Here is a 72,089-nt window from a genome sequence, read left to right as displayed (position 1 = left end):
TCCGTCTTCTGCCACTTGGGTGTGGGTGGCGCACCATGAGAATCCCATCCTTCTTTGTCTCTTTTATCGGTGGAAACGACAAACTTCTATTCCCACCAAGGACCTTGACATAATACTACGGGCTACTATGCCAATACTTCCGCACATTATTTATGGATTCATTTGGACATGGATGCCCGGTCCGCCCTCCCCCCTCTTTGTGAGGTTCACCTGGGTTCTGCCGCCTCAGCCCCCAGGGTAGACATTCCCTGGTGCCCCCAAACGCAGTGCTGCTAGATTTTCCTTCCCCCCTCCTACTGAGCTGACATATTCTATTTTCTGCATCTACTCCTGAGGAAGTGGAGATCAATCCATGAAACGCGTAGAGTTTTAGGATGCCCAGAAATTTTCGGATCGCTATGTCATTTGCTATTATGCTGGTAGGTAAATTGGATCTTGTCCAAATTGGCCCAGTATATATATATATATCTGTGTGTATGACTGTGTGTCCCAAGCGTGTCACGATCCTACGGGGTAAAATGACCGCACCGGCCAAGCAGACACTGGTTGGAAAAAGCGCCTAGAGGCGATTCAGTTCGCATGAGTAGCGCTATACAAGTCATTCATTCATTCATTCATTATGCATTCCTTATTGTTTGGTTTTATCATGTAAATGTTATCAACATTATATGAATACTTACATAGTTCTATGTTAATCACGATGATCATCTAGTATGGTTCAGCTCAATTAATTGTTTTTTACCTATATTCCATGTCTGTAAAGTTGCTGTTTTGGCTGGTGCTGCTGTCAATCACATCCGATGACGCGGCGCACCGGGGGGCGGGGCCGAGTGATACAGTGGGCGGCTATGCCCGCCGCTGTATCACGGGAGCGCACCCGCAAAAGCTTTCCACCATGCGAGTTTGCTCGCATGAAGGTGGAAAGCTCTTGCGAGCAGAAGCCGAGACAGCCACCGAGGGACCCCAGAAGACCGGGTTCGGGGACACTCGAAGTATAACATGTTTGTTACTTTACAAAAAAAAACATTTTTACTTTAGTGTTCCTTTAAGCTCATTGAGCTGTTTGTTCAAATTTGCGTAAAAAATAAAAAAATAAAACTATATTTTTATCTTTCCTTTACAAGGATATTCTTTTTTTTTTTGGGGGGGGGTATTTTTTAGGGTAGAGTTGACGTCAATAGTGTTCTTTGTATTGTTTCTTAGTGTTTTTTTATTACATTTTATTGTTAGAATGCAATTAACAAGAAAAATGCCTGCAACATTTGGCCAACAAGTTAAAGTGATACTAAAGTCTTGTTTTTTATTTAGTTAAGAATAACAAACATGTTATACTTACCTGCTCTGTGCAGTGCATTTGCACAGAGCAACTCAGATCCTCCCATTCTGGAGTCCCTCTTCGGTGCTCCTGACCCCTCCCTCCTAATGAGTGCTCCCACAGCAAGCAGATTGCTATGGGGGCTCCCGTGCCGAGCCAGAGCTGCCTGTATTCATTCAGACACAGAGCCGCGGCCCGGCCCCACCACATTTCTCTCCTTATGTGGCTCAGGTAAGTATTAGGGGGGCTGCTGCACACAGAAGACCTTTTATCTTAATGCATAGGATGCATTAGTATAAAAAACCTTCTGACATTACAACCACTTTAAATCGAGAAAGACAATATACAGTATGTTAATATATGTTGAGAGAGACCTAGCAGTGCTGGGTCTTGTGGTGAACAATTAGAGATATTTTAATGGATGGCAGTCGGACTAGTAAGCATCAAGCAAAGAGAAAAGGGAGAGGCCTTTATTTTTAGATTAACACATGTAAACAAATTTAAGAGAGGTGTGGAATGTCATTTGGAGGATCATTGGCTAAGAGTAGATAACATTGAGTAGGTTCAACATGTTGCATTATACAGTATATACCGTATTTATCGGCGTATACCGCGCACTTTTTCCCCCTTAAAATAAGGGGAAAATCGTTGGTGCGCGATATACGCCGATACCCGCTTCCTGTGCTCAGTTTGAACGCCTCCGCCGACATATACCGAGCGCAGTACACTCGGGTACATTCGGCCAGGCTCGGCTTCGCTCGTGGTCACGCTCTGTGGCGTTTATGCGTGAGAAGCAGAGCGTGCCCGAGTGTACTGCGCTCGGTATATGTCGGCGGAGGCGTTCAAACTGAGCGCGGGAAGCGGGGATTCGACTCTGAGACAGTGTCGCAGACGGACGCCGGACCGGACAAGGCCGCCGATGGACGCCGGGCAAGACACCAAAACTGTAAGTAATAAAACGTTTTTTACAGGAATTTCGGGTCTACATTAGGGGTGCGCGCTATACGCCGGAGCGCGCAGTACCCCAATAAATACGGTAGATTGTTGAGTTTCTACAGCCAAGGTTTGAATGAAAGATTCCCAAATGTTAAAGAAGTTTTGAACCTGTAATTCCTTATGCAGGAAGGCCTCCACTCATTCCATGTGAACATTTTAGGATAATTTAGCTATAAATAAATAAAAAAAGGGGGTTTCTGGGTAGATCCACTTATGTAAAATAGTCTTCTGGGCCACAAGGGGTATGATAGTAAGCAGTTGCTTGCAGGCCTTTAGATTTTAATGCAGGAACAAAAGGGGCACCAGACTGAGTGCAGAATTAAAAGTAATTTAGTAACTCTAAGGGTGGACGATTAAACAGAAACCTGTATGGTGTGGGTGGGACCACCCCACCTGATGATTATTTCATCTATGTAACGCCCATAGACGACCAGGGGTGCTGCAAAAGGATTGTGATCCCAGATGCACCTGGTCTCCCACAGACCCATAGTGAGATTTGCGTAGCTGGGGCAAAATTTGCCCCCATTGCAGTGCCAGTTTTCTGAAGATAGTATTCATCCTCAAATTTGAAATAGTTATGTTCCAGACAGAATCTGGTAGCAGCTATTATGAATTCAACTGTCTCGGGTTGATGTGAGGAGAATTGGATAAGAAATGTAAAACTGCTTGAAGACCAACATCATGTAAAGTGAACATACATCCAGGGACACCCAATGATATTTAGGCTCCCAAATGTATGGATGCAGTAGTTCTAACAGGTGGATACTGTCCTGGATATAAGAAGGAAGGGCCTGAGCCAGAGGTTGAAGGAATTGGTAACTGGTGGTGATACTATCCATAGAAGCCACTATTAGACGTCCTAGGGGGTTTCACATTATATTGTTATGGTTCATTCTTGTATCAGCCAATACATTATTACTGGCCTATCCTTTACCATCTAATTGTCAGTCCTGTTAGCCTACCACAATCCTCGTCCAGCTCTTCCTTTCCTTTATAAGATAGACAAGTGTGTCAACCAATTAGATCTGATAAAGAAGCAGTAGCTTTGAACTGCATTAGCGCTACACAAACATCAGCACTCCAGGAACTTCCTTCCTGTGAGGTCGCGTCCGGCCCAACGCCATCTTGTGGTCCTCGCTGGTTATGACAGTGATTGGCTGCTTTTGCCTACATCCTGACACACCAGTGTCCATAGCCCCTACGGCGACCAGAATGGCTTGAAAAAACCCTTTGCCTAACGACCCCCACATGCCTGTAAAAATCATCCACCCTGTGAGTTACTAATTGCTTTTAACTAGAAATTACTTATCTATACATTCATCTAGCACCACTGTGTGTTTTTTATTGTCCTTGAGATTTTAATAACTGGGAAAATAATTAGGCCAAAAAGAGTTTATTCAGGAGTTAGGCCCCGTACACACGGACGGACTGTTTTCATCGGACATGTCCGCTCGGAGATTTCTGTCTGATGGTTGTACACACCATCAAACAGAAATCCGCGCGGACACAATACGCGGTGACGTGGCCGCGCCGTCGCCGCAACGATGACGCGGCGACGTGCGCGGCCCTGGAAGGTCAATGCTTCCACGCATGCGTCGAATCACTTTGACGCATGCGAGGGCTTTCGGCCGAGCGGACATGTCCGGTGAGTCTGTACAGACGACCGAACATGTCCGACGGACAGGCTTCCAGCGGACATGTTTCTTAGCATGCTAAGAAACATTTTTCCGCTGGAAACCTGTCCGATCCGCCGGAAAATTGTCCGGTCGGCCGTACACACGACCGAACATGTCCGCTGAAACTGGTCCGCGGACCAGTTTCAGCGGACATGTTCGGTCGTGTGTACGGGGCCTTAGAGGTAGGTATTTTACCAGGTATGAGGTAGCAAAATGCACTATAGAGTTTCAAAAATGTTTAATCCTGGGGCACAACCAAAAAGCATAGAACAGATCCACATCTAATTGTCCACATTTCAAGCAGCAAGAAAAGGTGCTTAGGCCCATAAGGTAGGAACAATTTGTACAGTGCCTTGAAAAAGTATTCATACCTCTTGACATTTTCCACATTTGTCATGTTACAACCAAAAACTTAAACATATTTTATTGGGATTTTATGTAATAGACCCTCACAAAGTGGTACATACCGGTAATTGAGAAGTGGAAGGAAAATGATAAATGGTTTTCAATTTTTTTTACTGATATATATCTGAAAGTGTGGCGTGCATTTGTATTCAGCTCCCTTTACTCTGATATCCCTAACTAAAATCTAATGGAACCAATTGCCTTCAGAAGTCACCTAATTAGTAAAGAGTCTACTTGTGTGTAATTTAATCTCAGTATAAATACAACCATTCTGTGAAGCCCTCAGAGGTTTGTTAGAGAACCTTGGTGAACAGTGGCTGCATGAGAAGCGTGTTGAGACCAGAAGCCATGTTTTTGATCAATTACTTGAATTCCTTCTTTTTTTTTTTTTGTGCAGCCTTGGCTTGTGGAGAAAGTTGCCTAAAGTACACTTTGTCCTAGATTTCACAGTGTAAGAATCAGCAGCTCTTGCATCAAAGATATAATTCTGATTACTTTTAATGTGGATTTTTCTCTCTGTACAGCTAGTGCCGATATCTCTTTACGGGGGGAAAAAAAAATTGAAAATGAAAGGTCCAGACAAACATTGCCTTTGTTTTGATCCTGTCTTTGTTGGGAAGAAGTACTTTCTTTCTCCTTGAAACTTCTTAAAGTCTGGCTCACATGTCAGCCTTATTCTAAGAAGATTATTAGGATGGCCTTATAGGTGGAATTCCAGCAGAAATATAAAAGAGACTGTGTTACATTAAAGGGAGATTTAGAGTGTACCGCACTTAGTGCCGATCACTGTAATTGCCTTAGGAGAATAAGTCATCATTTTTTTTCATGGATTTACAGTTGCTATTCTGATATTTATTGTCAAGGTGAGAAAAAAATTACATTTTATTCTACATACCATTCTTTAAAAGGCCTATTTACTGTGTAGAAACTATAATGGCATGTGGACAACTTATTTATAATTTTTTTTAGTTTATAAGCTATTTTTCAAGTTTTAAACTTTTATTTTAGCTTGTCGATTGCTATTGGTCCCACTCCTAGTTTGTGGGCAGTGCATTTAAACATAATGACTAGCTACTATGATCAATTAATGGCTGAGAGGACCCCTCGTCTTAGATGGAGGTGCCTTCTGACCATGCAGTTCCCCTTCGAAAGGATCAATCTTCTGTACTTCAGAACTATAGTCATAGCCCAAAAAAGCGCTACACCGCTGTAGGTCAATAATGTTATGTTCCTGTATTACTCTCTATATTGTATTGTACATTTTTATATCTGTATGGTTTATAACCTTAAAGCGGAAGTAAACCCATCGATTTAACAGTTTCAAAAAGCAGTTACATTTCCGGCATGCCGGGATTGCTAACTGTCACATTGGTTGTGCTCTCAACCAAACTGTCAAACCATCCAATGGCTGGTGTCATAACTGATCACATGTGCAGCACCATGGCAGTTGAAGATTAAACATAGGCCAAGATGGCAGCTTCCTTGGCTGAAAATGATAGGTGGGTTTACTTACACTTTAATAAAAATGATTGGAAAATAAACTTGTCATTCTTTGTTTATAGTGCAAAAAATAAAAACCAAAGAAGTTGTCTAGAAATAATTGAAATACAAAGTGGAAATGAATATATGACTTTACATTTTGACCATAGATATGCTTTAAATATAGTCTAAGCTTTCTTGCAGTACACAGTGTACACATATCTCACAGTCTTTGTACCCCAAATACTCCTAAAAGCAGAGTTCCACCCCCCTCACCCCCCCAGCAAAAAAATAAAAGTCAGCAGTTGACTTTTAATATTAGGACACCTACCTGTCCTGAAATGCAGCAATGTCGGCACCCTAGCCAATGTTTCCATCAGCTCTCGTGTGCTGCCACCGCCATTGCCTGTAAGGGAAACTGGCAGTGAAGCACTGCAGCTTCACAGCCGGTTCTTTTCTGTGCATGCGCGTAGAGTGCTGCTCTTTTTGAATGGCCTGGCAGCGGGGAGAAGGAGGAGAGGGGCCGAATTACAGAGTTATCTTGCTGCGGCGACATCTCTAGGAAGTGGGGATGGGTACCTGTAAAAAACAGCTACCCGCTCCCCCCCCCCCCCCGAAAGGTGCCAAATGTGGCACCAGAGGGGGAGGGAGGCAGATACACCCTGTTCCAAATTATTATGTTAATGATATTTTTTTTATTTACCTAAATAATTGATGGAAACAACAGTCAGCACAATTCTCATGTTATCAACTATTAAGAGTACAATTCAAATTTTATTGAACAAACCTCCTAATGATAACAGCTTTTTTTTTTCAAAATAAAAAACTTACAACGCACTGTTCCAAATTATTACGCACACTAAGTTTCAAAACACTTTATAGGTTGTAAAGAACTGAAAATTGGCATTTGTTGTGTTTGCAGCATATTTACTGAAATCATATTTACTGAAATGAAAAGCATTTTTAATCGAACTTTGAACAACATCTTAACAGGTCACGTTACATTTTAACATAGGACCCCTTATTTGATAGCAGCTTCACAAGTCTTGCATCCATTGAACTTGTGAGTTTTTGGACAGTTTCTGCTTGAATTTGTTTTCAAGATGTCAGAATGGCCTCCCAGAGCTGCTGTTTGGATGTAAACTGCCTCCCACCCTCATAGATCTTTTGCTTGAGGATGCTCCAAAGGTTCTCAATAGGATTGAGGTCAGGGGAGGATGGAGGCCACACCATGACTTTCTCTCCTTTTATCCCCATAGCAGCCATTGATGCAGAGGTATTCTTTGCAGCATTAGATGTTGCATTGTCATGCATGAAGATGATTTTATTACGGAAAGCATAGTTCTTACTTCTGTTCTAAGGAAGGAAGTGTTCAGTCAGGAACTCCACATACTTTGCAGAGGTCATCTTTACACCTTCGGGACCCTAAAGGGGCCGACCAGCTCTCTTCCCATGATTCCGGCCCAAAACATGACTCCATCACCGCCTTGCTGACGTCGCAGCCTTGTTGGAACAGGGTGGCCATCCACCAACCATCCACTACTCCATCCATCTGGACCATACAGTGTTGCGCGGCACTCATCAGTGAACAGGACTGTTTGAAAATGAGCTTTCATGTATTTTTCTGCCCAATACAGCCATTTCTGCTTGTGAGCATTGGTTAGTGGAGGCCGAATGGAAGGTTTATGCACCGTTGCAAGACTCTGGAGGACTCTACACCTTGATGTCCGCGGGACTCCAGAAGCATCAGCAGTTTCAAATATCTGTTTGCTGCTATGTAATGGTGTTTTAGCAGCTGCTCTCTTGATCCGATGCATGGATCTGGCAGAAATCTTCCTCAATGTGTCTTTATCTGCACGAAACCCGTTTGTGCTCTGAATCAGCCACAAATCTCTTAATAGTGCGATGATCATGCTTACGTTTTCGTGAAATATCTAATGTTTTCATACCTCATCCAAGGCATAGAACTACCGTATTTATCGGGGTATACCGTGCCCCGGCGTATAACGCGCACCACTAGCTTAGCAAGGTAAAAAAAGAAAAAAAAAATCGTACATTTTTGCCCTGCGTCCATCGGCGGCCTTGTCCGGCGTCTGTCTGCGGCCTTGTGGGTGTCCATCTGCGGCTTCCTTGCGAGGTGTACGTCTGTGGCCGTCCATCCAGGTGTCCGTCTCCGTCCAGCGTGTCCGTCTGCGGCCATCCATCCAGGTGTCCGTTTCCGTCTGCGGCCTCCATCCAGGTGAGCGTGTCCGGTGTTTGATTTTGGCGCAAGCCGAGAGGAGCCGGATTTCCTGTATGTTCGGCTCCTCTCGCGTGGCTGTGGGCAGAGCCGAGCGTGGCCGAGCCTAGCCGAGTGTGCAGTACACTCAGCTCGGCTCTAGGCTGCGGGCGGGCGGAGCCGAGCGTGGCCGAGCCTAGCCAAGTGCGCAGTACACTCGGCTCTCGGAGAGACAGCAGGGATCGGCATATATCGCGCACCCGAGACTTTCCCCTGATTTTAAGGGGAAAAAAGTTTGCGATATACGCCGATAAATACGGTATTTCACTATTTTCGGCAGCAGAGAGATCCTTTTTCTTCCCCATATTGCTTGAAAATGGTGATCTGCTTAATAATGTGAACAACAAAAATGTTATCAGTAATCATCTCTAAGAAATAGTGCCACATCCAATTAATAAATCGAGAAACAGAAGGGAGATCCCCTAGTGGACTTTAAAGGCACCAAGATATATAAACTCAAAGAGTAAGGTATAAATATAATTTATTCTGCGTATACCAAAGAGTTTATTTATACATTAAAATTGAATCGTATATGGAACAGTTATAAAACCACATGAGAACAATGATATAATGAAGCAAAAAAGTATACGGGAGATGATTGTCCGATTATAAACCCGACGTTTCAGAGAATTGTCTCTCTTTCCTCAGGGGAAAACGGACGGATCAGCCCGTGATCTACAAAATGTACATAAAGCATTAGCATATGCAGATATAATGCAAAGTAAGTAAGGTTGGTAAATACAACAAATGTAATCATTGCAATACTCACAACTTGGTACATGTTCTCCATATATAACGTTCGATATAACGTATTAAAAACAAAGAAATAAGCAATGTAGCGCCCTGGAGTTGCTGGTGAATTCGGAAAATGGGTATATAGAATTCAATTGGTGCTAGATGCCTGCTGGCGTTTCCTATTCACCCATGCTGGAGTCGGCACAACTAAAACCTGTAATTTGATGAAATAAATTCAATATAAAAAGTTTGCTGACTTTCTAGTGAAAATTGTTAATTTGAGCCCTGGTTCACACTGGGTAGGATTTGGAACGATTTGAGATGCGATTTGACATGTCAAATCGCATCTCAAATCGGCGGCAATTGTCGGCAATGGCACTGTCCTAATCAGTGCGATGCCGCATCTGCGATTTCAAAAAGTAGTTCCTGTACTACTTTTTGCGATTTCGGGCCGCGATTTACATTAAATTGCGGCCGAAATCGCGGCAAATCGCGGCAAAATTGCGGCCGCGAAATCGCGGTAAAATCGCGCATTTTACCGCGATTTTGAATTCGCAGCAGTGTGAACCTAGGCTTAGAGGCAGACTGTCTGCAGCTGAATACAAATGGATATATGTTGGTAGCTAATAGCCATTGCATCCTGAAAAAACATGTGCGATGCAAAGCTTGGTTTGGTGCCGTGTCAGACATGTCAGGGAAGACAAGCATCTTCAAAAAGATACTAGTCTTCCCTGACATGTCTGACGCGGCACCAAACCAAGCAGCTCCCGTATACTTTTTTGCTTCATTATATCATTGTTCTCATGTGGTTTTATAACTGTTCCATATACGATTCAATTTTAATGTACAGTATAAACAAACTCTTTGGTATACGCAGAATAAATTATATTTATGCCTTACTCTTTGAGTTTATATATCTTGGTGCTTTTAAAGTCCACTAGGGGATCTCCCTTCTGTTTCTTGATTGCTTAACCACTTGCTTACTGGGCACATATACCCCCTTCCTGCCCAGGCGAAATTTCAGCTTTCAGCACTGCGTCGCTTTAAATTAAAATTGCGCGGTCGTGCGACGTGCATCCCAAACAAAATTGACGTCCTTTTTTTCCCACAAATAGAGCTTTCTTTTGGTGGTATTTGATCACCTCTGCGGTTTACATTTTTTGCGCTATAAACAAAAAAAGAGCGACAATTTAAAAAAAAAACACAATATTTTTTACTTTTTGCTATAATAAATATCCCATTAAAAAAAAAAAAACTATTTTTTTTCTCAGTTTAGGACGATACGTAATCTACATATATTTTTGGTAAAAAAAAAAAATCGCAATAACCGTATAGTGATTGGTTTGCGCAAAATATATTAGTGGCTACAAAATATTGGATAGAATTCTGACTTTTTTTTATCTTTATTTTTTTACTAGTAAGGGCGGCGATCTGTGAATTTTGTCAGGACTGCGATATTGCGGCGGACACATCGGACACTTTTGACACATTTTGGGACCATTCACATTAATACAGCGAACAGTGCTAAAAAAATGCATTAATTACTGTATAAATGTGACTGGCAGGGAAGGGGTTAACCACTAGGGGGCGAGGAAGGGGTTAAATGTGTATCCTGGGAGTGATTCTTACTGTGGGGGGAGGGGACTGACTGGGGGAGGTGACCGATGTTGTGTCCCTATGTACAAGGGACACAGCATCGGTCTCCTCTCCCTGACAGGACTCCACGTCCCTGCTCTGGCATTGCCGATTGCGGGTACTTGGCGGACATCGCGGCCGCCAGGCAAGCGCATCGGCATCTCGGGGACGCGCCGGGTGCACGCGCACGCCCCCCAGTGGCCGGAGGACGCGAGGATGTCAAAAGACGTCCTCCCTGATTTATAGAGCCACCTTGAGGCCGTCTTTTGACTATGGCCCGGGTCTCAAGTAGTTAATAATGTGGAACTCCCTCCTTTGGTAGTTTTTCCTTTAATTGGGCTCACCTGGTAATCTAATTATCACAGGTGTCCGAGATTGTTTTCAGTGATCAAAAGAGCCACAATGCCATCCATGAGTTAAACTGAAAAACAAAATATTTAATCTTTGTGACACTAAAATATAATTTGCATAATAATTTGGAACAGGGTGTAAGCAGAGCTTCCACTTAAAAAAAAAAATGAACTTAAAACAATAAATATTCCAGTATATATGCGATAGTTTGTAGATGGTATAACTTTTGTGCAAACCAATCAATATACACTTAATTAAATATATATTTTTTTACTGAAAACATGTAGCAGAATACATATTGGCCTTAATTTATGAAGAAATTTTATTTATTTTTTATTTTTTCTATTAAATATGTTTTATAGCAGAAAGTAAAAAGTATTGTTTTTATTACAAAATTGTTGGTCTTTTTTTGTTTATAGTGCAAAAGAATAAAAACTGCAGATGTGATTTAATATCACCAAAAGAAAGCTCTATTTGTGGGAAAAAAAGAACATCAATTGTATTTGGGTACAGCGTCACACGACTTCGCAATTGTTAAAGTAACGAAGTGTTGTGTCGTAAAAAATGGGCAGGTTAGGAGGGGGGGGTAAATCTTTCAGAGCTAAAGTGGTTAAAGATAGTTATTCCCGCTGTCTATTAATTTTGTTTAACCGCTTCCCGACCACCACACGCACATTTACGTTGACACAATGGCACTCTTGGGCAGAAGGACGTATATATACGTCTCCTTTAAGGAAGCGTCATTGTGCACGCGCCGCAAGCTCCGTGAACCCGACCACGGGACCCGCGGACTCGATTGCCGCGGGGATACCCGCGATCGTCTCATGGAGAGATGAAGCGGGGAGATGCTAATGTAAACAAGCATCTCCCCGCTCTGCCTAGTGACAATGACACTGATTTCCACTCCGTGTAATCGGAGCGGAGACCAGTGTCATGTCACACACAGCCCATCCCCCCTACAGTAAGAAACACTCACTAGGGCACACTTAACCCCTACAGCGCCACCTAGTGGTTAACCTCTTCACTGCCAGTGTCATTTTCACAGTAATCAATGCATTTTTATAGCACTGATCGCTGTAAAAATGACAATGGTCCCAAAAATGTGTCAAAAGTGTCCGATGCGTCCGCCATAATGTCGCAGTCATGATAAAAATCGCTGATCGCCACCATTACTAGTAAAACATTTTTTTTATAAAAATGCCATAAAACTATGCCCTTTTTTGTAGATGCTATGGGCCAGATCCACAGTGAGAGTACGCCGGCATATCTACTGATACGCCGGTGTACTTTCAAATTTCCCGCGTCGTATCTTTAGTTTGAATCCTCAAACCAAGATACGACGGCATCTGGGTTCGATCCGACAGGCGTACGGCTTCGTACGCCTTCGGATCGTAGATGCAATACTTCGGCGTCCGCTGGGTGGAGTTCTCGTCGTTTTCCGCGTCGGGTATGCAAATTAGCTTTTTCTGTCGATCCACAATTGTACGCGCGGCCGTCGCATTCTCTTACGTCGTCTCTAGTCGGCTTTTTCCGGCGTATAGTTAAAGCTGGTATTTTGCGGCGTATAGTTAGATTTGCCATGTTAAGTATGACCGTCGTTCCCGCGTCGAAATTTGAATTTTTTTAAATTTTTGCGTAAGTCGTCCGTGAATCGGGATGGACGTAACTCACGTCTAAGTTAAAAAAATGACGTCCTAGCGACGTCATTTAGCGCAATGCACGGCGGGAAATTTCAAAACTGAGCATGCGCAGTTCATTCGGCGCGGGGACGCGCTTCATTTAAATGAAACACGCCCCCTACCCGCCCAATTTGAAATCCGCCGCCAGAAATACACTACGCCGCCATAACTTAAGGCGAAAATTCTTTGAGGATTCGAAGATCCGCCAGGTAAGGTATGGCGGCGTAGAGTATCTCTGATACGCTGCGCCCATCTAATTCTCGCTGGATCTGGCCCTATAACTTTTGCGCAAACCAATCAATAAACTCTTATTGCAATTTTTTTTTTTACCAAAAGTATGTAGAAGAATACGTATCGGCCTAAACTGAGGGAAAAAAAATGTTTATATATATTTTTGGGGGATATTTATTATAGCAAAAAGTAAAAAATATAGCATTTTTTTCCAAATTGACGCTCTATTTTTGTTTATAGCGCAAAAAAAAAAAAAACGCAGAGGTGATCAAATACCACCAAAAGAAAGCTCTATTTGTGGGGAAAAAAGGACGTCAATTTCGTTTGGGAGCCACGTCGCACAGCCGCGCAATTGTCAGTTAAGGCGACGCAGTGCCGAATCGCAAAAAGTGGCCCGGTCATTTAGCAACAAAATGGTCCGTGGTTAAGGAGCAGCAAGTATAAATTCAACAGTTAAAACTTAATTTTCAAGTCTAGTTACTCTCTAAAGTAAATCCATAAAACATTTCTGCAGAAAGCAGCATAAGTTGTCAGAAAATACCTTTTGTTTTACGCGCAAACCCCCCCAAAGCCCCCCCCGAAGCAGCCTTATTAAAATGCCACTATTACAAGATAAACAGACTCTGATGAATATTTAGCGATAAAATAACCCATTTGTTCACGTTGTAATAAAAAAAAAGATGAAACTCTATATTTTTCCACCTTCTCTTTTTACGGGGCTGTGATCTCTAGGGTTCTGCCGTTGTCTGGGGAGCTGATATTGTATTAAAATCTTTATTTATTGGGAGGATGTTTTTTGTTCTCTAATTGCTTTTTAATTTTGGAAGCTAGTTATTCATCGTGAGTCCCGGTGGACGAGAGAGAATCTGCGGTGAGCAGATGCTGAGCAAGGACTTAGAAGAGCGAGTGCGCTTACAATCTGAGGTTCTGGAAGGCGGTTCAATACAGTTCTGAAGGTCTATAATCTCTCGCTATAACTCTTCGGGACCCAAGCAGTCCGAGGATTAGTAAAACGGTGTTTAGGCATCAGAAATAAAGGCAGAAGCAGCAGTTTTGTGCCTGAGTACACAGCACGGCATGAACAACACTATTATTGGGAGATAAGAACGTCTTTGTCTAGCTAAGTCGCCCACCCCCCCCGCGCGCGCGCCCCCACCCACTTTCCCCCGAACTAGCAACCTACTCAGAAGTGGCATTTTATTTAAATTTGTTTACCAGAACGGAGAGTTATTTTCACAGCTTTTTTCTTTGAAAAGAACATGTCGTCTCTGCAAATCTACATAAAAAAGTGTACACCCACTCAGTATACACCACGCGGTAAAGGAAGAAAAGTCGTTATTTAGAAAGTGGAAAGAAAAAAAGATTAGGATGGAAAAGGTGTTTATCTTAGCCAGTTTGTGTCTAGCTCGTCTCATTCTAGTAGTCCTCAGACTACCCACAGACATCAAAAATAAGATGAATCAACCATCCATGGGGCAGCGCCATTATTCAAGTTTTGCAGCATCCTCCGTATACTTGGAAGTTCGAGGTAGAGCTTGGGGTATTAAAGGATTTTTTTTTTTGCTGAAATGACTGTTTACAGCAGGGGTCTCCAAACTGCGGCCCGAGGGCCAGATGTGGCCCTTTGCTAGCCTTTATCCGGCACTTGGGGCACTATTCCTACCCAGTGTTGCCAACCTACCAGATTGAAATTCCCTGGCACGACACTCGAAATTTACTGGCGCAGCCACATTTTTACTGGCATTTCACAAAAGTTACTATTTTTTACTAATTTTTAGGTGCAAATTTCAGTATCTCTAGGTAGATTCAAAAAGAGTTAGGCCGGCTTATCAGTAGATAAGCCGACCTAACTCCGAATCTACGCCGCCGTATGTTTAAGCGTATGCTCAAACAGAGATACGCTTAAACAAAGCTAAAATAGGCCGGCTTGTGCCGTTCTATCTTAGCTTGCAATTTTTCGGATGGCCGCTAGGTGGCGCTTCCATTGCGGCCGGCGTAGATTATGTAAATGAGCTTTTACGCCGATTCCCGAACGTATGCCAGGCCGCCGCAGTCGAATTACGTTGTTTACGTAAGGCCTTAGGCGGCCTAAAGTTATTCCACCTATGAGGTGGAATAACAATGTTAAAGTATGGCCGCCGTTCCAGCCGCGAGGTTCGAATTTTTTACGTCGTTTGCGTAAGTCGTCCGCGAATCGGGAGTTACGTCGTTTACGTCCACATCGAAATCAATAGGCCCGTACGGCGTACTTAGCCGCAATGCGCACTGGGAAATGTAGTCGCCCGGCGCATGCGCAGTGGCAAAAAACGTCAAAAACTTGAGGTCAAGCCTCATTACCATGATACACGCTCCCCCTCCAAGTCATTTGAATTAGGCGCCCTTACGCCCGCTCGTTTGAGGCTACGCCGCTGTAGATTAGCAGGTAAGTAGATTGAAAATCACTACTAGCCTAGTTAATTTACGGCGGTGTAGCCTAAACAGGCTAGGCTACGCCGCCCTAAAGTTAATCCTATGTACCTGAATCTACCTATTAGGCTACAAACAAGTGAGCTAGGCAAATAGCAATGTGATTTAAGGTAGATATTAAGGTAAAAAAAACATATTTTTGTTATTTTCGATATAATAAGGGCAAATTATTTAGTCACATCACCCCCTGCGTCCATACCCCTCTGCCACCAACACCCCCTGCCTTCACCCCCTCTGCGGTGCCACAATCTCCCCCTGCCTCCAATCTCCCCTATGCCCCTTGCCTCCAATCACCCCCTGCCTCCATTCCCCTCTGCGGTGCCACCAACAACCCCTGTCTCCATCCCCCACCCTCTGCGGTGCCACCGTCCCCCTCTGCGGTGCCACCAACACCCCCTGCCACTAACACCTCCTGACTCCAATCTCCCCCTGCCTCCATCCCCTTCTGTGGTGCCACTGCAGCCACCATCACCCCCTGCCTTCAATCACCCCTGCCTCCAATCTCCATGCGCAGTTCCAAGCCGAACCGATCTGGGCTATTTTTACTGGCACATTCCCACAACCATGGACATTTACGAACGGGGGAAAAAAGTGCCAGTTTTTACGAACTGTCCGTAAAAATACGAACGGTTGGCAACACTGTTCCTACCACTGACACCAAAAAAAATGGGGCACTATTTCTTCCACAGATACCAATGATGGGATACTATTTCTCCTACTAATATGGGCCCTACTCCTCCTCTTTTTGACCACCAATCCTGAGGCCATATTTATTGTCACTGATGTTTGGCCTGGGACATTTTCTGCCCTTGCTGGCCACAATCCGGCCCTCCTAAAGTCTGAAGGACAATAAACTGGCCCTTTGTTTGAAAAGTTTGGAGACCTCTGGTTTACAGGGTATAGAGACATAGGCCCGGATTCACGTAGAATCGCGTATCTTTGTTCGGGGGCGTAACGTATCCTATTTACGTTACGCCTCCGCAACTTTGACAGGCAAGTGCCATATTCTCAAACCAAAGTTGCGGCGGCGTAGCGTAAATAGGCCGGCGTAAGCCCAGCTAATTAAAATGTGGAACATGTGTGCGTGTTTTATGTTAATTTATTGTGACCCCACATAAATGACGCTTTTTACGAACGGCGCATGCGCCGTCCGTGAAACTTTCCCAAATTAACCCGCAAGAAGCCAATGCTTTCGACGTGAACGTAAATGCCGCACAGCCCTATTCGCAAACGACTTACGCAAACGACGTAATCGACGGAAAATTCGACGCTGGCCCGACGTCCATACTTAACATTGGCTGCGCCTCATATAGCAGGGGTAACTTTACGCCGGAAAAAGCCTAATGTAAACGGCGTCTCTGTACTGCGACGGCCGGGCGTACGTTCGTGAATAGGCGTATTTAGTTGAGTATATGCAACGTGATTCTGAGCATGCGCGCGCATGCGCCGTTCGTACGGCCATTCATTTACATGGGGTCACGATTCATTTTAATACAACACGCCCACTACCTACCTACTTTGAATTAGGCGGGCTTACGCCGGCCTATTTACGTTACGCTGGCGTAAATATGGGAGCAAGTGCTTTGTGAATACTCAGCTTGCCTCTCAATGTTACGTCAGCGTAGCGCATATGAGATGCGCTACGCCGGCACAAAGATACGCTAATGTACCTGAATCTGGCCCGAAATGTTTATTATTTTAAAAAAAATTAAAACTGCATTTTCAAATCACTGGACCACCATTGCTGAAAATGTTTGTTGCCTGGGTGTCACACTGATCTTCCATCTGCTGCTCACATGCTCTAGGTTTGTGTCTCGCACGTACTGAAGCAAGGCACAGCCAGGAAGTTAGCATTTTCAAGAACAGGCCAGCAGCAGTAGAGCACATATTTAAAGACAGGTGGACTTTGAGGGTAAACGGAGTGCAAGTTTTCTATGTTTCTATTAACTAAACCTACGTGGTTTCAGTAGCCATGACAAGTGATACCGTGTCTGTTGATCAGTTTACCTATGGAGTGAGTGTAAATTGAAAAAGGTCACCAACCTTGCCCCATAAGGGTCACCTAGGACACTGGTGAGTTTATGAACAGGTTATACCAATAAGTTATGCTAATTTTTCCCGGCCCTGGATGGCATTTACTACCCAGGAGGGGAGCAACACCAGACGATGCCCCTTGCAGACAATATCAGATTGCTGCTCATTCATTCCGTTCTGCTGATCCTTTTATGTAGCTCTTACCGTGCGCGTCCGTCCCAGGCTCTGCGGTGGCCTCTCCCAGAACACAGAACAAGGCCTGTTTCAAACACTCCCTCAACAAGTGAAAAAACATCTGGATGTGGGCTGATAACTGAGCCAGGAGAGTAACTTTAGTTGGGTGATGCACCTCTGAACCTGCCAACGTAGGAGACATTCTCGCGGCGTGGAGAAGTAAAACGTTACAGTTATATAATAGGGCATCTAATGCATTCACAAGGTTGGACATGACGGCTTTTACCTATGTGTATCACACAGATGGGGTCAGTGCCATCTTAATAGCTTCATGGGCCCCTGGGCAAAGAAATGCATTGGGGCCCCAACAATAAAGATGGTGACCTGCGGCATGCTATGCTGTCTGAGTCTGATCTAGTTTTCCAGCCACGTAGGCGGCGCGATATGAATGCTGGGGCAGCTGCGGCACGCTCTAAATGCTGGGGGGGGGGGCACTGTTATCACTGGTTGCTAGGCGCCAGGCAGCTGGCAATTCTAGCAACCAGTGCAGTCAAGTGGCGTGCCACAGCTTCGGTGGCTTGGCGCCCCTTCTCTGCGGCAACTTACAGCGCCAGGGCACGGTGCACCCACCTAGGATCGGCCCTGCCCGTCCTGATGGGGCCCCATGGGCTGTGCCCAGGTGTGCCCACTGGATAAGATGGCCCTGGATGGGGTAAATGTGTATGGTTGGAAATAAACACCCTAATTAACCACTTGCCGACCGTATAACTTAGTTATACAGCGCCGGATCACGTACCTAGTACCTGGTCCGACACTTCCAGGTCTGTGGCGTGCATGCGTGCCGCTGCCAGCCCACTCCCACTGTGATTATGCACAGCAGGAGCTGATCGGCAGCTACTGCATACTCAATGTCTGCCGGCACCCACCAATCCTTTGGTACAGAGAGAACGGCTGTCTGAGTATGTAAACAAGGCAGATCGGCGTTCTGTCAGTACAGAAGGCAATGCATGGATTCTGTGTTCATGCAAAGCAGGGGAACGGATCTACTGTATGCCTTCACCTAGTAAAAGCACCTCCCCCACAGTAAGAAAACATCAGCTAGGCACACCGTTAACCCTTTGATTGCCCCTGATGTTAACCTTTTCCTAGTCAGTGTCATTAGTACAGTGACTGTGGATATTTTTTTTACCACTGATCACTGTATTATGCCGCGTACACACGATAATTTTTTTTAGCATGAAAGAAAACGTTGTTTTTCGGCATGTCTAAAAAACAAAGTTTTCCCAACTTCATCATTAAAACGACGTTGCCCACACACCATCGTTTTAAAAAAATTATCTAGCAAAGCGTGGTGACGTACAACACGTACGACGGCACTATAAAAGGGAAGTTCCATTCGCCTTTGGGCTGCTTTAGCTGATTCCGTGTTAGTAAAAGACGATTCGCGCTTTTCTGTCTGTTACAGCGTGATGAATGTGCTTACTCCATTAAAAATGGTAGTTTTACCAGAACGAGCGCTCCCGTCTCATAACTTGCTTCTGAGCAAGTTATAAAAATAAAAAAATTAAAAAAATTAAAATATGTTTGTAGACGCTATAACTTTTGTGCAAACCAATCTAACAGATTCCTCCATCTATGGTAGCATTATGGATGGGTGAATCCCAGCTGCTGGACTGTAGTATTCTGACAGCTACCAGTGACAGCTGTCGCCTTACCCAAACAGCAGCTGCTTTTGATTGGATGCAGCTATGGGGCCAGATTCACGTAGCGCAGCGGATCTATAGATCCGCTCGTTCTACGTGAATTAAGATCCGCTCCCGCAAGTTTAGGAGGCAAGTGGCTAATTCACAAACAACTTACCTCCAAACTTGCGACGGCGGATCCTAAATCCCCCGGCGGAATTCAAATTCCGCGGCTAGGGGAGTGTACTATTTAAATCAGGCGCGTTCCCGCGCCGATTTAAATGCGCAGGCGCCGTCCGCGAAATTTCCCGGCGTGCATTGCTCCCACTGACGCCGCTAAGACGTCAGTGGTTTTGACGCTTACGTAAACGATGTCCGTCCGTATTCGAGAACAACTTACGCAAACGACGTTAAAAAATTCAAATTCGACGCGGGAACGCCGGCTATACTTAACATTGGCTGCGCCTGATAAAAGAAGGGGTAAGTATACGACGGGTACGCCGCTACGGAAACGTCGTAAGAAGACTGCGTCGGGTCCGCGTACGTTCGTGAATTTGCGTATCTCGCTGATTTACATATTATTTATCGTAAATCAGCGGGAACGCCCCCGGCGCCATTTTTAAATTTAAAAAAAGATCCGACAGTGTAACACATTGTAACACTGTCGGATCTTAGCCCTATCTATGCGTATCTGATTCTATGAATCAGGCGCATAGATAGGACCAGTGTAAGTCAGAGATACGATGGTGTATCTGTAGATACACCGTCGTATCTCTTTGTGAATCTGGCCCATGGTTTGGCCGGCAAGTCTCCAACTGGCTCCTATAGATTTGTTTTTATATTGAAAGATATTGGGTGGGAAGGGGCCAAAGGAAGCTTCCCACTAAGCAAATGGGAACAATGTATGACCAGCTTTACCTTTTAGTTCTGTCACAAGATTGAAAAAAAAGGCAATATTTAAAAAAGATAAAATGCTGAAAAATAAAAAAAATAATAAAGCATGCAAAGATAACACGCAGGCAAAATATAATATGAACACAATACATTCACACTATAGGGCTCTTTGAAGTATTTAACCCTTTTCCATTGTGCTCACATATTACTTATCCCTCTACATAATAGAGATTCTAGAATATATTTGGAAGCTTAATTTTAGTTTAATGCTAAATAGCTGAAGCAGGAAAGGATTTTGGTAAGTTGTGTAATTACAGTTTTCTAATAATGCTGGTGCCATGGCCCCCCCTGGTTAATCCTCCCTAGAAGCATATGGAGAACGCAATCCAAAGAAAGGAAGCAAAAAGTGTCCTGATTGTCACAGTAAGATTGGAGTCATTCAGTAAATAAATCTCCCCATGGGGTTACTGCAGAGCAGCAAACACCTGGCAGAGGATCAAGCTGACATACTGCTGCACAGGCTGGTACTCCACTTGCAGTATGGCAGACAGGAAGGCCCCATACACACGATAGAATCCATCCGCAGATAAATCCCAGCGAATGGGTTTCTGCGGATAGATCCTATGGTGTGTACACGCCAGCGGATCTGTTTCCGCGGAGAAATCTCCTCTGGGATGGATTCCAGCAGATCGGATATTTGCTGACATGCACAACAAATCCATCTGCTGGAATCCATTCCAACGGATGGATCCGCTCGTCTGTACAGACTTACCGGATCCATCCGTCCAAAGGGATTCCCCGCACGCGTCGTAATGATTTGACGCATGCGTGGAATTCCTTATATGACAGCGTCGCGCCCGTCGCCGCGTCATAATAGCGGCGACGGCGCGACACGTCATCGCCAGAGGATTTCAGCGCGGATTTCAATGCGATGGTGTGTACACGCCATCGCATAGAAATCTTCTGAAATCCTCGAGAGGATTTATCCGCGGATACGGTCCGCTGGACCGTATCTGCGGATAAATCCTCTTGTGTGTATGGGGCCGAAGGCTCTGCAGGGGGTAGTCAAAATGGCTTGTTGGATTGTCGATTCGCTACTATCCCAACCTGAGAGCAGGGGCGGACTGACCATTGAGTCACTCGGGCACTGCCCGAGGGCCCCATGCCACTAGGGGGCCCCATCCGGGTTGCCAGGCTCAGTAAAACCAGGGACAGTATGTAAAAATCTGTGTTTTTTTTAGATCTGTCCCTGATATGTCCGAAAATGACATGCTTTTAATGTGAATATCCCAAGATTTTAGCTGCCCTGCCTCTGCACTGCCTCCTGGCGTGGTGGCCATCTGTAAGCCAGAGGGGCCCCATAATCTTCTATTGCCCGGGGGCCCCATGAGTTGTCAGTCCGCCCCTGCCTGAGAGATATTTAGGGCGCTTTCACACGGAGCGGATCAGTAATGATCCGCTCCGTGTGTCTGCAAAGCTCAGCGGGGATCCTCCGTAAAATCCCCGCTGAGCTGGCAGCTGACGGGGCGGTCCCCGCACACTGTGGGGGATCGGACGAACACGGACCGTATGTATGTATGAATCCTGCACAACACTCGCCAAACCATCAGGATTTAAAAAAAAAAATCGCCCGTATTGCAAAAACGCTCGTTAACCACGCTACTCACAATCCGAGGTTCCACTGTACAGGCATATTTCAGTACCATCCTTTGCTTGCACAGCTCCACCTGGCTTCGTCCAGCGTGATTACGGAACAGCCCAACCTCACGCGTAGCACCTGATGGGCTTTCTTTAAAGGTCTAGGCTCAAGCCTAGAAGTTGAGAAAGCCCATTGGCCGCTACGTGTCCAAACACTTAACATATTGAAGGAGAGTGCTGGCTGCACCCTTGACGAGCAGATTATAGGGGGGATATGATCAACATATTTAAATACATAAGGGGTCCATATAGTGAATTTGGTGTTGAGTTATTCACTTTAAGGCCATCATAGAGAACAAGGGGGCACTCTTTATATCTAGAGGAGAAAAGATTTCATCTCCAAATATGTAAGAGCTGTGAAAATGTTGGATAGACTCCCTGCAGAGGTGGTTCTGGCCAGCTTAGTAAAGTGCTTTAACCACTTCCCGCCCGGTCAATATATAATTGACGTCCGGGAAGTGGTTGTGAAATCCTGACTGGACGTCCATTGACGTCCTGCAGGATTTCATGCCGGCGCGCGCCCGTGGGGGCGCGCAGCGCGGCGATCAGTGATGCGGGGTGTCAGTCTGACACCCTGCATCTCCGATCTCGGTAAAGAGCCTCCGGCAGAGGCTCTTTACCACGTGGTCAGCAGTGTCCAATCACGGCTAATCACGATGTAAACAGGAAGAGCCGTTGATCGGCTCTTCCTCACTCGCGTCTGACAGACGCGAGTAGAGGAGAGCCGATCGGCGGCTCTCCTGACAGGGGGGTTCGTGCTGATTGTTTATCAGCGCAGCCCCCCCCCCCTCGGATGGCAACACTGGACCACCAGGGAGTGCCCCCGGTTGCCAAATGAAGAAAAAAAAACAATCAAACAAAAAAAATAAACACAATCGATGCCAATCAGTGCCCACAAATGGGCACTGACTGGCAACATGGGCACTGACTGTAATGATGCCCAGCAATGCCATCAGTGCCACCCCTCAGTGTCCATCAGTGCCACCCAGTGTTCATCAGTGCCACCTCTTAGTGCCCATCTGTGCCACCCATAAGTACCACCCATAAGTGCCCATCAGTGCCGCCAATGAGTGCCCAGTGCCGCCTATGAGTGTCCATCAGTGCCGCCTATGAGTGCCCATCAGTGCCACCTCATTGGTGCCCATTAGTGCCACCATATCAGTGCCCATAATTGAAGAAGAAAACGTACTTATTTACAAAAAATATTAACAGAAAAAAATAAAAACGTTTTCGTTTTTAGTTGTTGCGCAAAAAATAAAAACCGCAGAGGTGATCAAATACCACCAAAAGAAAGCTCTATTTGTGTGGGGAAAATGATAAAAATGTTATTTGGGTACAGTGTTGTATGACCGCGCAATTGTCATTCAAATTGCGACAGCGCTGAAAGCTGAAAATTAGCTTGGGCAGGAAGGTGCGTAAGTGCCCGGTATGGAAGTGGTTAAGAAAGGCCTGGATTCTTTCCTAAATATACATAATATAACTGGGTACTAAGATTTATAGGTAAAGTTGATCCGGGTCTTTTTTTTCAACCAGGCTAACTATGTAACTATGTAACTATGCAACAAATCATTTGGTAGGTAAAACAGCGCCCATATATGAATTTCATCTGCTTGCTTGCAGTTTAGTTTTTCAAACTATTGAGGGCAGGGCTCCCCTTTATGGTTTGTTCTCATCTTTTCTACACTCGTTGTTCACATCTTCTGAGTTCTGACGCACGTTGCTTCCTTTCTTTGCTGCTGTTTGCAATCATTGCACAAACTCCTACAGAAGCTTTTAAAATCTAACTATTGCTAAATTGCAAGAACTGCCAGAATGAAGATTCAAATACAAGAAAGAACAAACCGCATCGGGGGAAAACTGCAAATATATAATCACAGTGATTGCTTTATAGAACGTGCCTTTGAATAGCATTTGTGCCAGCAAATTGAACTGTCGTTGGGTTGATCAGCTATTTTATTTGAACATTTTACTGGTCTTAGAAGTTTATATGATAACATTCACAGCTGAAAACAAAAATCTTGATGTTTCTTTCTGGTGTCCTGCTGCCCCCTGGTGGTCACATAGAGGAAGCACAAATCCCATTTTTTTGTTGAAAGGAGATCGAATTCAAGTAGTATTTTTTAAATGTAACTTAACCACCAGTAGCGGCTTGTGGTTTTTTGTTTTGGGGGGAGGGGGCGTGGCAAACATATCCCCCCCACCCTCCGCACGCTGTCTGCCGGTCGGTCCATTTACCCCATCTAGGCTAAGGGGACCAGATTTTTATAATGAAATCCGGGGACATTTTTTTTTACTAGTAATAGCGGCAATCAGCGACTCATCGCGGGACTGCTATATTGCGGTGGACAGATTGGACACTAAGTGACACTTTGTGGGAACCAGTGACTCTAATACAGTGATCAGTGCTAAAAATATGCACTGTCACTGTACTAATGACACTGGCTGGGAATGGGATAACATCTAGGGCAATCTAAACCACTAAGGGCCAGATTCACAGAAAAAGTACGCCGGAGTATCTGCTGATACTCCGGCGTACTTTCAAATTTGCCGCGTCGTATCTTTATTTGTAATTCACAAACAAAGATACAACGGCTTTTGGCTAAGATCCGACAGGTGTATGGCTTTGTACGCCTTCGGATCGTAGGTGTAATTCTCCGGCGGCCGCTGGGTGGAGTTTGCGTCGTTTTCCAGCGTCGGGTATGCAAATTAGCTGATTACGGAGATCCACGAAGGTACGCGCGTTCGTCGCATTTTCTTACGTCGTCGCTAGTCGGTTTTTCCCATCGCAAACATAAGCCTGCTTTTTCATGGCTTACATTTAGAACAGCCATGTTAAAGTATGGCCGTCGTTCCTGCATCGAATTTCCAATTTTTTTTTTTTGCGTAAGAAGTCTGGGAATACGAAAGTACGTTACGCACGTCGCCGTTCAAAAAACACGTCGGGGTGCCGTAATTTCGCGCAAAGCACGGCGGGAAATTTCCTAACGGAGCATGTGCAGAACGTTCGGCGCGGGAACGCGCCTAATTTAAATGGTACACGCCCCATTTGAATTAGGCGGGCTTCGCCGCCGCAAGTTTACACGTAAGTGCTTTGTGAATCAAGCACTTACGACGAAAACTTGCGGCAGCGTAACGTAAAGGGGATACGTTACGCCGCTGTAATTATTTGTGAATCTGGCCCTTGTTGTGTGCCTAACAAGTGTTTTCTCACTGTGGGGGATCAGGATCAATGTCTTCCATACTGACAGAACGGCGATCTGCCTTATTTACATAGGCAGACCACCATTCTGCCTGTGTACATAACGATCAGCAGGTACCGGTGGACCCAGAAATGCAAGATCACGCATATACGTGATCCTTCGCAGCGCGACCGCCCTGTAGCAGTTAATCTGCTGTCGGGCAATCGGCAACTGGTTAACATCATCAGCATTATGATCATTCACAGGCAGCAAGCACTCTATCATGGCTCTGGCTGGCTGTGTCACAGTGTGTCACATAACATGGCTGCTGGGTACTGATTTTTTTAACTTATGACCAATATGCCAGAGAGACAGACAAAGTGCAATGTAGTCTATTCACAGACACCCCCAAAGCACACCTGTGTTGAAGGCACTGGCAGCCCCACCATTGGATCCTCTTCCCCTCTGTTCCTGCTGCTGGACACCATCAGCTGAGCTCAGCTGCCTCTCTCTGCCCGTCGTCGCCACCACTACCCGCCTCACAGCCTGTCAAGTCTTACTCTCCAGGCCCCGGGCTACTACTGGGTGGGGAGCGGAGGAAGATCACTCCGCCAGGGAAGGCAAGGAGATAAGCAGGCAGGCAGCTGGCCGGGACTTGAGCCAAGGTAGAAGAACATGCGGGCAGAGCTGAATGGGCATGCACCAGAAACGGAAGAAATATTCCCTCTGCTCCGACCAGCACATGATCATCAGAAAGGGGCACAAATAATGGAAAAAATACACCCCCTATGCTAGTAGGAGTGGTGGCGCGGGGGGTGTAATTCAATTTTTTTTTTAATTCTGCACTGACTGTCTTTGGATTTGAACAGCCCCTGTTCAAATCCAATCCGGGGACAAAACCGGGGACAGACTTGGTCCGGGGACAGTGTCCCCAATCTTAGACACCCATAATTTGCTCGATCCATTTCAATCGGGTTTCCATCCCGGGCACGGGACAGAAACAGCATTGCTCAAAATATGGGATGACGCTCTTGAGGCCGCAGACGAAGGAGAATCTTGTCTTCTAGCACTGTTGGACCTAAGCGCAGCTTTTGACACGGTAGACCACAAACTATTACTGACTCGGCTAGCTGAAGTAGCCAGAGTCGCATAATGTGACTTATCCTGGTTCTCCTCCTTTTTGGAAAGCCGATCACAAGTAGTGAAACTGGGACCTTTCACTTCTGAAAAACGCACGGTGTCATGCGGAGTCCCTCAGGGATCCCCTCTGTCGCCGGTGCTGTTCAATATCTATCTCCGCCCCCTCTTTGAAATCATCAGTAGCCAAAAGTTACTTTACCACTCCTATGCAGATGACACACAATTGTACTTTCGCATCTGCAACAAAAAGGATCACCATCTCGGTCTAGAGAAATGCCTCTCTTTGATAGAAAACTGGACGACAAAGAGTTATCTTAAACTCAACGGTTCAAAAACAGAACTTCTCCTGTTTCACGCCAATCGAAAGAAGCAACTTGCAACAACTTGGACACCCCCATCCATTCTGGGCAAAATCATCACCCCCAGCACCAAAGTCAAAAGTCTTGGAGTCATCTTCGACCATGGGTGTAGGAACCCTTACAAATCTGGGGGGGACAGCATTTTTACCGACCACCCCCCCCCCCCCGGCGCGCACACTCCATACATTATATCTGTGCTCCATTAACCTTAAATGGTTATGATGCTTAAAGTGATCGTTTAACTTCTTTATCTTTTACAGAGAAAGATAGCATAGATGGCGTTATTCTGCATTGCGTTGTATAATGTACTTATTGCTGGGATTTGTTGTTCCTCTGTAACTGCTGGTATTCTCCATTGCGTTGTATAATGATTATACTACGCAATGCAGATTACCACTGACCAGTTATAGAGGAACTACAAATCCCAGCAATAATACATTATACAGCGCAATGGAGAATACCACCAGCTATAGAGAAACAACAAATCCCAGCAATGATACATTATATAAAACACAATGCATAATACCAGCAGTTACAGAGGACTACAAATCCCAGCAATAATACATTATACAGGCTGTTTAATATATTATTGCAGGGATTTGGTGTTTTTTTTTTTTTAAACCGGAAACTTTAAAACAGGTCCCCCTTACCTGTTTCTGAAGCCTTGGAAGTTGCGGTGGCTCTGCGGGCGTGTGTCCGGCCTGTGTGGTGAGCGCGGCGTGGACTCGTCCTTCAGATGCCACCCGCAGCGGCAGCCCACACACACTGCTGCCCCCCAGGACAAACCACCCCCCCCCTACATTAGTACAGACCCCCCTCAGGACAAACCTCCCACTTCAATTAGTACAGACCCCCCCATAAACCACCCCCCATTAGTAGAGACCCCCTATCCATTAGTACAGACCCCCGAACAAACCACCCCCTCCATTTTTACAGACCCCTCACCACAAGTCATTCCCCACAATTAGTACAGAACCCCCCCACGATCCCCCACAATTAATACAGACCCCCCCACAATTAGTACAGAGCCCCCCCAAGCCACTCCCCCCCACAATTAGTACAGAGCCCCCCCACAATTAGTACAGAGACCCCCCACAAGCCACTCCCCCCACAATTAGTACAGAGCCCCCCCACAATTAGTACAGAGCCCCCCCACAAGCCACTCCCCCCCACAATTAGTACAGAGCCCCCCCACAATTAGTACAGAGCCCCCCCACAAGCCACTCCCCCCCACAATTAGTACAGAGCCCCCCCACAAGCCACTCCCCCCACAATTAGTACAGAGCCCCCCCACAATTAGTACAGAGACCCCCCACAAGCCACTCCCCCCACAATTAGTACAGAGCCCCCCCACAATTAGTACAGAGCCCCCCCACAAGCCACTCCCCCCCACAATTAGTACAGAGCCCCCCCACAATTAGTACAGAGCCCCCCACAATAAGTACAGAGCCCCCCCACAAACCCCACCCGGGCGGCAGCTGGAGAGGACAGTGTGCAGCTGCGCCGCCAGGGTGGAGAAGATGAAGATCGTTCGTGGATGGAACAGGAGGGAGGACTAGGAAACACCGCGGCGGTGGCCTCAGACAAGGAGAGGAGGATGCAGAGGAGGAGGGAGAGGCGCACTCTGGCGCTTGAGCGCCACCTCTGTGGCACCTGGGTGAACTGCACCCCACACGGCGATATGTCAGCAGTGCTCCAACTTGGGAGCCTCCAAGTCCTCCTAACCTGGGGGGGATTTTACAATACCTGTCCCCCCCGCATTTTTTCCTGGGGGGGATGCGTCCCCCCCGTCCCCCCCGGTTCCTACGCCCATGTCTTCGACACCTACATGACAATGGATGCACAAATAGGGTCAGTAGTCAGCGGATCGCACCATCTGCTGCGCCTACTACGCAGACTCATTCCATTTATTCCCAAAGAAGACATAGCAGTCGTAGTGGGAGCGATTGTAAACTCCAGACTTGACTATGCAAATGCCCTTTACCTTGGACTCCCAAAGTACCAAATCACTCGCCTGCAAGTCGTTCAAAACACGGCTGCTAGACTTGTGACTGGGAAAAAAACATGGGAATCAATCTCACCTTCACTGAGAAGCCTTCATTGGTTGCCAGTAAAAGACAGAATCACTTTTAAAGCACTCTGTCTGACGAATAAGTGTATTCTGGGAAATGCCCCCCAATATCTATGCGAAAAACTAAAAGCCCATAACCCCAATCGCGTTCTGCGATCCACCAACCAAAATCTCCTCCAGATACCCAAAGCCAGATACAAGTCCAAAGGAGAAAGAAGATTTGCGGTCCAAGGACCTAGACTATGGAACGCTCTACCAACCAGCATCCGAATGGAGGAGAATCACCTGGCCTTCAGGAGAAAGATCAAAACCCATCTCTTTTGAGTTCAAAGTAGAAATGCACAAACGAGTGTCCAGAGGCGATTCAGTTTGCATGTGCAGCGCTATATAAGTTTTTCACTCACTCACATCCATCGGAGCTGAAAAGCGGCCGCGAGTCACGTGACCGGCCTGAAGACAGCTGAAATTCGACATTTACACTGCTCATTTTTCAAAACAACTTACACAGTGTGCTATGCCAGCTTCTAATAGAGGGGCTGGCATAGTCTTATAGAAATGCATTAACAACCACTTTAAGGTTTTTTTGCATCTCTATACAAGCCTATGGCAGGTCAGATGGAGGTTTGCCAAATGCATCTGTCAATGAGTTTTAAATGATCTCAGAAGCTTCTGAAGCTAATGTCAAAATGATGCCATGAACACAAGACCAAAGCCCATTGACATAAGCCCTCAAGCAGCCACAATATCTAAGGAATGGTAACCTGCAATATAGAAAATGTGCGTTTTTGGGTTTGTATACATTTTATTCTTAAATGGGTGCCCCTTCATCCTTCCAATACTAACTATACAGTCTTGTACTGCAGGCTAAAAGGTGGATGGTTTTTTTCTATTGGGACCTTTGAAGAATAGGCAGCACATGTGCAGCACAGCACAGGCCCAAAGACTGAAAAGAAGAGCCTGACATACGCCTGGGCTCCTGAACCGGGTCACCCTCTAATCTAAGGTAAGTCAAACAGGGTTTAGTTAGCATGGGGTGGTCACTTAGAATAAAGTTATTTGAAAGAATAGTTAACCCTTTAAACTGTCAGTCATTGGTTAGTAGGCAGCATGTACAGTCACAATCTTCAAATGCCTTGCTGCACCCTGGGAGCCTAAAGTACACACGATCGGACTTCCATCTGACTTTTTTTCGTGGATTTTGGTCCGAAGGGAGCTGGCTGTGAACTTGTTCTGCATACAGACGGGCCAACATTTTCAGCCAACATTCACCAAACCACGTGGTTTTTCAGCTGTTTACCGCCACCCTTTGGGCAACTTCTGCTATTGTTGTCTTATGTTTAGCATTGGTTCTGAGCATGCGTGTTTGTACTTTGGATTTTAGTTGGACGAATTTATGTACACACGATCGGATAAGCTAATGTAACAGATTTATTGCCAGACAGTTGGTGAGCATGAAATACCAACATTTGTTGTTGTTAATTCTGCCAACAATTGTCTAATGGAGCATACACACAGTCTGACACCACACATCCATCAGACAATTATTTTTTTTAAATTGGATCGTGTGATCCCTATACACCCCCCCCCCCCACACACACACACACCAAACACACATGCACCCAGTCTATTGTATCTCATGATTGGTGGGTATATCCCAGTGACCAGACACCTACGCTGTTTTATGGTATTCAGTGACTTCTAGAAGTTTCTTAGTCATTTAATGATATTGGGGGGCTCCAACTGTGCAACAGAGGCTCTTGGTTGTTGTCCAGCTCTGAAGGCCCTGAATTGTGTCTGATAATACACAAGGTTGGGTTATTGGACACTTCAACAGACTGGTTGACTTTAAAGTCTTTCAGTTTAAAGGTCCCAAAACAGGCGAGGTAACAATACTATAAATTGGATTATTTGGTGTTTCAGCAGACTGGTTGACTTTAAACCCTTTTCAGTTTGATGGTACCCCATGATGCCAGATAAAAATACTAGAGGTTAGGTTATTGGATGCTTCAATAGACTGGTTGACTTTAAATTCTTTCTGTGTGAAAGCCACATTTTATGTGAGACTATATTACTAGTTGGGTTATTGGGTGCTTTGACACATTGATTGGCTTTGAAATCGTTCAATGTGAAGGCCCCAGATCATGTGAGATGACACTACTAGAGGTTGGGTAGTTGGGAGGTTCAACAGACTTGTAGACTTTATTTTTTTCCCATTTTGAAGGCACTAACAAAAAAATGAGATAACAATACAAGAGGCTAGGTTACTTAATGCCTCAACAGGCTGGTTGACATTAAACTCTTTTAGTTTGAAGGCCTTAGCATCATGTAACCCTCGTTATTAGAAGTTGGGTTATCGGTGCTTCAACAGACTTGTGGACTTGAAATTCTTCCAGTATGAAGGCCCCCGGATTATGTCAGATAACATTCTCGAGGTTGGGTTATTGGATGCTTCAACAGACTGGTTGACTTTAAATTATTTTGGTGTGAAAGCTCCAGTTCATGTGAGTATACATTGCTAGAGGTTGGGTTATTGGGTGTTTTGACACATTGGTTGACTTTAAAATCTTTCATTGTGAAGGCCCCAGATCATGTTAGATAACATTACTAGAGGTTGGGTTATTGGGGGATTCAACAGACTTGTAGACTTATATTTTTTACATTTTAAAGGCATTAAAAAAAAATCAGATAACAATATTAGAGGGTAAGTTCTTGGATGCTTTAACAGACCAGTTGACTTTAAATTCTTTCAGTGTGAAGGCCCTGAATCATGTGAGATAACATTACTATAGGTTGGGTAATTTGGGAGCTTCAACAGACTTGTAGACCTTAACAAAAAAATTGATAACAATACAAGAGGTTAGGTTACTGAATGCCTCAAGAGGCTGGTTGACATAAAACTCTTTTAGATTGAAGGCCTTAGCATCATGTAAGACAACGTTACTATAAGTTGGGTTATCGGGTGCTTCAACAGACTTGTTGACTTAAAATTCTTTCAGTATAAACGCCCCAGATAGTGTCGCATATCATTCTCAAGGTTGGGTTATTGGATGCTTCAACAGACTGGTTGACTTAAAATTATTTCAGTGTGAAAGCTCCAGTTTATGTGAGATTACATTGATAGAGGTTGGGTTATTGGGTGCTTTGACACATTGGTTGATTTTGAAATGTTTCATTGTGAAGGCCCCAGATCATGTTAGATAACATTACTAGAGGTTGGGTTATTGGGAGATTCAACAGACGTGTAGACTTCATTTTTATTTTTTTTCATTTTAAAGGCATTGAAAAAAAAATCAGATAACAATATTAGAGGTTAAGTTATTGGATGCTTTAACAGATCAGGTAACTTTAAATTCTTTCAGTGTGAAGGCCCTGAATCATGTGAGATAACATTACTAGAGGTTCGGTTTTTGGGAGCTTCAACAGACTTGTAGACTTGATTTTTTTTTTTCATTTTAAAGGCATTGAAAAAAAATCAGATAACAATATTAGAGGGTAGGTTATTGGATGCTTTAACAGACTGGTTGACTTTAAATTCTTTCAGTTTGAAAGCTTCAGTATAATGTGAGATATCTTTACTTGAGGCTGGGTTATTAGGTGCATCAACAGACTTGTTGAAATGTGTTCTGAGCACCCCGGATTATGTAAAATAACATTCTTAAGTCTGGGTCATTGGGTGCTTCGACAGACTGGTTGAATTTGAATTGTTTCATTGTGAGGGCTCTGGATTATGTCAGATAACATTCCCGAGGTTAGGTTATTGGGTGCTTTGACAGCACTGGTTTCCTTTAAATTCTTTCTGTTGGATTAAAACAAAGTGTAGTCTGTTCCAAGATCATCCGTCTCCATCCAACGTCTCACACTGCAGAAAAAGAAAACAAATATGATCATTTTATCACATCGAAGATTGTTAGGGCAATAACTGCAAGCACTATCAAATCATTTCCAGGGCCACATTACAGCTCAACTAGAATAAAACTCTCACAAAACTTTTAGTGAGAACTGTCAAATGCTGCGAGACTCATTTACCAAAGCAGTCATTTTTTATTTAGCCCTTTGATGGTGTGTTGAGTTCAAACCAATCATGTGCATGGGAATTAAAAAATGATCTCCAGGCAAACCTGCTAAATACACATATTCATACACATACATATACACTACTGTGCAAAAGTTTTAGGCAGGTGCAAAAAAATGTTTTAACCACTTAAGGACCGCCTAACGCGATATACGTCGGCAGAATGGCATGGCTGGGCACAATCACGTACCTGTACGGTGATTGTTAAATAACCAGCCGTGGGTCGCGGGCGCGCGCCCGCGACCCGGTCCGAAGCTCCGTGACCGCGGCCGATGGACTAGCGGACCCGATCGCCGCTGGAGTCCCGCGATTGGCCCCCGGAGCTGAAGAACGGGGAGAGCTGTGTGTAAACACAGCTTCCCAGTTCTTCACTGTGGCGCCGTCATCGATCGTGTGTTTCCTAATATAGGGAACCACAATCAATGATGTCAGACCTACAGCCACACCCCCCTACAGTTAGAAACACAGATGAAAACAAAGAAGCAGTGCACAATGGGTAAAATTATTACATTTTATAGTCTAAAATGGAAAATAACAAATAACAGAGGTATTGGCACATACAAATATAAAAATTGATAAAAATTGAATGTCATATATAAAAAAAATACAAGTCCACAATGAGAGTCCTGTGATGGAATGATTAACATCAATATACTAGTCCCGCTGTGAATGAATTGCAAAGCTACACACCAGGACAGATGGCAAATCACTGATGGACAGGTTTGCATACAGTACCTCAAATGGATGGGGATCTTGCAGTGACAGATGGCTTCAAGGGGACTCAGATGATGCGAGTCAGTGGAAACACACCTCAACGGAAACCCCCCCAGCGCCACCCCGATAACGCTATGGATTGATGCACCACTGTGATTGGAACCAGTTGACCAGAGGGAGCAGGCGGGGGCACTGCACGGCGTAAATCTACGGAAGCGCCCCTAGCGGCCAGCATAAATATGCACCAAAGATACGACGGCGTAGGAGACTTACATCGGTCGTTTCTTGGCAAAATTCAGGCGTATCTTGTTCCCTGAATAGGGCGCAAAGATACGACGGCGCATCACAGAACTTACGCTGCGTATCAATAGATACGTCGGCGTAAGTCGTCTGTGAATCCGGGCCCATCTGTTTAAAAAAAAACGATAAAAATTTAATTTGGGTACATCGTTGCATGACCATGCAATTGTCATTCAAAGTGTGACAACACTGAAAGCTGAAAATGGTCCTGGGCAGGAAGGGGGTGAAAGTGCCCGGTACTGAAAGTAAACCCCCCATATCATTTTCAGCCAAGGAAGCTGCCATCTTTGCCTCTGTTTAATCTACAACAGCCATGATGCTGCACATGTGATCCGTTTAGACACCAGCCATTGGATGGCTTGACAGTTTGGTTGAGAGCACAACCAATTGTAGTGTTACATTTCCGGTACATGCCGAAACTGAAACTTGAAGTGGTTGTAAACCCGATCTAAAAAAAAAAAACAACCTGCAAGACAAAGGCATAATGAGTTAGTATGCATAGCATACTAGTTCATTATGAATTACTTACCTGAGATCGAAGCCCCCGTAGCAGTCCTCTTCCCCCCCTCCAGCGGCGATATCTCTCCCGGGGGTTACTTCCGGATATCGCCGCTTCTGCGCTGTGATTGGCTGGAGCCGCGATGACGTCACTCCCACGCATGTGCGCGGGAGCCACCAGTAACGGCACATGGACTGAAGCAACGGCACATAGGTGCCATTGCTTCAGTTTGCCCCAGTGCGCATGTGCCGATGACATGAGCACATGCAGGGGACAGGGGATATCTCCTAAACCGTTCAGGTTTAGGAGATATCCTGGGTATCTACCGGTAAGGCCTAATATAGGCTTACCTGTAGCATAAAGTGGTTGTAAAGGGTTTACAACCACTTTTTTTTTTTTTAAACAAGGGAACAACCACTTTAAAGAAAAAGTGCACTTTAAACCATGACTCCAACTCCCGTCGTTCTACTTACCCCAGCTATATGTGGCCTGGAACCCGGTGCTCTGGACTGACTTGTCCGAGTGGAATTGCAACCCCATCCAGTTCCCAGAAGACACTAGTGGCGGCATATTCTTGGCCCCGCAATACTTGTCCGATACCGAGGTGCCAGATCGAGAGCTGTCCGAGATAGACAAGTAATCATAGACACAATTACGGGAGGACTCCAGTGTAAAGGAGATGAAGTTCAGCTGTACCTGCCGGTGATAACAATAATAAATGCTGTTATAAAATTAAAATATTCATGTAGTAGCATCTTAGGGGGAAAAATAATAATTATAATCACATAAACTATAAATAAACCATGAAATTATATTTATTTATGTATCTCATCTGAGATTGTGTCTGTGGTGATCACCTACAAAATGTCTCTACTCTCTTCCTACACCAAAAAGAGGTCATCAGGATGGGTGGGTGGTCTGTTACCCTGATTGACAACCCCTGCACAGGGCAGTCTTAATAGCATCATGGGCCCCTGGGCAAAATAATGCTCTGGGGCCCCTACAATGATGACAGTGCAGGTAAACAGACATCAAGTAGGTAGGAGGCAAACTGCCTCCCCTGTGCATCTATCACTCTCAGTGCCATCATTGTATTATGACAGTGGGGGGTTTCCCCGTCGTTAGAATACAATGATCACCGCTGGTGGCTATAGCCACCAGCAGCGATAATACAAAAACAACCCAGCTGGCTGGCTGTCCTGAAGTCAAGAATGACTTGCAGGACAACCAGCCCGCCCATAGCTGGATCAATATTTGTCCGATTCCTGCTGAACCTTCCAAATTTCAATCCATCTATGGCCGGCTTAAGTGTACACTACTACTAGTGTGCCCTGTACACACGATCGGAAATTCCAACAGCAAAAGTCCGATGTGAGCTTTTGAATGGACATTCCAACCGTGTGTAGGCTCCATCTGACTTTTGCTGTCGGAATTTCCGCCAACAAAAGATTGAGAGCTGATTCTCAAATTTTCTGACGGAAAAAATTCCTATCGGAAAATCCGAGCATCTGTAGCAATTCTGACGCATGCTCGGAAACCATTCGACGCATGCTCGGAAGCATTGAACTTCATTTTCTCGTCTCGTCGTCATGTTGTACGTCACCACGTTCTTGACGGATGAAAGTTCATAGAACTTTAGTGTGATCGTGTGTAAGCAAGCCAAGCATGAGTGGAATTCAGTCGAAAAAAACATCCAAGGTTTTTCCACCGGAAAATCCGATTGCGTGTACGCGGCATAATAGGACACTACTGGTACTATGTGTGTACTATTAGGACACTAATGGAACTATTGGGATCAAGTGAACAATATTATGACACTAGTGGAACTATTAGGACACTAGTGGGCATATAAGTGCATTAGTGGAACTAATGAGATCAATTGAACACTATTATGACACTAGTGGAACTATCAGGCCTTAGTGGAACTATTAGGACACTAGTGGGGATATTAGTGCATTAGTGGAACTAATGGGATCAATTGAACACAATTAAGACATTAGTGGAATTATCGGGACTAAGTGGAACTGTAAGGACACTAGTGGGCATATAAGTGCATTAGTGGAACTAATGTGATCAATTGAACACTATTATGACACTAGTGTAACTATCAGGACTAAGTGGAACTATTAGGACTCTAGTGGGCATATTAGTGCATTAGTGGAAGTAATGGGATTAATTGAACACTATTATGGCACTAGTGTAACTATCAGGACTTAGTGGAACTATAAGGACACTAGTGGACATATACGTGCATTAGTGGATCTAATGAGATCAATTGAACACTATTATGACACTAGTGGAACTATCGGACCTTAGTGGAACTATTAGGACACTAGTGGGCATATTAGTGCATTAGTGGAACTAATGGGATCAATTGAACACTATTATGACACTAGTGGAACTATCGGGCCTTAGTGGAACTATAAGGACACTAGTGGGCATATAAGTGCATTAGTGGAACTAATGGGATCAATTGAACACTATTATGACACTAGTGGAACTATCGGGCCTTAGTGGAACTATTAGGACACTAGTGGGCATATTAGTGCATTAGTGGATCAAATGGGATCAATTGAACACTATTATGACACTAGTGTAACTATCAGGACTTAGTGGAACTATAAGGACACTAGTGGACATATACGTGCATTAGTGGATCTAATGGGATCAATTGAACACTATTATGACACTAGTGGAACTATCGGGCCTTAGTGGAACTATAAGGACACTAGTGGGCATATAAGTGCATTAGTGGAACTAATGGGATCAATTGAACACTATTATGACACTAGTGGAACTATCGGGCCTTAGTGGAACTATTAGGACACTAGTGGGCATATTAGTGCATTAGTGGATCTAATGGGATCAATTGAACACTATTATGACACTAGTGTAACTATCAGGACTTAGTGGAACTATAAGGACACTAGTGGACATATACGTGCATTAGTGGATCTAATAGGATCAATTGAACACTATTATGATACTAGTGGAACTATCGGGCCCTAGTGGAACTATTAGGACACTAGTGGACATATACGTGCATTAGTGGATCTAATAGGATCAATTGAACACTATTATGATACTAGTGGAACTATCAGGACTTAGTGGAACTATTAGGACACTAGTGGACATATACGTGCATTAGTGGATCTAATGGGATCAATTGAACACTATTATGACACTAGTTGAACTATCGGGACTAAGTGAATACTATTCGAACACTTGTGGAACTAATGGGATCAAATGAACACAATTATGACACTAGTGGAATTATTGGGACTAAGTGGAACTATTAGGACACTAGTTGAAATATTGGAACTAACTGTAAAATATTGGGATACGAATGTATCTGAAGACTAGCGAAGCACAAGAAAAATACTTTATTAGAAGGACGTACTGTAGCTATTATAACTGCCCAAAAATGTTTTAATTTGCAGTTTTTCTTAATTTTTTTGATCTGACTTACTCTATGCCCAGAAGGTGCCACAATAGACCATATACAATCCGTGGAAGGTAGGTACTTGGTGGGGTACCCCGGAGAGGTCACAGTTCCATTCACTTTCGTTTGCATTCCACCACATGCCACTAAAACAATAGATAAAGACTCAGCATCAGATACAGGTACAGATGGATGATGTGTATATGAATGAGATCAACTTTACTTAAATAATTATCAGTTTTTGCAGCTTTGAGAACTTGTCTCTACACACAGCTTGTAAATAATTGTGAATGTTGGTGGCTATATCTTTCAAAAATGATATGCATTTTTTGCACAGAGATAAAATTTATCTTTAAAACTTTTTTTGCCAGCGACCCCATTTCTTTTTTTACATTTGCGGTAGGTGTAGCGTGAGGCGGTGAGCAGGAAACAGAGTCACAGTGCAGTACCAGGAGTATATTGTAACAGAAGTTCAGCAGTACACAACAGGCCCGGCAGTGAGGCAACCTGGCCGGGAACACTTACAAGGTGCAACAGTGATGAGACAGTAGACTAGACACCCGAAGATGCTGACAGTGTCTGCCATGCAGAGCGGAATGAGACCTGGCTGGTCTGTACCCAAAGAAGAGGCTTTCCAGAGGAGTGGCGTGGTCCCTGCGCTTTCCCTACTCCTCTGTAACCTTTCCCTGGCTCTAAGTACTTTCCCTGTCAAATGGGGACCCGTTCCTACACTAGCCACTCACAAAATGTGTGCCAAATCCGGGAACCAGGGTTTTAAATTTGACTCTTCCTGACCCAAGATGGCCACCAGAGTCACATGGGGTGCCAGCATCCAATCAGATACCTGCCTCCTTGTGACCGAGGAAACCATAGTGGAACTAGGTTCCTCTCAACCTCCTCCCCATCTTCATTGACAAGAGTGAGGCCCCGTACACACGACAGAGGAACTCGACGTGCTTGGCACGTCGAGTTCCTCGTCTCGTTTTGGGATGAAGCCGCCGAAGAGCTCGGCGGGCCGCCTTCTCCTATAGAACAACGCGGCCAACGAGAAAATAGAGAACATGTTCTCTATTTTCTCGTCGAGCTCCTCGGCGGCTCCATCGAGCCAAAACTGTACAGACGACAGAGATTCTCGGCAGAATCCGGGTTTTGACCGAGTTTCTCGGCGAATTCTGCCGAGAATCTCTGTCGTGTGTACGAGGCCTGATGGGCAGAAAATAAGTCCCAGTGCAGTACCAGGAATATATTGTAACAGCAGTATACAAGAGGCCCGGCAGTAAGAAAACCCCGCCAGGAACACTTGCAAGGTGCAAGAGTGATGGGACAGTAGACTGGAGACCCAAATATTCCGACAGCATCTGCCACAAGGAGCGGAATGCGGCCTGGCCGGTCAGTACCCAAAAAGGAGGCTTTCCATAGGATTAGTGTGTCCCCTGCACTTTCCCTACTCCTCCGAATCCTTTCCTTGGCTCTAAGTACTGTTCCTGTCAGACGAGTGACCTGTCCCTACACTAGCCACTTGCAAAATGCGTGCCAAATCCAGGACCCAGGGTTTAAAATAGATTCTTCCTGACCAAAGATGGCCACCAGAGTCACATAGGGTGCCAGCATCCAATCGGATAGCTGCGTCCTTGTGGCAGAGGAAACCATAGAGGAACTAGGTTCCTCTCGGCTTTCACCCTCCATTGCCACTGCAGACGCGCGCCACCTGCAGTGGAAAAAATAGACTGCACACCATTTCTACACGTCTATGAGGAGTGTGGTGAGGGGTTTGCCTGTTACTCAGCTCTGTCAGTACAGAGCACTGTAGTGTGAGGGCAGGCAGCAGCATTGTTACAAAAAAAATGTTTTAAGGAATATTAAAGCAAAAAATCAATCTCTAATCATAACCTGCAGAAAGGGGGGGAACATGTAAGTTGACCTCCTTCTGAAAGGGTGTTCTATTGTACACACGATCGAAATTTCCGAGCAAAAAAGTCAGTCAGAATTCTTTCATCGGATATTCCGACCGCGTGTGTGGGCCCCATCTGACTTTTTTCTGTCGAAGTTTAGAAATAGAACATGTTTTATTTTTTTTCCCGGGGCTAAATTTTTTGCTGGGCTAGATTCACAAAGAGATACGACGGTGTATCTCCAGATACTCCGTCATATCTCTGACTTACACTGGTCGTATCTATGCGTCTGATTCATAGAATCAGTTACGCATAGATATGCCTAAGATCCGACAGGTGTAACTGTGTTACACCGTCGGATCTTAACTGCAATTTAAAAATGGCCGCGGGGGGGCGTTCTTGCTGATTTACACTGAGAAATATGTAAATCAGTGAGATACGGCAATTCACGAACATACGCGGGCCCGACGCAGTGTTGTTACGATGTTTCCGTAGCGGTTTTCCCGGCGTATACTTACTCCTGCTTCTATGAGGCGCAGCCAATGTTAAGTATAGCCGTCGTTCCCGTGTCGATTTTTTTTTTTTTTACGTCGTTTGCGTAAGTCGTTCTCGAATACGGATGGACGTCGTTTACGTAAGCGTCGAAACCACTGACGTCCTAGCGACGTCATTGGGAGCAATGCACGCCGGGAAAATTCGCGGACTGCGCATACGCATTTAAATCGGCGCGGGAACGCGCCTGATTTAAATAGTACACTCCCCCTAGGAATTTGAATTCCGCCGGGGGATTTACGATCCGCCGCCGCAAGTTTGGAGGTAAGTGTTTCGTGAATTAGCCACTTGCCTCTCAAACTTGCGTCAGCGGATCTTAAATCACATAGATCACGCGGATCTAAAGATCCGCTGATCTATGTGAATCTAGCCCCCTAATCGGAAATTCTGATCGTCTGTGTGGAACTCCGACGGAGAAAAAAACACGCATGCTCAGAATCAAGTCGACGCTTGCTCGGAAGCATTGAACTTCATTTTTCTCGGATCGTCATAGTGTTGTACGTCACTGCGTTTTGGACAGTCGGAATTTAGTCTGACAGTGTGTATGCAAGACAGCTTAAATGGAATTCCAATGGAAAATTCCGATCGTGTGTACAGGGCATATCTGTTACATATTGACCCCCTGGCCTTGGACAAGCATACAGATCAAGGGGTCTTGACTTCACTTGCTGCATGCTTGTTCCAGGGCAGTATCTTAAACCACTGAAGCTACAAACAGCATCCAATGTGTCTCCTTTAACCTCCCTGGCGGTATGATTCTTTCTGAAAAAACATGCTGAAAGCGGTACAATTATTTGCAAGGAAATTTGGTGTTTTATACTGTAGGCCTGTAATTTTTAGGAATAACTCACTTAAATCTGACCAAACAAGAATCTAATAGGCATCCCGGGTATGACATTTTTTTAAAAACAAAATTTTAAATTATAATATAATAAATAATTATAAATAATTATAGCAAGTAATAATATAATTAAAATAAAAATTATTCAATAATGTAATCAACTCAAAATCACTGAAATTTGCTCAGTTGCAGAATTGTCGCTGTCATTACTTTTATTTTTTGATGACAAATTTTCCCACAAATCGCTATCGCTCAATTCTGCAAGTGATTATAATTTATTATCGCTGTTTTCTAGCTGCTCTAAAACCATTTTTGACATAAAGGGACACTTTTGGTTGCTATGGACAATCTACAGTTTTCAGGCAGAAAGAAAGGTTTTTATTATATAAAATGACATGTAGGACACTGGGCAGACCACTAGGGACAAGGGGGGTGTGTATTTTTTACATACAGTACTGTAATCTATAAGATTACAGTATACTGTATGTATTGTGTTTGTTTACTTTTTTGAATTTGGCGCCGATCTCCGCTCCCGTGCGTCGTAACGTCGCAGGGAACGGAGATCGGCGGCACAGGAGGACGCTGTGTGAATCGAGCGAGGTCCCGCTCGCTCACACAGCGCGGTGACATCGCTGGATCCAGGACAAGGTAAGCCAGCGCACGCTGCAGGCTCTGCATATCTACCCCGAGCGTGACTCCGGGTTACCGATCGCAGCAGAAAAAATCAACCCCGAGTCACGCTCGGGGATACCGCCAGGAGGGTTAACTATTATCAGTAAGAGTAATACATAAGTTACACCCTCCATTAACTGAAACGCTCTGAAACTCTACCTGTCTGATAGGAAGCTGTGAAAGTTGAAGCTCCACCACTTAAAAATTCCACAAACATCAGGTTTCCTGAGGACAAGACGGGAGGGAGCTTCTTCATCCCACAAGTAGTGTTTATCAGTAGAGGAGACATCTTGCCGGCCCCATCATACACCTTCACAGAGTCTGAGATGCAGCCGGGAGAGGGATCAAAGCTTTGAAACTGCAGGAACACCTACATAGGAAAACCTTCATCAGCAAATCAATATGGTACAAAGGACAAGCCCCCTGGGTGGGAACGAGGTTCTCCCAGATCTTCAGAGGATTCCCGTCAGAACAAATCTTACACAACACTCAGCGCTCCAGGATGCTGCAAATCTCTTATTTACCTGTAAGTATACCAGGCCAAGGGACTTACTCAGACTCCGCCAGATCAGGAACAGCAAACTTTTCTCATCAGCAGTATATAGCAGTCTTGTGACTTTTATCAGTGCCGGGATAAAGCTAGTAGGAGGAGTTTTCATACTGCACTGGCTGTCTTATATAGATGCAGAACCCCTGACCCTCTGGACAGTGCTGATCACATTCACTCTCCCAAGAAAAAAAAAAGAAAAAACTCTAGCAATACACACTAAACTGAGCATGTGCAGCCTGACTCCAGTAACTCTGTCTTATCCGGACATGTTATGGGGTCAGTGGAAGAAGGAGAGGATCTGTCCATACAGGGTCAGACAGCCTTTTTTACACAATGCAGAGGATTAACACCTTAGGTTCCATGGTGAGTAAGGATGAGCTCAGGCGTGTTCGCAACTTCACATGCCCATGCCCGCCAGGAAGCGGACCACTCTGCATCACTAATCCCAGGCAGTGAGACATTTTCCGATTTGTGCAACCAGGGCGGTTTTGAAGTCATGGTACTGGTACAGCGCGACTTCTAAGCAGTGCAGCTTGCTGAAATCTGTGCAAATGAACTTAACAGATGTCAATGCAAATGGTGCCAAAACGAGTACAGGAAACGTTTTCAAAGTTGCTGCGACTTGAGTTGCAGCAATTTGAACAGTTCCATTGCCACAAATAGGGTGCGACTTGTCAGGCGACTTTGAACTGTGAAGTCACATGATAAGTTGGCCTGGTGTTAAACTGGGCTTATTGTCAAAGCTTAAAGGAAAAAAAAATCTAACCCAGATGCCGTCGTATCTTGGTTTGAGAATTCAAACTAAAGATACGACGCGGGAAATTTGAAAGTACGCCGGCGTATCAGTAGATACACCGGCGTACTCTCTCTGTGGATCTGCCCCTATGGCTCTAATCAGGTGCAAAAAATAAATAAATATATAATTCATGCGTCTGGAGTCTTGAAAGGGGCCGGACGCATGAATGGGGGTGGCCACAGCGGCTGTGAATAGAGGGGGGGGTGGTGCCGTGGATAGAGGGGGTGGTGCGGTGGATAGAGGGGGTGGTGCCCGGGCGCCCCTAATGGATATACCGCCACCCACTTCTAAATTCTGCAGCTGTTGAAAATGTACAAAAGAAATTTGAAATTTCCACCAGTAGCATATAACTTCTAACAAGTGTGAAAAATGACCTTGTTTGTAGGGATCCGAATGAGCCACACACATTGTGATCTGTTCTGATTGGCTGATTGCGCATATCCTGAATGCAGAGATCCCGATGGATCAAAGAGGAGAGAGCTGCAGACATCTGCAAATCAGACAGAGATAGACAACATTATGTTATTTAATAAAGGAGGCTTCACCTAATCCATATTCTTCCTTTATACTAAACGCATCATCATCTTTCTCTGAAAACCAGCTGAAATTACAGATTAGGCTGACAGTACAATCATTTGGGTTGGAAGCTGAAATCAGAGTGCAGGAGAACTAGACATAAAAGCCTGTGGGCGTCCCAAGAACCATCCAAATAATCTCATTTGTTTGGATCTTCCTTCATTACTTTAAACACGAATGATCAAATGCATGTGTTTAGCCTATAGAGCAAGGGTCTCCAAACTTTGTAAGCAAAGGGCCAGTTTACTGTGCTTCAGACTTTAAGAGGGCCGGACTGTAACCATCGGGAGTACAAAATGTCCCAGTGTCTGTGGGAGTACAATCCCCTGTCATTGGAGGAATTGTGCCCCATCATTGGTGTCAATGGGCCACACCATTGATGTCATTGGGAAGTATTGTGCCCCATCATTTATGTCATTGGTAGGAACTGTGCCTCATTGTTGGAGTCGTTGGAAGGAATTATGGCCCATTGTTGGTGTCATTGGAAGAAATTGTGGCCTTCATTGGCGTTAGTGAATAAAATTGTGCCCCAAGCAGGGCTGGAAAAGGGGTGGGCAGGAGGGAGAGCTGCCCTGGGCACTGCGTCATCATGTGAGGAGGGGGCACCACAAGGAGAATGGGGGTCAGGAGATTTGTGTTGGAAGGGGGAATTTGGCGGAGTGACAGGGAGTCTTATTCTAGTTGGTAAAATTTGGGGGCCCCCCCCAAGAGTGATTTAGGGGGGTTTGTGTTGGGAGGGGTGATGGGGGAGGAGTTTGGGGGTAGAGGAGTTGTGCTAAGAGGGGGGATTTTAGCAGGGGGGCAGATTTATACTTAGAGGAGGGGGAATTTATTTAGCTGACACACAATGCTTATACATCTTGGGGGGGGCGCAGTTTGGCATTTTTGCTCTGGGCACTAGATGACCTTGTCCCGGCACGGACCCCAAGGGCCGGATAAAAGCAAGCCAAGGGCCACATCTTTTCCCCGGGCCGCGGATTGGAGACCACTGCTATAGAGAATGGGTGCTCAACCTGTGTCCATCCAGCTGTTGCAGAACTACAAGTCCCATGAGGCATTGCAAAGCTGACAGTTACAAGCATGACTTTCAAAGGCTGAGACATGATGGGTCTTGTAGTTTTGCAACAGCTGGAGGGCCACATGATGATCAGATAATGAGGAAATTGATGATGATATTTCATTATTGCTGGCTCTCACCACACTGATAAAGACGATTGATCTTCTGAAGGTCCAGGCCACTCAGTCCATACCTCTGCCCTATAGGGACACTGGGATCCAGCTTTGGGACAATGGTTGCCTTCCCAGGAGCATTGCTGAACGCATATCTGCATTAAAAAAAAAAAAAACATATAAGGTGACCCTTTTACAACACATGCATTGGATTTGTTCCACCCAAATGAAACCATTGTTTGCTATAGTAAAGCCAACCTTTCCTGTAGACCTCCAGCCAAAGCTTTTACTGTAGGGTTGGATAGAGCATAGGTGTGCGCCACCTATTGCATTAGAGTGTGCACCCCAAAGCTCAAACACATGCTACCGATCCCTCACTGGGCCGGATTCAGATACATTGCAGTATCTGCCGGCGCGGCGTAACGTATATCAGATACGTTACACCGCCGTAACTTTGGGCGCAAGTTCCGTATGCAGAAAGAACTTGCGCCCTTAGTTACGGCGGCGTAACGTATGTGTGGCGGCGTAAGCCCGCCTAATTCAAATGGGGATGTTGTGGGCGTGTTTTATTTAAATTTAAGATGACCCCGCGTATTTTACGTTTGGTAGGCGATCTGTGCGGCCAATGAGAGATGATCTCATATGTAAACATATGAGATCATTTCTCATCGCCGGCTCTCACAGACAGCGAGAGGAGACCGATCTGTGTCTCTTGTACATAGGGACACAGATCGGTCACCTCCCCCAGTCACCCCCCTTCCCCCACAGTTAGAACACTATGCAGGGTACACATTTAACCCCTTCCTCACCCCCTAGTGTTAACCCCTTCAATGCCAGTCACATTTATACAGTAATTAGTGCATATTTATAGCACTGATCGCAGTATAAATGTGAATGGTGCCAAAAATGTGTCAAAAGTGTCCGATGTGTCCGCCATAATGTCGCAGTCCCAATAAAAATCGCAGATCGCTGTCATTACTAGTAAAAAATAAAAAATAAAAAATAAAAATTCTGTCCCCTATTTTGTAGGCGCTATAACTTTTGCGCAAACCAGTCGCTTATTGCGATTTTTTTTTTACCAAACATATGTAGAAGAATACGTATCAGCCTAGACTGAAAAAAAAGTTTTTTTGTTTTTTTTTAAATTGGGATATTTATTATAGCAACAAGTACAAAATATTGTATTTTTTTTCAAAATTGTCATTCTTTTTTGTTTATAGCGCAAAAAATAAAAAACGCAGAGGTGATCAAATACCACCAAAAGAAAGCTCTATTTGTGGGGAAAAAAGGACGTCAATTTTGTTTGGGAGCCATGTCGCACGACCGCGCAATTGTCAGTAGTTTAGTATAGAATAGTATTATAGTATATTGTTTACTCACCAAGGTATTTTAGAAAACTATACTGAATTTTGGCCACTAGATGGAGCCAACGATACAGGCATTACTTTCTTAGAAAAAATGACATTAGAGTTGCCAACTGTCAGTAAATTCATGGACAGGTTGTAAAAATCTATGGGCCAGATCCACAGAGCAAGTACGCCGGCGTATCTACTGATACACCGGCGTACTTTCAAATTTGCCGCGTCGTATCTTTAGTTTGAATCCTCAAACAAAGATACGACGGCTTCTGGCTTCGATCCGACAGGCGTACGGCTTCGTACGCCTTAGGATCGTAGGTGCAATACTTTGGCGCCCGCTGGGTGGAGTTTGCGTCATTTTCCGCGTCGAGTATGCTAATTAGCTTTTTCCGTCGATCCACAAAGGTACGCGCGGCCGTCGCATTCTCTTACGTCGTCACTAGTCGGCTTTTCCCGGCGTATAGTTAAAGCTGCTATTTTGTGGTCTATAGTTAGACTTGCCATGTTAAAGTATGGCCGTCGTTCCCGCGTCGAATTTTAATTTTTTTTTTTTGTTGCGTAAGTCGTCCGTGAATAGGAAAGGACGTAACTTACGTCGAAGTTCAAAAAATGACGTCGGTGCAAAATCATTTCGCGCAAAGCACGGTGGGAAATTTCAAAACGGAGCATGCGCAGTATGTTCGGCGCGGGAACGCGCCTAATTTAAATGCTCCACGCCCCCTACCCGGATCATTTGAATTAGGCGGGCTTGCGCCGGAGGGATTTACGCTACGTCGCTGCAACTTTACAGGCAAGTGCTTTGTGAATCAAGCACTTGCCTGTAAAACTTGCGGCGGCGTAACGTAAATGGGATATGTTACGCCGCCGCAAATGTACCTGAATCTGGCCCCAAGCCTTTTCTGGCACTTTTTGTTTACACATTTAAATCAGTTGCTAGAAAATTATTTCTAACCCCCAAACATTATAAAAACATTTTTACCAGAGACACCAGAGAATAAAATGGCGATTGTTGCAATTTTTTATGTCACACGGTATTTGCACAGCGGTTTTTCAAATGCAATTTTTTGGGAAAAAATACATTTGAACAAATAAAAAAATAAAAAACACAATATATACCCCTTTTTTATATATATATATAATATGAAAGACAATGTTATGGCAAGTAATTAGATACCTAACATGTCACACTGTAAAATTGCACATGCTCATGGAATGGCGACAAACTACAGTACTTAAAAATCTCCATAGACAATGTTTTAAATACCTTTTACAGGTTACCTCTTTAGATTTACAGAGGAGGTCTTGTACTAGAATTATTGCTCTCACTCTATCGTTCGCGGTGATACCTCACATGTGTGGTGCGAACACCGTTTTACATATGCGTGCGTGCGTGACTTACATGCGTTCGACTCTGCCCACAAGCTCGGAGGGATAGGTGCGCTTTAACCACTTAAGGACCAGAAGGATTTGCCCTCTCAATGACCAGGCCATTTTTGCAATACGGCACTGTGTCACTTTAACTGAAACTTGCGCGGTCATGCGACATTGTATCCAACGAAAATCTTTTTTGCCACAAATAGAGCTTTCTTTTGGTGGTATTTGATCACCTCTGCGTTTTTTTTTTTTTTTGCGCTATAAACAAAAAAGCCCGACAATTTTGAAATAAAAATCTTTTTTACTTTTTGCTATAATAAATATCCCCAAAAAAAATAAAAACAAACAAACACATTTCTTAATCAGTTTTGGCCAATATGTATTCTACTACATATTTTTGGTAAAAAAAAAAAATCGCAATAAGCGTATATTGATTGGCTTACACAAAAGTTATAGCGTCTACAAAATAGGGGATATTTTTATGGCATTGTGTATCGTTGCTGATATAGAAAATCTGTGCCCTTCGGAATGTATTTCTATTGCTCATGTGTGTCTACAGCTCTGATGTCAACTCTGATAATCCTCATGCAGTATTAGGGTTGCCACCTTTTTTTCAAGTCAAACCCGAACACTTTAACGTCACGTTATAGAATAAACTATACATATATTTTTAAATAACATTTCTAATCATATGAATTTAATCACAAGAGTCCCCCTTTACATCAGAGTCCACAGAGTTCGCCTTTTACATCTGAATCCGCAGTTCCCTTACACTGTAAGGGGGGGGACTCTGCAGACTCTGATGTAAGGGATGCTCTGGGAACCCTGATTTAAGGGGGAACACTGAGAACTCTAAACATCTGTGCGTGTGTGTTGGGGGGGGGGGGGGATTGTTAGTGTTGTCTTTGGGCAGCGTGAAAGAGAGCATAACAGACACTCTCAGTTTAGACATCTGCAACCAGCAACCCTGCTGGGAAGCCATGGGCTGGTCTGAATATCGTGTCCGGGTTTCAGGCAGTCTCAAACCCGGATGCATGATTCCAAACCCGAACTGTCTGGATGAATCCCGGACAGGTGGCAACCCTAAGTAGAATTCACTCATTGCTTTTGCAGATTGTCTATTGTGAAAGCGCCACTCTGGCATTGCCATTGCACTGGTATTCATCCTTTGCTCATGCAGATTGTGTATTGCCCATGCTCCACTTTGTCAGTGCTCATGGTATTCATTCATTACCCAAGTCACAAAATCACAAAAATTGCTGGAGAGCTGCATGATGAAGGGTCCTACAGAAGGTGTAATGCCGCGTACACACGACCGTTTTTCGGGTTGTAAAAAATGACGTTTTTTTTTTATGTGATTAAAAACGATCATGTGTGGGCTCCAGAGCATTTTTCACGATGTAAAAAATGGGCGTTAAAAATTTCAAACATGCTCTAATTTTTCACGTTGTTTTTAACGTTTACGTCGTAAAAAATGGTCGTGTGTGGGCTTTAACGACGTGAAAAAAAACACGCATGCTCAGAAGCAAGTTATGAGACGGGAGCGCTCGTTCTGGTAAAACTAGCGTTCGTAATGGAGATAGCACATTCATCACGCTGTAACAGACAGAAAAGCGCAAATCGTCTTTTACTAACACAAAATCAGCTAAAGCAGCCCAAAGGGTGGCGCCATCCGAATGGAACTTCCCCTTTATAGTGCCGTCGTACGTGTTGTACGTCACTGCGCTTTGCTAGAGCATTTTTTTTTCACGATCGTGTGTAGGCAAGGCCGTTTTAATGATCGGGTTGAAAAAAACTTTGTTTTTTACAACTCGAAAAACGGTGGTGTGTACGCGGCATAATTGTTGACTGCGACTTACCTCCCATAGTGCATCACAGAAGTGTAATCATACGGCAGGCCCACGTTATCGGTAGCTGGTTGGGTCATCTCAAAGTTGCTTTTGTATACTGTATGTACAGAGAGTATGATTAGTAGAATTGGATACTGCTTTTTCCATTCAATGGCTGAATGCAATACTATTCATATATGTTGTAAAGCGCTGCGCAAACTGTTGGCGCTATATAAATCCTATAATAATACAGTAAAACCTTGGTTTGAGAGTACATTTACAAGACAGGGAGTTCTTTAGTGGTTTCAATATAGGACCCCATCAAACATAGTTATGGCCCTGCTTGTAAAGATATTGAAGGTCACAGGTGGGTACCTGAGGGTGCCTCGTTCATTTCCATGTCCCCAGCTTTCTGTAAATATGGGTTTACTTTAAAAGAGAGATATGGTCAAAGCTTGCTTTGGTCAAAGTTCTCTTCTGGGTCTTCTGGGGCATTAACTTTTGGTCTCCTGTGACCCATAAATCCCATTGTCAGCTGACGCCACAGAGCTGCTCCAGACTCAGGAGGGATCCCGACCATATTGTCAAGATCCACCCAGCTGCCTGATTAACCGCTGACTCCGGCTCTCAGCACAATGCCAGCTGTGCCCGCCCCCTGTCAGCACTTTACAGCTTGGAGCCGGCTGAAAAACAGGGCACAAGCTGATAACTGCTATTGCAACCATCAGCTGGTGCTTGATCCTTTGTTCTTTGAACATATTTTAAATATCTACATCTTACTTACAAAAGTCTTGGCGGTAGATGACTTCCATCAGGTACTAAGGCTGATATATTATGATACGTTTCTTTTGTAAGTAAGTTGTAGATATTTAAAATTAAGTTTTGCATCTTTTCTGTGTTTGAACATGTTCGTATGTACATATATGGGCCGGATTCAGATACAAGGTACGGCGGCGTATCTCCAGTTATCGTATCTCCAGTTACGCCGTCGTATCTCTGAGTGCGGGTCATCGTATCTCTGAGTGCGGGCCGTCGTATCTCTGAGTGCGTGCCGTCGTATCTATGCGCCTGATTCAGAGAATCAGTTACGCATAGATTTCCCTAAGATCCGACCGGTGTAAGTTTCTTACACCGTTGTATCTTAGGCTGCATATTTACGCTGGCCGCTAGGTGGCGCTTCCGTATAGTTACGCGAGAAATATGCTAATTAGATATTTACGCCGATTCAGAAACGTACGTCCGGTCGGTGCATTTTTTTACGCGGTTTACGTTAGGCTTTTTCCGGCGTAAAGTTACCCCTGCTATATGAGGCGTAGCTAATGTTAAGTATGGCCGTCGTTCCCGTGCCGAGTTTTGAAAATGTTACGTCGTTTGTGTAAGTTGTTCGCGAATAGGGCTTTGCGTAAGTTACGTTCACGTCGAAACCAATGAGGCTTTGCGGCGTAACTTCGAGCATGCGCACTGGGATTCTTTCCGTTCACAAAAAATGTAAAATACGCGGGGTCATCTTAAATTTAAATAAAACACGCCCACAACATCCCCATTTGAATTAGGCGGGCTTACGCCGCCACACATACGTTACGCCGCCGTAACTAAGGGCGCAAGTTCTTTCTGCATACAGGACTTGCGCCCAAAGTTACGGCGGCGTAACGTATCTGAGATACGTTACGCCCGCAGATAGATAGACAAATCTATCTGAATCCGGGCCATATGTGTCTATATGCATGGATGACTAATTTATATGTGTTACGCTATCATGATGTGTGTCTTGTATACGGATCTATTAATGGATTTGAATGCTCTACCACAGTTTTAAGTCAATAAGCGAAACGCGTCAATTAACTGGACGCTAATCCAACTCTACTATTGTATAAGGCTTTGTAAACCTTTTTTTTCTGTATTTTTTTTTTTTTTAACTATATTATATCTCTTGCGAGATGTGTCTTCTTGATTTGTACAGTAAACTGAGTTTTATTGGTGGCACATTTAACCACTTGCCGTCTGCCTCACGTACATATACGTCGGCAGAATGGCACGGGCGGGCAAAGCAACGTACAGGTACGTTGCTTTGAATCTGCCACCTAGAATCTGTCAGACGCGAGTGAAGAAAAGCCTATCAACGGCTCTTCCTGTTTACATCGTAATCAGCCATGATTGGACACGGCTGGTCACATGGTAAAGAGCCTCCGTCAGACTGACACACCACACCACCGATCTCCGCGATGCGTGCCCCGCAGCTGTTATCCTGACTGGACGTCATATGACGAACAGTCAGGATAACTGAACCACCGCCCGGCCGTCATTTTGCTATAGGCCGGGCAGTAAGTGGGGCAAAGTGAAACACCTGGGGGGCTGAGACCAGTAGGTCTACATTGATGAACGTCTTCATGGAATCAATCCTTTGGGTTCCCCAGCTAAGGGATACCCTGCTTGCGCCAAGAGCAGCCTCACTAGAGCCATTGTGCCCCATAGGAACGAGAGAGGCCTTCCTCAACCACAAATAATATTGGGCCAGATTCAAGAAGCAATTGCGCCCGTGTAACCATAGGTTACACGGCGCAATTGCTTACTTGCTCCGGCGTAGCGAATGCTCCTGATTCAGGAACATCGCTACGCCGACTGCAGCCTAAAATCTGCGTGGCATAAGGCTCTTATGCCACGCAGATTTTAGGCTGCATTCTAGCGATGACCGCTAGGGGGCGCTCCCATTGTGATCTGTGTATAGTATGCAAATTGCATACTAACACCGATTCACAACGTTGCGCGAGCCCAGCGTACGCAAATTACGTAGTTTGCGTACGTCGGGTTTCGCGTAACGTTACGCATCCTAATAGCAGGCGCAGCCAATGCTATAGGATAGCCACGTTCCCGTGTCGCGACATTCAAATTTTACGTCGTTTGCGTAAGTGGATCGTGAATGGCGCTGGACGCCATTCACGTTCACTTTGAAGCAAATGACGTCCTTGCGAAGTCATTTGCCGCTATGCACGTCGGGAAAGTTTCCCGACGGCGCATGCGCTTTATGATCGGCGCGGGAACGCGCCTAATTTAAATGATTCCCGCCCACGTTGCGCGCGCTTACGCCAGGCAATTTTGCCGGCGCGCACTCGCAATTTACGGAGCTACTGCTCCGTGAATCGAGGGCAGCGCAAAAATTGCGTGGGCGCAGGGCAAAATCGTTGCCCTGTGCCTGCGCAAATAAAGCGCAATTCTACTTGAATCTGGGCCAATGAGTCAAATCCAGTGACGTTTTTAATGCTGTCTGTGTTCCTTCTAATAGGATGAATAGTGAAATGTCTTCCACATCACAGAAAAGTCCACATTGTAAGGTAGGATGAAATTTACCATCTGGAATGTTTGCCCATTCGATGTAGACGTAGGTATCGCGGTCACTCCTGGTGTGCTCGTGGACAAAGCCCAGGACATGATTGAGCTCGTGCTGTACAATCCCTTTCAACACACAGCCGGGGTTCAATAGTGAGAGAACTTGGGGTCCTCCGATTCTCCCCAGGTAGGACCAACATCTGAGGAGGCACTTGTATCATGAGTGGTCTGTCATTCTTGTAGCTACACGCAGAAAAAAAAATCTAGAAAGAAAATCACATCACGGAAAAGCAACGCAGAGGAGGCGGAGTATAATAATGGGTGCAGGGAGAATCGGTTCAGAGGGTTATGAGAAAATTTACTATCAGTCCTGAATTTTTTTTTATACATTTCCCTTCCTCTAGAGAAATAGGAATGTTCTGTGTGCTTCCTGGGAGTGATTTTTATTAGTAGGGTTGTCCCGATACCCGTATTGGTATCGGGACCAATACAGAGCATTTGCACGAGTACTTGTACTCGCACAAATGTTCCCGATGCCTTAGCCCAGTGGTCTCCAAACTGCGGCCCGGGGGCCAGATGTGGCCCTTTGCTTGCTTTTATCCAGCCCTTGGGGCACTATTTCATCCACTGATCCCAACAATGGGGCAAAGTTTCTCCTACTAACACCAACAAGGGGGCCCAATTATGCCAACAAATAACATCAACAATGGGTCACAATTCTTCCCAATGAAACCAACGATGGGACACAATTCCTCACAGTGACACCAAGGATGGGGCACAATTCCTTACAATGACACCAATGATAGGGGACAATTCCTCACAATGACGGGGCACAATTACTCCCACTGAAACAAACAATGGGGCATTAATTTTTCCCACTGATGTCAGGACCTTTTCGACTCCCACTGACCACTGTCTGGCCCTCGTAAAAACTCTGAAGGACAGTAAACTGGGCCTTTGCTTAGAAAGTTTGGAGACCCCTGCCTTAGCCGATACCTGTGAGCAGAGCGGCGGGCGGAGCTGAGGGCGGCGCGTCGAGGTGGCAGGGAGTGCAGCGTTCAGGGCGACCAGAGCCGTCACATATGGTCGCGGAAGTGACGCTCCGTGTTGACTTCAGAGATGCCCATCTTGGTACACCCTGCACTCGGCCACAGTATGCCAGCAGCGGACATCTTGTTACACCCAGCCTATATAGTTTGGGCTGAGTGTAACAAGATGGCCGCTGCTGCTTTTATGCGGCCGAGTGCACGCATGGGCGTTGCAGGCAGCCTTCCCTAGAGGCATTTTAGTGCTTGCCCATCAGTGCCCATAAATGTCACCTGCCAGTGCCCCCCAGCCATCAGTGCCACCTGTCAGTGCCCCCCAGCCGTCTGTGCCACCTGCCAGTGCCCACCGTCAGTGTCACCTGCCAGTGCCCACCGTCAGTACCACCTGCCAGTGCCTGTCAGCCGTCAGTGCCACCTGCCAGTGCCTGCCAGCCATCAGTGCCACCTGCCAGTGTCAGCCATCAGTGCCACCTGCCAGTGCCAGCCAGTCAGTGCCAGCCAAACAGCCATCTATCAGTGCTGCATATCAGTGCCACCTAATCCTATCAGTGTTGCAGATCAGTGCCACCTAATCTGTATTGTGCTTTAAGAAACTGTCACATGACATTTAAAAAAAGTATCGGTAATCGGTATTGGCGAGTACTTGAAAAAAAGTAACAGTACTTATACTCTTAAAAAAGTGGTATCGGGACAACCCTAATTATTAGGTTACCAAATCTTCCAAATTAAATCCAAGAACACCCCACTGACCAACCACACCCACAGAGCCATTGGTCGGTTCAGTAGAAACTGTCTGTCATTGGACATTGGCCTTCTGTTTGGCCGGCTTCTGTCTAAGGGGCATGACCGGAAAAGGTCTGCCCATCGACTCCCCGATCAGCACTCCCAGCCAATGGCTGAGAGCGATGAGCAGAGTTTTCTTGTCAGAACACGGTCAGAACACAATAGAAGAGCAGAGGAGATGTATGTACTAACATTGGATTGTTAGTACAGTGGCTCCGACCTGAGCTGTCAGTTTTTTTTTTTTCATTCAGCCCGCTGTGTTAAACGGGAAAGAAACTTTTAGTATGTATCAGGCTTAAGGCTTGCACTGAACATCAATGTTTTGTGAGGCAAAAAAGAAAACCAGGGCCATCAATGTAAAGGTGTCTCTTATTGCAGGGTGTGGGGATAAAAAAGCTTGCTACTCCAAATGGTATAAGACACCTCATGTCATTAATAAATTTAGCCCTTCCACTTCACCTACCTGTTGGCGATGCAAATCTGCTTTGGGTACTCTCATACATATTTGGTGGGATTGCCCAATTATACAACCCTTTTGGAAAGAAATTCACCGTATTATCCCTCTCATCACTACCTATTCTCCGAACTTCACCGCTGCCCAATTCCTTCTACACCATTCCTCACTACCTTACCACGTTTATAAAAATTCAATAATATTGCAACTGATTAATGCAGCTAAGCTCTGTATCCCAACACGCTGGAAGAACACTTCTCCCCCTAGCATCTCGGATTGGATCCGAAGAGTTGAGCGAATAGCGGAAATAGAGGACCTGATTTTTCAGTCATTGGACTTTCCCTCTAAATTTCAAGATAAGTGGAATTGTTGGACACGCTTTACTGGCTCTGCAGAGTTTCGTACCCTATCTCATCATTCCACCTCTAATTGAGACTGCCCTGACTTTATCTACGACCTCTGATTACCATGTGATTACCTCCCTCTTCTTTTCCCTTTTTTTTTTTTTTTTTTCCTTTTTATGTTTGGCTTGGTGATTCTTATTTAACCTCCCTGGCGGTATGATTCTTTCAGAAAAAACATGCTGAAAGCGGTACCATTATGTGCAAGGAAATTTGGCGTTTTATATTGTAGGCCTGTAATTTTTAGGAATAACTCACTTAAATCTGACCAAACAAGAGTCTAGTAGGCATCCCGGGTATGAATTTTTTTTAAAAACAAAATTATAAATTATAATATAATAAATAACTATAAATAATTATAACAAATAATAATATAATTATAATAAAAATTATTCAATAATGTAATCAAATCAAAATCACTGAAATTTGCTCAGTTGCAGAATTGTCGCTGTCATTATTTATTTATTTTTATGACGAATTTCCCCACAAATCGCTATCGCACAATTCTGCAAGTGATTATAATTTATTATCGCTGTTTTCTAGCTGATCTAAAACTATTTTTGACATAAAGGAACACTTTTGGTTGCTATGGACAATCTACAGTTTGCAGGGAGAAAAAAAGGTTTTTATTATATAAAAGTACATGCAGGACACTGGACAGACCACTAGGGACAAGGGGGGTGTGTTTTTTTTACATACAGTACTGTAATCTTTACGATTACAGTATACTGTATGTAATGTGTTTGTTTACTTTTTTGAATTTGGCGCCGTTCTCCGTCCCCGTGCGTCGTAACGTCGCAGGGAATGGAGATCGGCGGCACAGGAGGACGCTGTGTGAATCGAGCGAGGTCCCGCTCGCTCACACAGCGCGGTGGCATCGCTGGATCCAGGGACAAGGTAAGTAAACACTCCCTGTACATCCAGCGAGGCAAGCCCGAGTCTGACTCGGGGTTACCGATTTTAGCCCAAAAACCTCACCCCGAGTCAGACTCGGGAACACCGCTCAGGAGGTTAAAATATAGAAAATAGATATATTATTTTTCTATCTATTCCTGATAGAATTCTCTGCTTGTTTTCATCAGTTATGTAAACGCAAAGAAATACATATTTCCATGATTTTTGCTGTTCCATGTATATTTTTAATTCACTTTATTTGTTCTGTTATTGTCTTGATGTATCAATGGATGCTTATTGCTTTATTGTACAACTTAATTTAAAAATACCAATAAAATCTTTAAACAAAAAAAGCTTGCTACTGTCCACCAATGCAAAACGCTGTGTGCCACAGACACAATTCACTCCTGAAAATCTCTGTAATGGGAGAATGTGATTGGCAGTTACTCCCTTCTGGAAGTACGGCATATACTACACACTTACCCATCTACTGATTGGATCCGGATATAATCAGTCTCTGTTCTACGCTCCACAAACCGAATGCAGGTTAGAGAGGTGTACTCCTGAATGGCGGAATAGATGATTGCAGAATCAGTGGATGCTAAAAGGAAAACAGAAATATACGCTAAATCTAGGTTTTAATTTTTTTTGTAGCTTTAGTAAAGGATTGTGGTTGAAAGTCTAGCCTATAGTATGCAGTGTTCATTATAACAGCAAATTTAGATTTCATTTTAGTCTTATTGCATTGAGAAGCAGGGGGGTGCCACAAATGGGGATGGGGGGGGGGGGGGGGGTGAGGTTGCCTGCCCTGGGCCCCTTACAAAAAATAAATAAATACAAATACCGTATTTATCGGGGTATAGCACGCGCCGGCGTATAACGCGCACCCCAAGTTTAAAAGGGAAGTTTAAAGCGGGAGTTCACCGAAAAACAATTTTTAACATTAGATTGATGCTCATTTTGTCTAGGGGAATCGGCTAGTTTTTTTTAAATCAAAGCTGTACTTACCGTTTTAGAGAGCGATCTTCTCCGCCGCTTCCAGGTATGGTCTTCGGGACTGGCCATTCCTATTTGATTGAAAGGCTTCTGACAGGCTTCCGACGGTCGCATACATCGCGTCACGAGTAGCCGAAAGAAGCCGAACGTCGGTACGGCTCTATACTGCGCCTGCGCACCGACGTTCGGCTACTTTCGGAAAATCGTGACGCGCTGTATGCGACCGTCGGAAGCCTGTCAATCAAATAGGAACGCACAGTCCCGCAGCCCATGTCCGTCTGCTGTCTTGCCCGGCGTCCATCGGCGGCTTTGTCCGGCGTCCGTCTGCGGCCTTGCGCGGGGTCCGTCCAGCCTTGTCGGTGTCCGTCTGCTGTCTTGCCCGGCGTCCATCGGCGGCCTTGTCCGGCATCCGTCTGTTTGAGTTTGGCGCCTCGGTCGAGCTGTGCAGAGCCGGATTTCCGGTGTGTTCGGCTCCTCTCGGCTTCTCTCGGCTCCTCTCGCGTGGAGCCGAGCATGGCCGAGCCTAACCGAGTGCTCAGTACACTCGGCTCAGTCTTTGTCGGTCTTTGTCGGCGGCGCTCTGAGACAGCCGTCAAAGACAGGATCGGCGTATAACGCGCACCCACGATTTTCCCCTGATTTTAATGGGAAAAAAGTGTGCGTTATACGCCGATAAATACGGTATATATAAAAAAAAGGGGGTAGCCATCCGGGGCCCTGGCGATCTCTGGGCCCTTTACTTAAAAAAATGTTTTCTATATATATATATATATATGTATATATATATAAAAGACTTTTTATAAAAAAACTTTTTTTTAAAAGGGGGGTTGCCATCCGGGGCCCTGGGGACCTCTGGGCCCTTTAATAAAAAGAAAAAAAAGAATTAAAAAAAATATATAAAAAAAAACATACATTTTTTTTTTATATGAAAAAAAGGGGGGTTGTCTTCCAGGGCCCCTTACAGGTGTACTGCCTGTACCCCCTGATGGCGGCCCTGACCACAGACAATTGAGGGATTTATTGTACAGGACTACGAGTCTCCTATAATCAGCTGTATAGTATAAGAAGATAACGTGGATTTCTGTTATGTGTATAAAATGACTTACTCTGCAGTGCATTGCAAGAGTCTGAAGCCGTGTACACACGGTCATTTTTCGGCATGAAAAAAAACAACGTTTTAAAAAAACGTAATTTAAAACGATGGTGTGTGGGCTTCACATCATTTTTCGGGTTCTGAAAAACATCCAAAATTTTTTTTGAACATGCTGTATTTTTTAACAACGTTTTAAACGATGTCATTTTTCGGGTTGTAAAAAATGACCGTGTGTGGGCTAATACGACGTTAAAAACCAGCGCATGCTCAGAAGCAAGTTATGAGACGGGAGCGCTCAATCTGGTAAAACTACCGTTCCTAATGGAGTAAGCACATTCATCACGCTGTAACAGACAGAAAAGCGCGAATCGTCTTTTACTAACACGGAATCAGCTAAAGCAGCCCCAAGGGTGGCGTCATCCGCATGGAACTTCCCCTTTATAGTGCCGTCGTACGTGTTGTACGTCACCGCGCTTTGCTAGAGCATTTTTTTAAAACGATCGTGTGTGGGCAACGTCGTTTTAATGATGGAGTTGGAAAAAACTTGTTTTTTTCTACATGCCGAAAAACATAGTTTTTTTCATGCTGAAAAATTATCGTGTGAACGCGGCATAAGAACTTCTCTTTAAAGTGGCTGTAAAGGCTGTAAAGGCACAAGTTTTTTTACCTTCATGCATTTTTTTGCATGAAGGTAAAAAAAAAAAAAACGTCTGAGCCTCCTCTTGATCCAGCAATGTCCACGAGAGCCTTGGCTCTTCTGGACTTGCACTCCTGATTGGCTTTTGGCAGCAGCAGGAGCCTTTACTTTCCCCTAGGCCTAGACCTAAACAAGCAGTCAACCCTTGCGGTGCGGCGCGTCGCCCCATAGCCGGGGGAATTTTCGTATTTCCTGGAGTTGTGTTTTAACTTTTTATAGTCTTAAAAACCTTTTCATGCGTTCTGTTATCTTCTATAGATTTTACAATAAGGTGGTAATATTTCATAGTTTGGCAACTTACTGTAGTCCACAGACAGGGTGTAGGGAACAGTTACAATTCCAGAGCTGGATTTTGGCCAGAAGCACGTCTGTCCTGGACAAGTCAGAGCACTGCGACTGAGTTTTACAGCGATATCTCCATGATTGATCAGTTTCTTACTACCTAAAAAAAAAAAGATAAAATGTTTTTGTTCAAAAATGTAAAAAACGATTTAAAAAGGGCTAATTCACACCGCTTCTCTGTTATCTTTGTGTCCGCTAAGAATGATTTTTGTATATTTTTAGTGAAAATGTTGTTTTGTTATTTGAGGGGGGCCCTGCCAGGTAGGCTGTACGGGGCCCTGTGATTTCTAACAGCAGCCCTGGGGTCAGCCATTGTATGAGAACTGTAGTAGACTCCATACCTTTGTTTAGCTTGGCTATGATGCTGGTGACATCGTCCTCGCTGTCTTCAGCTCCTGTAAAACATATGAAATGATTTTTCAGAATGTCATGTAAAAGACTAAGCAGATATCAATATAAGAAAAATACTTGTGGCTACGACATTGATTGAAAGCCACCCTAGACTCGCACGGTTCCAGAAAATCCCATCACCGAAAGATTCTCAGGTTTGGTTCACATATGAGCCGCATGAGGCCGATGCGTCCTTGTTCACGGTTTCAGGTCCAATTTCAGGCCGAAATTTTGGCTGAATTCGAACCTGAAACGGACCAAAAGACGCACCAGAGATATGTAAACCAGCCCCATGGAGAGCCGGTCACAATATCCTGTTATTTCGAATTGGATGCAGCGAACCCGCATTCAATTCTCACTAGTGTGAACCCAGCCTAAATCAAGATTAATAATCACTTTGAATTAGAAAACGGTCTTTCTTCTGGGAACATCAAACGTCTGTAAAATGGTTTCAAAACTTTTGAGCTCTTAGTGGAGGTTAGTTTAATGAAACAGACTGTCCACTTAGAAAAGATTGTTCACTGCATTTAATTGGTCCACCACCACGCTCGACGTGTAGATACTAATGCGCATGCATCCGGTCCAGCCAGCGCTGCTCTTCGAGGACACACAAACCCACACGAGCAGGACACAGGAGTGAGGACGTTACACAGTTGCCATGACAACACGTTTCGGAGGCATGGCCTTCTTCCTCAGGTCACTTGAGCACTTATATATATAAAAAAAAGGAGGGTAGCCATCTGGGGCCCTGGAGACCTCTGGGCCCTTTAATAAAAAGAAAAAAATAAATTAAAAATATTTTTTTTTTTAAAAGGGGGGTTGCCATCTGGGGCCCTGGGGACCTCTGGGCCCTTTAATAAAAACAATAAAAAAATAAACCTCTGGGCCCTTTAATAAAAAAAATTATAAAAAAATATATAAAAAAAAAACATTTATAAAAAAATAAAAAATAAAGGGGGTTGCCATCCTTGGCCCTGGGGACCTCTGGGCCTTTAATAAAATATATATATATATATATATATATAAACAAAAATAAAAAAAATAAACATTTATAAAAAAAATTAAAAAAGGGGGTTTGCCACATGGGGCCCTGGGGACCTCTGAGCCCTTTAATAAAAAAATATATATATAAAAAAAAGAAATAAAAATAAAATAAAAAAAATAACTTTTTTTTATAAAAAAAGGGGGGTTGCCATCCGGGGCCCTTTAATAATAATAATAATAATAATAATAATAATAATATATTTTATATATATATATATATATATATATATATATATATATATATATATATATATATATATATATATATATATATATTAAAAAATCAAAAAATATATAAAAAAAATCAAAAAAAGAGGGATTGCCATCTGGGGCCCTGTGGGCCTCCGGCCCCTGGGAACCTCCGGACCCCTTACAGGTGTACTGCCTGTACCCCCTGATGGCGGCCCTGCTGCCAGGATCCGAGCAGTTAGGTTGAACATCCACGGCTCCACCTTCCCCTGTCGGGATCTTAAGGTGGTTATAGGAGTGCAGTCACAGTGGAATCTTTATGCTGTATCTATCTTCACACAATGTGAGTTTGACCTTTGTAGTGTTTTTAACTTTACCATATTACAGCCGAGTTACACTAGGGCGGCTTTGCGCTCTCTTCTTTTGTGTTTTATCAGAGAAAAAAAAGGCATGGCTTTAGTTATTACTATTTTTGGGGAAAAGTTACACATATGAAGCAGGTTATCACAATCTCACCTGAAAAACGGACAGGCGGATCCGAGCCGGCTTATCGCGTGAAAGGGGCCTAATACAGTGATCAATTTCTAAAAATATGTTACTGTACTAATGACACTGGCTGGAAAGGGGTTAACATCAGGGGTAATCAAAGGGTTAACTGTGTGCCTAAATATGCTTGGTTAGTGTGTGGGATATGCTTGTACTATGGGAAGGCAAAGATCCGTGTCCCTGCTTTGTAGGAACACAGGTTCACTGCTGTCTCTACTAACAGAACGGCATACCCTCTTGTTTACATAGGAAGGCCGCCATTCTGCTTCTGTCCCGAACGTTCAGCGGTTCCTGGCGGACATCGAATCTGCCGGAACCGTTGATTGGCTCCCACTGTTTCCAATCACAATGGGAGCAGGTGGCTGGCGGCGCACATGCGTGCCCCAGACCCGGAAGTGCAGGATCACGTCGGTACGTGATCCTGCACAGGTGAGCCGCCTTGCCACTGTATATGTACAGTATGTGGTCAGCATGCGGTAAAAGGTCAGAACTATAACAAGGAATGGTATGAATGGCGTGCGTTGTCCCTAAAAAACCTTGGTGGTGGTTGCTGCATTCGGACTTACGACAGAGTATCTGGAGATACGCCGTCGTAAGTCTTTGTGAATCTGGGCCAAAGAGGTTAATTGCCAGGAGGCACGCCAATATATGATATCCAATGCAATCAATTCGAATTCAACTCATCTCAGTGAAAACAAATGGACAGAGAGGGAGAAGCAGTAAAACAAGTGCAAATCGAAATCCTGCTACTCACCATTTTGGCTGTCTGTTGCAAGTGAAATCTGTTAGAAATAATGCAATATTTTATTTATTACAGGATTCAATTATTTTTTACTACATTTAAAATTTAAGCCATTTTTCTACAAATAGATACATCCCAGTGACCTCATTTACAAGCATTAAACATTCAATTTAGCGTGCGGAAAAGGGTTTAAATGTACGTTTCAGTCAAACAAAAAATTGGCACATAAAACTACATGAAGGGACTACTTGCCAAGGGGTTTTAGAAGTACAAGTAAAACCTTGGTTTGAGAGTCATTTGGTTTGAGTGCGTTTTGCAAGACAAGCTAAATTTTTAAGTACATTTTGACTTGGTATACAAGCATTGTCTTGATATAAGAGTAGCGTCATGTCACAACTGAGTAAGAAAAAAAAGAGAGAGGCGCCCCTATTGCCCCGTACACACGATCCAAATATCGTACCACAGACCATACAACTTTTTTTCGCTTAACCAGTTGGTAACCGCCCTATAGCCAAAATACGGCTACAGAGCGGTTCCTGTACTCTAGGAGGGCGTCAATGTACGTCCTCCCAGAGACTGCGTTGTGCGCGCCCGAGCGGGCGCGCACACGCGATCGCCGGTGCTCGCCGGGTCTACGGGACCCGCAGCAACAGCACTCGCGGTAAGGAGCCAATGGAAGCGGCTCCTTACCACGTGATCGCGCCGTCCAATGACGGCGCGATCACTTGGAAACAAACCGGCGTCATGTAATGACGCCGGTTCCTCCCTCTCCTCTCTGTACCGTTCGGTACAGTGTGAGAGGAGAGGGAGGGGGGGGGGATCGGGCGGCAGCAGCAGCCGCCGCACTGTGGGCTGGATCTGTGACAATTGCAGTCACAGATCCAGCCATCCCTGCGCAATACTCTGCAAAATAAAAATGATGATGAGTGCAATACTCTGCAATACCCCACCCCATACTCTGCAATACCCCACCCCATACTCTGCAATACCCACCCTGGGGGGGTGGGTATTGCAGAGTATGGGGTGGGGTATTGCAGAGTATGGGGTGGGGTATTGCAGAGTATGGGGTGGGGTATTGCAGAGTATTGCACTCATCATTTTTTTTATTTTACTCTGCAATACCCACCCCCCCATACTCTGCAATACCCACCCACCCATACTCTGCAATACCCACCCATACTCTGCAATACCCCCCCCCATACTCTGCAATACCCCCCCCCATACTCTGCAATACCCCCCCCCATACTCTGCAATACCCCCCCCCATACTCTGCAATACCCCCCCCATACTCTGCAATACCCCCCCCCATACTCTGCAATACCCCCCCCATACTCTGCAATACCCCCCCCCATACTCTGCAATACCCCCCCCCCATACTCTGCAATACCCCCCCATACTCTGCAATACCCCCCCAATACTCCGCAATACCCTCAATACTCCAATACCTTGCAATACGTCGCCTATGGGGATTTTTAAGTAGCAACGTTTGGCGCAATTTCACGAGCGTGTGCAATTTTGAAGGGTGACATGTTGGGTATCTATTTACTCGGCGTAACTTCATCTTTCATATTATGCAAAAACATTGGGCTAACTTTACTGTTTTTTTTTTTTTTTAAGCACAAAACTGTTTTTTTTTTAAAAACACGCGTTCAAAAAATTGCTGCGAAAATACCGTGCAAGATAAAAAGTTGCAACAACCGCCATTGTATTCTCTAGGGTCTTTGAAAAAAAAGCATATATAATGTTTTGGGTTTCTATGTAATTTTTTTAGCAAATAAATGATGATTTTTACATGTAGGAGAGAAATGTCAGAATTGGCCTGGGTGCTCCAGAACGCCTGATGGTGCTCCCTGCATGTTGGGCCTCTCTATGTGGCCACGCTGTGTAAAAGTCGCACACATGTGGTATCGCTATACTCGGGAGGAATAGCAGAATGTGTTTTGGGGTGTAATTTGTAGTATGCATATGCTGTGTGTGAGAAATAACCTGCTAATATGACAGAAACTAGATTTTTTTTTTTTTTTTTACAGAATTTTCAGTCTTTTTTCTTTTATAGCGCAAAAAATAAAAACCGCAGAGGTGATCAAATACCACCAAAAGAAAGCTCTATTTGTGGGAAAAAAAGGACAAAAATTTCAGATGGGTACAATGTTGTATGACTGAGTAATTGTCATTCAAATTGTGAGAGCACCGAAAGCTGAAAATTGGTCTGGTGATTAAGGGGGTTTTCGTGCCCAGTGGTCAAGTGGTTAATAGTCGCAAGTAGAAATTAAATTGGTTATTAAAGTCACGAAAATTCTCGACAAAAAAAAAAATCGGAAGTGATGACGTGTTGTAATGTATACTGTATATACCGTATATACTCGAGTATAAGCTGACCCGAATATAAGCCCAGGACCTAATTTTACCACAAAAAAAAACGTGTTGACTCGAGGATAAGACTAGGGTGTCCATCTGCATGCCTCACTTTGCCTCACTGGGGTAGATTCAGATAGATTAGCGGATCTTTAGATCCGCGTAATCTATCTGATTTACGATCCGCCGGCGCAAGTTTGAGAGGCTAGTGCTGTATTTAGAAAGCACTTACCTCAAAACTTGCGGCGGCGTATCGTAAATCCGTTGGCGGAATTCAAATTCCGTGGCTAGGGGGAGTGTAGTATTTAAATCAGGCGCGTCCCTGCGCCGATTAAACTGCGCATGCGCCGCCGGCTAAATTTCCCAGCGTGCATTGCTCAAAATGACTTTGCTAGGACGTCATTGGTTTTCGATTTTAACGTAAATTACGTCTGGCCGTATTCGCGAACGACTTACGCAATCGACGTAAAAAGTTCAAAACTCGGCACGGGAACGACGGCCATACTTAACATAGGATACGCCGCACTTACCCCTGCTATAGCAGGGGCAGTTGATGGGCACACTGGCAGCAATTGATGGGGCAAACTGGCAGCACACTGGCAGCAATTGATGGGCACAGTGGCTGTGTGTGATGGGCACAGTGGCTGCGTGTGATGGGCACAGTGGCTGCGTGTGATGGGCACAGTTGCTGCGTGTGATGGGCACAGTGGCTGCATGTGATGGGCACAATGACTGCATGTGATGGGCACAGTGGCTGCATGTGATGGGCACAGTGGCGACAATTGATGGCACAGAGGCTGCATGTGATGGCATAGTGAGGGTGCAATTTATATATATATATATTTTTGCTAGTCAGAGAAAGCTCATTTAAAATAACACAAAAACATTTTTTTTATCTGCCATTTTATATTAATAAAGTGCTGGTCACCTCACCTCAGTCAGCCTCCTCCCCTCCCCCCCAATCCAGCCATTTAATTATAGGCTCCTAACAGGTTCTACTTACTTTTAAACAAGTTCAGTAGTCTTTTTTAGCACACTATCTGCTAGGTTCAAATTCCACTAGTCAGGCAGGCTCCCCGAGACTAGTCCTCTCTAGCTCGTCACAGGCAGCGCCGACACACAGCTCTCTGTGCAGCGCTCCGAGTCCCCCCCTTCCGGCCGTGAGTGGAGTGACGTCACGCCGCTGGAAGGGACCAAGAGACTCCTTCATAGGGGGAGTAAACAGGCTGCAGCAAACAGGAAAAGGGAGCCGGGAGGTGACGGTCCCGGATGCAGGAGTGCACTCGGCACACAATTTGTACAGTGCCGCTGGCCGCGCTGGCGGCCATGGCAGAGCTTCACCTGTGGCTGCGCCCCCCCCCTCCAATACGAAATGGTATCGCCCAGGGCACCCGTCCGCCCCTGCCTTGTACCGGCGGCCCTGTGTGACCTCCGCCGAACCCCCGAGACCCACTCACCGAACCCCTGGGGTTCAATCGAACCCAGGTTAAAAACCACTGCTTTAAAGTGATTGTAAAGATTTGTTTTTTATTTATTTTTAAACAACCTGTTATACTTACCTCCTCTGTGCAAGGGTTTTGCACAGAGTGGCCCCGATCCTCCTTTTCTGGGGTCCCTCTGTGGCGCTCCTGGCTCCTCCCCACATCGAGTGCCCCCACGGGGAATCGCTTCCCTGGGGGAACTCGTGCGGACGTGCTCCCAAGTCCTGCTGGTGCATCCATTGACACAGACAGCAGGACTCAGCATTGGATTTGATTGACAGCAGCAGGAGCCAATGGCTGCACTGCTATCAATCTATCCAATCAGGCCCCGAGTCATTGGCTGGAGCGGGTGTGCTCATTTCTGGCACTGGAAAGACAGGGCTCAGGTAAGTAAAAGGGGGGGGGGGGACTCCTACACTAAAGGAGGTTTTTCACCTTAATGCATAGAATGTGATGTTAGTTCAGCGATCTCCCCATTGAGCTGTTGTGTTCTGATAGGGGGATCGCCTCTCGCCAGAACACTCAGATCAGCACTCTCTGCCATTGGCTAACAGTGCTGATCGCGAGCCGGTTGGCTGGCTTCTGCCAGACAGACCGACATTCACACGGGCAGAATGTCGGGTGTTTTTTTTTTTTTTAACCGGCCATTGTCTCCCGATAATCGCCCTGTGTGTAACCGGCTTTAGAATACTGTGCCCAGTTCTGGAGACACTTACAAAAAGATTTTGATAAGATGGAACCAGGGCTGTGGAGTCGGAGTCGGAGTCGAGGAGTCGGAGTCGGGGGAAATTTTGGGTACCTGGAGTCGGAGTCGGAGTCGGCAAACAATGCACCGACTCCGACTCCGACTCCTACTAAATTTAGATTGGAATAAAAAAAAAAAAAAAGCAAATTTAAATGTCCCAATTCACAAAAAGTTATAATTAATGACTTCTCTACTGTAAGAATAAAGACCAATGCATGCAGTGCCTCACGTAACCGCAAAACGAACACGTTAAGTGACCGTGAAGAAGCATGCTTTTCATGTGCTTCACTATATGGCACGCAACACACAATTAGGAGCGGCAATACTTATACTTTCCATAGTGTTGTGTTCTGCTTTTACAGGGAACGCATGTTAGAGAACCAGTAAGTGTCCAAATAAAAAAAATTCCAACAGGAGTTTTATAAAGCACTAAAAGAAGTTGAAAAGTATGATCGCTCATCAAAACTTACTGTTGAAGAAGCCATCCTTGTTTATCCAGAGATCGTTAGTGATGTGGCCAGAATAGTTACTGCAATGCCACCCACCCAAGTCAGTGTCGAAAGATTATTTTCAGCCCTAAAAATAATAAAGTCTGACTTAAGAGCCTCTATGAAAGAGGATCTGGCAGAGGCAATTCTCTTCCTTAGAACTCAACATTGAATTGATTTGCATTTGCTAAGCCTATAACTACATTTCAAGATTAATATAAACCATTTCTAGGTTTTGCAGATTTTGTTTTTGGTTCATTATAGATAAGCTTTGTTTTTGTTCTAAAACAACCAAATAATGTGGTTTGTATTTTTGAACTGGTAAAGATCCTGTTCCTGATGTTTATGCCTGCTGCTACTATCCAGTCACTTGATTGTTTTCATTGTGTTTGTCTTTTGCTTAAACTGTGCAATACAGTAGACTGTTGGCTTCCCAGCCAGTAGTCCTGTGGTAGGTTGCGCTTCTTTCACTCAAGGAATGTATAAAATACATTCGCATATTAATACAGAGGAGTCGGAGTCGGGGAGTCGGAGTCGGAAGTACATAAAACTGAGGAGTCGGAGTCGGAGTCGGAACATTTATCTACCGACTCCACAGCCCTGGATGGAACGAGTCCTGAGGAGTGCAACAAAAAGGGTCAGAGGAATAAATCATATCAGGAGCGATTTCAAGAACGTAATATGTACAGTTGCAAGGGTCTCAAATTGGTAGCCCTCCAGCTGTTGCAAAACTACAAGTCCCATCATGCCTCTGCCTGTGGGAGTCATGCTTGTAACTGTCAGTCTTACAATGCCTCATGGGTTTTGTAGTTTTCCAACAGCTGGAGGGCCACCAGTTTGAGAACCCTGGTTTAGTGGAAAGAAAGGAACGGGGAGACCAGTGTTGCCAACCGTCAGTATTTTTACTGGCAGCCAGTAAAAAACTGGCAATTTTCTTCTGCCAGTAAAATAAAAGGTTGCCAGTAAAAAATATGGCTGTGACACTCGGTCCGGAGTTGGCTGAGACCATCCGAGTGCGGATTCGATGCCTGAGCATGTCGTGTGATGTCATGGTGCAATGGAGCCATAGCAGCCAGAGCCTTGTGTGTGGGCCTGCAGCATGGAAGCAAGGCAGGCTGGGACCGGGACCATAAGTTCTGTTTAGACTGGCGTGGACTGGAGGGACCCCTTAGCTTGGAGAGAGACTGTCACGAGGACGTGTTGTGTCAGTGAAGTCTCATCATCATTTGTGCTGCTGCACACTGTTGTCAGTGTCACTGGGAGAGTCAATTTTATGTGTGTGTGCCGCCCATTCTAATTTCTTGCCCTCCTGTCCCTGAGCTACTTACTTACTACAGGGTTTGACAAATTTGCTTGGAATCTAGGAACCATCTAAAAAAGTTAGGAGCCAGAAAAAACGCACCCTGTCCCGCCAAGCTTGTGCGCAGAAGCAAACGCATACGTGAGTAGTGCCCGCATATGTAAACGATATTCAAACCACACATGTGAGGTATATGTATGTAGAGTGAGAGCAATAATTCTAGCCCTAGTCCTTCTCTGTAACTCAAAACATGCAACCTGTAGAATTTTTTAAACGTCGCCTATGGAGATTTTAAAGGGTAAAAGTTTGTCGCCATTCCACGAGCGGACGCAATTTTGAAGCATGACATGATGGGTATCAATTTACTCGGCATAACATTATCCTTCACAATATAAAAAAAAAAATTGGGCTAACTTTACTGTTGTCTTATTTTTTTATTAAAAAAAGTGTATTTTTTCCCCCAAAAAAGTGCGCTTGTAAGACCGCTGCGCAAATACGGTGTGACAGAAAGTATTGCAACGACCGCCATTTTATTCTCTAGGGTTTTAGAATTAAAAATATATATAATGTTTGGGGGTTCTAATTAGAGGGAAGGAGATGGCAGTGAAAACTGTGAAAAAACACATTAGAACTGCTGTTTTACTTGTAATGCCAACGGCCACCACAAGATGGCACCAGATCACAGAAGGAAGCTTATACCTGCAGAAGGCCGCAAAGCCGCGGCCTCAATTACCGGCGAACACGGGCCCACCGCAAAGGTGGGGGCACAGGATCCTGTGTCTTAATGCGCCTCCACCGCGCCCGCCGGTAATTCAGGCCGCGGCTTTGCGGCCTTCTGCAGGCCTAAGCTTCCCCGGGTCCCAGGTCACAATTTCCTGTCGCAATTGCGACCGGGCACCTGGATTTTGTCGAGGCCTGACTTACTATATCGAAAATAAAACAAGAAATATGTTTTTTGCCTTATTATCTACCTTAAATCATATTGCTAATTGCATATTGTATTTGTTTGTAGCCTAAATACTCTAATTTGCACTTAAAACTGTAATTTTGTAACTTTTGGAAATGCCAGTAAAAGGGATGTTAAAAAAACTGGCCAAAAAGCAGGGGTCGTCTTATATGCCGGGTCAGCTGCTCGGATGCCTGCTGGATGTGCGGTAATACTGTATGTAGCTTCGGCTACATACAGTATATACCACTTAGCCAATCCTGGTGAGCGATGTATTCAAATTAATACAGAGCCTGCTTGGATTGGAGTAACAACCTCTGCCAATCCGAGCAGGCTACATACAGTAGCCTGCTCGGATTGGCTTTGAGAGTCAGAGAGGCGTGGGCTGATGATGTTACAACCTCTGCCAATCCAAGTAGGCTTTGTATTCATTAATAGAATACATTGCTCGCCGTGATTGGCTCCAGCACCAGCAAGAGGGAAGAAGAATATGGCTATAGCTCCAGCAAGAATGAAAAAGGACATGGCTCCAGAAGGAAGAAATATGAAGCGTTGGAAGCCTCGGAAAGGGGGGTCAACTTATACGGTGAGTACAGGCAAAAAATCTTAAAAAAATGTAAAATTAGGGGGTCGTCTTATATGCCCAGTCGCCTTGTACATTGGGAAATACGGTACATAGTTTCTGCTGTCACTTTTATGTTTCTTTGTAGATCAAGGATTCTAAACTCGACCCACCAATGTTTCTCTGCAGTCTATGCAGGGGTCAAGTCCTGGGGAAAAAAGTGTGGGAACTCCCACCCAGGATCCACTCCCCCACCAAAAAAAAAAAAATGATACGGTCATCCACATAATTACTAAACCGCAAGTTCTTTCTAAATCCCGCGATAACTCACGGCAGGCCTCCGCAATTTCTCCTGGGAACAATGACAAAAGCTCCCAGGAGACGAGGAAGTGACGGAATACCCGCACACTATCTGATGAATCCATATACAGGAAGCGGCCAGTAACATAAAGGATTACTAAGGTTCGCCTGCCCCTGACAGTGACCCGAGCTGGGCATCGCCGCTTAGTGAAGGATTGGCACGGGACGGCTCGGCTGCTCTAGTCCTGCAAAGGGAACTGCGTTCCTGCTGTGAAAAAAGTGCAGGGACGCCGTTCCCACACGTTCCCGCAGGACTTGAGCCCTGAGTCTATGTGGGCACAAGAAATGATTCTCATTCATGCTAGGCAATGGGCTGCTTTCCTGATCAGATGGCCTTGTTTAATGTTGCATAATAAATGTACCGTATTTATCGGCGTATATCGCGCACTATTTTCCCCTTAAAATAAGGGGAAAATAGTGGGTGCGCGATTAACGCCGATAGCCGCTTCCCGCGCTCAGTTCGAACGGCTCCGCCGACATATACCGAGTGCAGTACACTCGGGTACATTCGGCCAGGCTCGGATTCGCTCGTGCTCACGCATAAACGTCACATCGCCGAGCCTTGCCGAATGTACCCGAGTGTACTGCACTCGGTATATGTCGGCAGAGGCGTTCGAACTGAGCGCAGGAAGCGGGGACTCAACGTGAGGCGCGCGCTGGAGAAGCCGGGAGGACACCATCGAGGCCGCAGACGGATGCCGGACCGGACGATGGACGCTGGGAAGACACCAAAACTGTAAGTAATGCAATCATATAACATTTTTTTTTTACAGGAATTTCGGGGGCACATTAGGGGTGCGCGGTATACGCGGGAGCGCGTTATACCGCGATAAATACGGTATATAAGGCCTCCATCGAGGTAAAATCAGTGAATATTCTGACATAGTCACAATTCAAAATAAGCCTATAATAAAAAAAATACATAAGCAGAAGCTACCCATAATGTAAACCCTATAAGAAAGCGATGCAGTTATGCAGGCAGGTAAAGTTACATACAAATCTCACCTTTACCTGCTATAACAGGTGTTTATTGCCTCACCTGGAGTGGTAACAGGTAAGAAATGATAAGGATGTATTTGGCGGCGTCCATGGAACTGAAACAAGGTTTTCCTACAGCCTCTGAAGTCTGCTTCACATTAACCTATTTCAGCTGTGTAACAGATTAGAACAAGACAAGAGTATAATAGGCACCAATCAGCACCCTTCGTCAGGACACACAAACGGAGAAAGATCTTCTTACACATGCACCATATTAGATTCCATCTTTTTTACCTCGAGGTGGAATCAATCTCAGCTAGACAAGGATTATTTTGGGACGTGGCTTGGTACAGGTGACCATAGGCCTATAGGGAAATGTGAAAACGCGCAGTAGCTCAGAATAGGCATTATGTCACCAGTGAGGATTGTAGGTCATCCATAGATGGAAGACAATGCTCCCCAGATCCATGTGGCAGAACACGTATGCCGCGTACACACGATCAGAAATTTCCGACAAGAAAAGTGTGAGCTTTTGGTCGGAAATTTCAACTGTGTGTAGGCTCCATCGGACATTTTTAGTCGAATTTCTGACAACAAAAATTGGAGAGCTGGTTCTCAATTTTTCCGACAAGAAAAGTTCTTGTCAGAAATTCCGATTGTCTGTATGCAATTCCTACGCACAAAAAAACATGCAGGCTCAAAATCAAGCAGAAGAGCCAAACTACCTATTGAACTTCATTGATCTCGGGCCGTCGTATGTCTTGTACGTCACCACGTTCTTGACGTTTGGAATTTCCAACAAGATTTGTGTGACCGTGT

The 72,089-nt window shown here is 44.8% G+C and overlaps 1 protein-coding gene across 1 annotated transcript; it reads right to left on the bottom strand.

Moving 5' to 3' along the window:
- Window positions 1-31,694: 31,694 nt before the first annotated feature.
- LOC120917114 (high choriolytic enzyme 1-like) lies at window positions 31,695-71,522 on the bottom strand. Its single transcript, XM_040328157.1, has 13 exons — window positions 71,332-71,522; window positions 62,068-62,095; window positions 59,486-59,539; window positions 59,104-59,244; window positions 56,500-56,617; window positions 52,460-52,638; window positions 49,145-49,232; window positions 44,581-44,708; window positions 43,182-43,297; window positions 41,621-41,831; window positions 37,532-37,650; window positions 34,536-34,758; window positions 31,695-32,336 (listed from the first exon to the last, which is right to left on the bottom strand). The coding sequence occupies exons 1-13, from the start codon at window positions 71,380-71,382 to the stop codon at window positions 32,332-32,334; spliced, it is 1,461 nt and encodes a 486-aa protein (XP_040184091.1). The 5' UTR covers window positions 71,383-71,522; the 3' UTR covers window positions 31,695-32,331.
- Between the last annotated feature and the right edge of the window lie 567 nt (window positions 71,523-72,089).

The sequence above is a fragment of the Rana temporaria genome, chromosome 11, assembly GCF_905171775.1.
Source record: "Rana temporaria chromosome 11, aRanTem1.1, whole genome shotgun sequence".
Classification (NCBI taxonomy): Eukaryota; Metazoa; Chordata; class Amphibia; order Anura; family Ranidae; genus Rana; species Rana temporaria.
The sequence above is the reverse complement of the archived record's forward strand: the minus strand, read 5'-3'. Positions and strand labels throughout refer to the sequence as shown.

Coding starts and splice junctions, on each gene's coding strand:
- LOC120917114 (XM_040328157.1), bottom strand. CDS start 71,382: ATGGACGCCGCCAAATACATCCTTATCATTTCTTACCTGTTACCACTC. Junction 62,096..71,331: donor CTTACCTGTTACCACTCCAG/GTGAGGCAATAA, acceptor TATTTCTAACAG/ATTTCACTTGCAACAGACAG. Junction 59,540..62,067: donor TGCAACAGACAGCCAAAATG/GTGAGTAGCAGG, acceptor TATGTTTTACAG/GAGCTGAAGACAGCGAGGAC.